Genomic DNA, 72,089 nt, shown 5'->3' on the forward strand with positions numbered 1-72,089 from the left:
TATGAAACTTCGTTTGCAGTTATAATACTTATAGAGACACTTGCTTGCAAAATTTCATCAACTTTGGTCAATTGGTTTGAAAGCTACTGGTGTTGATAGGGGTGAATGTTAGTGAAAATTTTTCGTGTTTTTCATGTGCGATGTTTGCCTTTTCATAACTTTTGAATTTCTTTGCCAATTTTCATGAAATTTTCACAAAAGGTAGTTGATTATGTGTATATTATGCCTGGAAAATTTGATGTACTTTCAATAGTACAACCGAAACACATAAGGGTGCTGACTAATTGCTGTCTGAGGGGCTAAAATCACGTTCAGTCCCAATATATGTTTTGTTTATAAAATTGTTGATAGTGCATTGATTTTTATGAAAGTTTGCCTATACAACAAATGTAGATTGAGAGGTTTGTGTTCAAAATTTCAGTCATTTCCTTTGCCAAATTCAAAAGTTACAGCGCTGACAAGCAAAACTAGGGGCTGTACAAAATTCAATAGCGCACATTCTACTCTTTCAATGATACAATAAAAAGTACTTCACCGATTCACTTGAAATTTTGTAGGTGAAGTGAACACATCTTAAGATGTTATTAGGCAAAATTTGAGTAATTTTAATGCATCTATTGCAGAGTTACAGCTGTATTTCTGTGTCCCGATTATTGCGGATACAGGCTTTAGGTCAAAACAAAAAAAATAGTTTATTATTGGCATCAGTAATTTCTTCAGAAATAGGTCAAAACAAAATCCAGGAATTCCACAGCATATTGACCCAGGATTTCTCTCTCTATGCGTTTTCCTTAAATGAATTATTCTGTGGATATTCTGAGGGTTTCTCTTGGGATTCTTTCAGCATTCTCTTGTGATATCCCCACAGAATATCTCTTTGTATTGCTTGAGGAATTTCGCATGTAATTTCTTCCAAAATTCGTATAGAGAACTTTTTTTCAACGATTTAAAACTCAATCAACCAAAAGTTCGGATAAAAATGTTTGGGCTTAATTGGCTATTCGAAGGAAGATGATTAGCATTCTATACAGCTCACTTTTTAAGTAATTAACCGAACTTGAGTTCATAAAAAGAACCCTTGTTCTGCTGAAACGAACGCTATTCAGCTTAAACAAGCTTCGAAAAAATGAGCAAAACTGCACTTAGTCCTCAAAAATAATTTATTATTAAGAGACATTAGTACATGTGAAATCCAAAATAATTTGTTTTTGTCTGTATTAACGAGATTTTGAACCCTAGGCTAGTTCATCTCGGGACCCACGTTTTACTTCCCTTCCGAAGGAAGAACCCTCATTTTGTGAGTATGTCGGGAGTGGGACTCGATCCCAGGTCCTCGGCGTCATAGTCAAGTGTTGTAACCACCACACCAGGTCCGCTCCGAATCCAAAATGACTTATACCTTGAAATATATTTTTGCCTTTCTCGTACACTAAGTGTACTGGAAAGGCTATATGTTCACTCCAAAAATGACTTTTTGATAGAAGGCCCGGAGGGTCAAATCACATATACCAATCAACTCAGCTCGACGAATTGAGGTGATGTCTGTGTGTGTGTATGTGTGTGTGTATGTGTGTGCGTATGTGTGTGTGTCTGTATGTGTGTGTACAAAAAAACTCACATCACTTTTTGGCAGTAAACCTCATCCGATTTCAATGACCGATGATTCATTCGACGCGGAATCTGGTCCCATTGTTTCCTATTGAAAATGGTTCGGATCGGTTCAGCCGTTCCGGAGATATGGCCATTTAGGTGTTCCGGAACGGTACCCCAGGAAGGGACCAGATATGAAAATGCATCAAACCTATGCATGCGACACATCAAATCACGGCATTTTCGATAACCTGATGAGCGGTAAGCAGGAAAATAGTCTCAGACCATATCTGAACCGATAGTGCTCCCGAACCGGTTCTGGGCGTCCCGCTGGAAGTGACCAAATATACAATTGTACCAAACCCATGCAAGCGACACATCAAACCACGGCATTTAAGATGACCTGATGGACAATGAGCAGGAAAATCATCTCAGACCATATCTGAACCGGTAGTGTTCCGGAACCGGTTCTAGACGTTCCACTGGAAGAGGTCAAAAATACAATTGAACCAAACTCATGCATGCGGCACATCAAACCACGGCATTTTCGATGACCTGATGGATAATGAGCAGGAAAATCATCTCAGACCATATCTGAACCGGTAGTGTTCCGGAACCGGTTCTAGTCATCCCGCTGGAAGTGGTCAAATACACAAGTGAACTAAACCCATGCATGCGACACATCAAACCACGGCATTTTCGATAACCTGATGAGCGGTAAGCAGGAAAATAGTGTCAGATCATATCTGAACCGGTAGTGTTCCGAAACCGGTTCTAGGCGTCCCGCTGGAAGTGGCCAAATATACAATTGAACCAAACCCATACATGCGACACATCAAACCACGGCATTTTCGCTGACCTGATGGACAATGAGCAGGACAACCACCTCAGACCATATCTGAACCAGTAGTGTTCCGGAACTCGTTCCGGGGTTCCCGCCGAAGTGGTTAAATCTGAAAGAGAAACAAACCCGTACATGCGTCACATCAAATAGCGGCTTCTTAGATTACCTAATGATCGGCCAGCAAGTGTTTCGGAATCGGTTTTGAGTGGCCGGAAGAGACCAAATGTAAAAGTAAACCAAATCCAGGCATGTGACACATCAAATCGTGGCTTTTGCGATAACATGATGAACAGTTTGCTAGAAAATAGCCTTACGTCACACTAAAGACAACTGGTAGTGTTCCGGAATTGGTTCCGAGAGTCCCGTCGAAATTGTCAAACCCTGCATGTGACACCTCCAATTTGCAGCGTTTTTGGTTAACCGATGAGCAGTTAACAAGACAATAATGTTAGACCATATTTGGTTCAGCCGGTAGTTACCCGGAATCAGGTCCGGGTAGTAAAATGTAAAATTTAACCAAACCCATGGATGCGGTACATCAAATCACGACCAGTCTTGTAAACATTCGATACTTTTTACTACCTTCATTTCGTTGCCGCAGTCGGGTGTCAGTCGGATTTGTTACATTCGTGCGCTATTGTTACCTCTTACCTACATACAACACGAGCAGTAGAACGAAGATCAATAAACATAAGAAAGGGTCAAATCAATGTCATCTGATAAGATGACATGTGTCTAATTCTAGCTTTACGCATAGATTTTCAGACAATTCCGATTATGAATGTTAATATTAGTTTATTATTGCATGTTGCATGAAATACGACACACAGATGGGCAACATAGCTCTTATTATGGAAGAAGACAGGAATAACAAAAGCCGAACCGTCTCCCGAAGCCGCTATCGTGGTGAAGTGCATTCGTTATACATTTTTATTTCGAACAGTAGTTTGATTGCTTGTGTTGCGAATGTCGGAGACAAAGGAGGCCGAATATCGACGAAAAGGTTCAAATGACTGTGATCTCTAACAAGACTGATCACGACTTATCGACAACCTGATGGATAAATAGGGTCAGACCACATTAGATTTCCGGTAGTGTTGCGGGTTCAGCTGTGGCTTCGAAAGTGGTTAGAAGTAAAAGTTAAGCAAACCCATTCATGCGATATATCAAATCGCGGTGATTAGGTAAAGGTGAATAAATAGCAATAAAATATTCTCAGACCATAATTGGGACAACCGGTAGTGTCATGGTCCATGACTCATGGAATCAGATCCGGCTATCCCACCGGAAATTACCAAATATAAAAATGAACCAAACCCATACATGCGACACATCAGATCGCAAATTTTTTGATAATCTATTGAACGGTTAGCAAGAAAATAGCCTTAGATCACATTAGAGACTAGCTGTTGTGTAGCAGAACCAACGTTCATGGGAAAAATTAAATCGTGGCTTTGTTTAATGGCCTGATAAACATTAGGTATGAACAACAGTGACGAAAAGGTCTAAGTTCTCATATATGAGAACAAAATATAGACAAAACTAAAGCGATCTCATCACATCGTACCATTTCAGATTCCTAAGGTGTAAATTTATAGCAGGATGGGTCAACGTTGAATGGAAAAATAAGAATTTGATCGCGTCAACAGAAGTTGGTGGCTGTTTTAGGGAATTTTGAGCTGTAAAACTATGTAAAATAAGTGTATTTGGTATGGGAAATACATATGTTCGGAGTCCACCAGAGTATCCAAGATAGCGGTCCAAAGTCCAAGGGGCGATTCAAATATGACGTCCATCATTTTTCGGGAATTTTAGACCCCCCCTCCCCCCTTTGTCACGCTTTTTCGTATACCTTATACATGGAGTGTCACACTTTCTCAGACCCCCCCTCCCCCTAAACTATGGACGTCATTTTTGAATGACCCCCAAGGTAATGGCCCAGTACTCAAGTTAGTGCCTATTTTATAGGATTTTTAATTCTTGCATTATGGGCATATTTTGTATGAAAATATGTCCAGAATTCAAAATTTGTAATCAGAAAACCCAAGCTGTGCGCTGTTTCACAAGGTCTGCAATATGACTATAGTTTGAATGGGGAAGAATGCCGGTCTTCGTCCAAAACTGGTAACCAGAAAATCATAAACGACATGCCAAAATTCCATACGGTGACTATTTTATGTAATTTTAGGTGCAGAGTCCAAAAATGAATACCAGAACATCCAAGATGGTCTTCGAATGAGTGTAATCAGTTTCGTACCTTTTAATTCCGCCCTATGTTGCTTATCCTTTGATAGATACACTCATTTGAAGAGGATATTCTGCTTAGAGGGTTCGAAAAGTCGGTACAAGATCCAAGATGGTGTCTCAATGTTCAAGATGGCGATTAGTTTAGTTGGGGTAGATATCCGGAGTCATAAAATGATGACCGGAAAATCTAAAATGACGTTTCAAAATTTTGCGGCTTCATGACACTTGTTTGGTTTGAGTTTTGGATCGCTGTCTTATATTTTCTGAATATTGGATGTTATGCTAATATAAAATGTATCCATATTGAGTAGATTTAGCAAGCAGTTTTCATGTTGTATTTATGTCAATGTCATCAACATGTCGCTCGAGTTTTGTTGAAAGGATATTTTAAAGCACGAGAAAGGCACCATCACCGCTAGGTGGATAAATTAGGGTTTTTTTACTTACTGAGACTTGAATTCGGGTTCTCCTCGTTAAAAGCCGGTGCCTAATCACTACTCCATGTATGTGTTGTTAAGCACTGTGGGATTTTACTCAATGTGCTGATATCATTTATTAGAGCTCAATCAGGTTCGCTTGTGAACTTTCTCTGAACTTAAATTACTCTGTGAGACAGAGTAAGCCGAAGGTTCGAAAGAAGTTTACGTGGAACTTCTCGTAAACTTACGCAATTTGTCATTTTCTGTTTGTATAGGTTCGTAATTTGAGCAAGTGCAAAGCAACAAATTAGTGCCAGTGCCAATCATTCACAAAAGTTCATAAGTTTTCCGTGACTATGATTGCGTCAATTACCGGTGCGCTGGTACGACAAATGAGACGGGGTTAAAAACAGCAAAGGTGGATGACTTTTATCCGCATGAAATCTACTGATTATGGGAAGCATGTAAAAAGGAATCGATAATAAGCAAACACGATGTGTTTTTTGAACGTAGATTTTGATTAACCTTTTAATTTGGGGGTTCTTAAATCATGTATTGGTATTAACATTAACTATATTTGTGTATTTCTTGCCGTTAGGGTCCAAAACCTTTAAAACTACATAAATCATTAGAAAAATTCGATTATCAACGTTTTATTTCAACGGATAAATTCAGATACACACCAATGTTGGCTGACAAGTCGCGGTCTATTCTCAGGGACCGTTCATAGACCACGTGACGTTTAACGGTGGGTACACGAAGGTGAATCAACGATTTAAAATGGGGTCAGATAGTCACATATAGTGATCTGCGTAAAATTTGAACTGCTTTTTATCAATCTCGTTTCAACGCTTTCATATATGCGCGGGTTGAAATGCACATTGATTTCTGTTATCACTTGTAAAAGCAACCAAAACAATCCCATCTATAAAGAATTGGCAAAAGAGTTGTTGATAAACGATCATCAAAGATCGGTAATTATAATGATGAACAGTAGAGCTCCAGCAAATATTTTCAAAATCTTCAATGTCGTTCAGTTGAAAGGTGTTCTACGAAAAAGCATGAATAACATACAATAAAACTTAAAGTTTTTGAAAAAATATATAAGGGTTTTCACTAAAAAGCGTTTTCTAAGGTTGTTTTGCCTTCATTTTATTTTTAAGGTTATAAGAGTTAGTGGTCTTTAACATTGCGAGATGTAGGTAGCGTCTCAGTAAATAAAAGATTAATCATTCTTAGTCATGACTCCCCTCCTCTCCAGCTGGCTGTTTTTAACTGGAGCACCCACCTTCTTGTGTTTTTTTATGTCAAAAAATAAGCCACATTTAAAAAATAATAATAAAAAAAATTGAAAAATGTTAAAGCTGTGGCCATCACATTATTACCCCCACCCCCTCATTACGCTACCCTCCCCCAATCATCACGTGACTTAGTGAAGGTCTCTTACAAGAATGAGGATTACACTAAATTATTGGTATTCTGAAGTCAATTTGAATTATGTTAAGAAAAAAAATATAAACTTCAAACAATAGGCCATATGAATAAAGTTGAGTAAATACTCTTTACTAAATCTATGTGAAGCTGTGGAGCAAATCTCTGTGAATCTTCACAGAAATCTGAGTAAAGAGTATTTACTCAGCTTTATTCATATGACCTAATATCACTTCTTCCACAACCATGCCGCTCCATTGTAACCTGATAGAAAAAATAATAATTTCGCTCTTAGCGCAAAAATGCGCAAACAGTGACCTATATAGCCAAAAACTAGATAAAATTTCACGTCAGATTCGGGATATGGCGTCGTTTTCTGACGTTTCCTAAACAAGTACTGGATCTATTTAATGCGAAGTTTTTCTCCAAAATTTCATAAAAGTCCATGCATGCCTTAAAAACATAATAGATTTATGATTGGATTCCAAACGCACTCTGAAATATAAAGGTTATTTATACCCAAAATCATCGATAATATTGTCACATTATCCAATTCTTCCTAAGTTTTACAACGAGCTCATGAAGAAAGCTCATAAAATTAAAAAAAAAATAACACTAGTACAATACCACACAAAACCTCAACTTTGAAAAAATCTACAAGACTCAATTTTTGACCAAATGACTTGAAAATTTGGGGTTTTCTTAGTTGAAGTATCTATAATGAAAGAAAAATATTTGAAAAATAAAAAATTGAAGTCAATTTTTGAGGTTTTGTCCGGCTTCCGGCCATTGTGCAATGATACAAATCAACAAGAAAAAAATCGTGAACAACAGATCCCGTTCACAATGGATGGTTGCAATCATTCAAACTTTAAAATTTGCTCAAATTATGATAAGAATAAATCATTTTCCTTAACATTTTCGCTTCCTTGCATCCTATTTCGCCATAGTGTACCACCAGTTATGGCTAATCCCATAAGGAATGCATGTAAATAGTGTGAAGTGGAACCCAAATTAACAAATGTGTCCATAATTGGTACATGGTTCCTCTCATTGGCACACGCCGTAATAAATACTAAAAGTAGTTTTGGAAAACTAGTTTTGGTTCCGTTTCTATATTTTTCCTGTGAAGTACGACAACTAATCAATCATTTGACATGTCGATGACATTCGTCGGTCTTGTTCTTATTTTTGTAGAAACAGTTTCCCTTAGGTAGTGCGATAACTGGTACAGGCACCCTATGTACGTTGAAATATTATAGTGAAACAAAGTGTACTTGTGAAATTAACACAAGCTGTGGCTGCCGAGCTCGATTTTCGAGTGATTAAATTAAATGAGAACTTCTCCCGAGCTCCACTGTCGCCGAAGTTCAAGTGAAGTTCACTTTTGATAAGGTTAAAATTTCAAGTTCGAAACAAGCGGAACATATCAAATTGTTGGAATATGTCCAATTGAACTATATTTGAGCTTAGAGGCACGCACAAATTTAACATGAGTTCGGTTAAAATTTGATTGATCTCTGCTCTGAAGTTCAACATAAGTTCTTTCTGACCCTCTTTCCGATTTTAATGTCGTTTTGAAGAGAAGTCAAAAGCTTGCACATGAACTTTCAAGTTCATAAACAATACATGAGAATACAAAGATTCCATAGGAGAGTGCAGGAATTCTTTCGGTTATTACTCAAGGGGCTAATCCGGAATCTGCTCCACACAAATGACTCACGGGTTTCCTTCAGAAAATCTTGTGGCGTCTTATTTTTAGAAGTTTCTCTAGTGATATTTCCGTTGAAATACCTCCAAACAAATTTCTCCAAAATTTCCTTTTGGTGTTGTGTGTACTTTTGTTTGAAACTAGCTTTCCCGTTAACTGGCGTTATCGCTCCCAGTATTAACCCTTTAGGACGCGCGCTGTTGAGAAAAGTATAACACTACCAAAAAACCTCGCTTGCCCAAGTAACAATTCCATGCTTGGTTTTGTTTGATTTTTATTAAGGTTTTATTACAGCAATAATTAAAACTCACAGTTTTACGACTGCTTTTATGAAAACCATTGATAAAATGTTTTATAGTATACTTGAAGATATTCATAATGACAGATTTATAGAGTAAACAAAACTTTCCGATATGTAAACCTTCTGGCAATCATTATTACCACAATAAAACTGTTAAAACTCTCAACAGATGGCGATCCGTTCTATTAGTAACGACATCTGTTGGTGGAAAAGCAGAAACTACGACGCTGCTAGGTTTATTGCGGTCATCATAAAAGTAAACTTGCTTTCGTTTTATTTTCGCTGATTATGGTCGTCGCCATATTGAATAATTAGCTTACGTGAATGGAAAATAGTTGATTTTGCCTAAATACGCAATGAATTGATAGTTTGCCACCATTTTCATAACATGCTCACATAAATAAACTCTCTCTGCTGAGTTTTCTTGTGATTCGAGATAGTTTTACTAAATTCACAAATTGATTTATTTCATTCCAAGATGATAATATTGACTATTTTCGAAGCGCATTAATTTTATGATTCTGCAACCCCAATATTCACGGTAAATTCGAACGCGCATAAGCCTACCAGCATAATAACTACTGAAATATTACTTTGAAATGATCGCTTTCTACTTACGAATGATGTATCATCCTGAACTTTACGTGCCATCGCAGAAGTTTCTCTGCATCTTGAGCTGTCATAGTTTTTGTTAAAAAAAAAACAACAAACGAGAATGGAACATTGTTCAACTAGGTTTTAAAACGGTTTTATTGCAACTCTTAATGCGGTTTGCACAACCTCTCCGAGAGTGGTCCACTTAGCCGGAAGATGCTGTAAAAGAGGTTATCAAGAGGTTTTGATGTATGATTCAGTTTTATTACAAGTTTTATAAAATTGGTCATGAAGATCTCTTGTAGAGCCGAACAAAACTTAAAATGTTACTTGGGTGTCGTATACAGAGCGAGCGCGGTGCAGTTTCGGTTGCTTGATGGCGCGCGTCCTGAAAGGTTAAGGGTGTGTCATGGGCACGCGACGGCGGATGTTTTGCGCTTAACATTTCAGGACGCGCGCCATCAAGCAACCGAAACTGCACCGCACTCGCTCTGTATACGACGAGCGAGGTTTTTTGGTAGTGTTGTACTTTTCACAACAGCGCGTCCTCAAGGGTTAAAATATGTACTTTGAAAGTTTAAGCGGAATGACAGCGCCTACTTCGTTGACGGTAGAACAGGAACACGTGATGTTGTTACTAGTTTGTTGTAGTTTTTGCACTATTTTGGTTTGGACTGCAATAACCAACCAATATAAAAAGTGCTAAAAAATACCGAATTTTACCGAAAAAACATAGCAATAAGTACGCATATACAACTACCAAAAACCCCATAGACAAATGCTCAGCAAAGCCTCCAAACAAAGAACGATTCCACTAATTTTCCCCTGGGGATGGTAACAACCGTTACCGAAACGTAGGGACGAATCGAAAACCGTTATCGTTCTAGAGAAAAAGGACTGATAAGCCGAATACCCTAACCTAAAACATAGATCCAACAGTCGAACTCTCGCACATCCATGTATAAATTTAGATAAAGCCTGTATCCGCAATAAACGGAACACAGAAATACAGCTGTAACTCTGCAATAGATACATTGAAAATGCTCAAACTTGGCCTAATAACATCTTAAGTTGTGTACATTTCACGTACAAAACTTCATGTGAATCGGTGCAGTACTTTATGTTGTAGCAATGAAAGAGTAGAATGTGCGCCAAAGAAATTTTGTACAGTCCCTAGTTTTGCTTGTCAGCGCAGTAACTTTTGAATTTGGCAAAGGAAATGGCTGAAATTCTGAACACAAACCTCTCAATCTACATCTGTTGCATAGGCAAAATTTCAAAAAATCGATGCACTATCAACAATTTTATAGTCGAAACATGTATTGGGACTGAACGTGATTTTAGCCTCCCAGACAGCAATTAGCCAGCACCCTTTATTGTTTCGATTGTACTATTGAAAGTACTATATCAATAATCATCAAATTTTGCAGGCATAATATTCACATAATCCACTACCTTCTGTGAAAATTTCATGAAAATTGGCAGGGAAATTCAAAAGTTATGAATAGGCAAACATTGCACATGAAAAACACGAAAAATTTTCACTAACACTCACCTCTTTCCACACCAGAAGCTTTCAAACCAATTGATAAAAGTTGATGAAATTTTGCAAGAAAGTGTCCCAATAAGTATCATAACTTCTAACGAAATTTCATATTTATTATCACAAAACTTTGAACTGTAGCGTAAAAGAACCATCTATTATGCGAATGTAAATTGGTCATGATTGTACAAAATTCTTAAAACCACGTCGATTTGTTTTTTATCCACAGTTAAAAGTAATGCATCGATTTTTATGAAATTTGCCACAAATAATAAACATACACCAAAGAGTTCTCAAGGAAATCACTCAAAGGGGCTTTTCCCTCTTTCAAAGTTATAAGTTAAATAAACAGCAACAACAATCAAAGAGTTCTCAGTGAATTATTTGGCCAATTTTACCGATTCATTACAGAGCTAAAGCCGTACTTCTGTGTCCCGATTATTGCGGGTACAGGCTTTATTAGTGCAATTTGTACCAGTAAGTATTAATCACGGAGAAGCATGGAATACACGTACAATCGCCCAAGCTAAGCAAAATGCTTTCTTTCTCAGTCAAATTGATAGAATCTGAGAATAACTGCATAGCCCATAGGTCCACAAGGTGCGCGATTCCCTTTTGCCAACAGACGTACTTTTCACGACCCACCATAGAAATTCCCTCATTTGTTGTCTGTTCCAGTAAAATATTGGGCTGTCCCTCGAGACCCCCTGGATGAAGACCAGCGACGCCCCTGGGGGTCGCGACCCACAGTTTGGGAAACCATGGCATAATTGATTTGGAGAAAATAGGAAGAAAATAGTGTGGCATCCTAGCACAGAGCAGAAAATTATAAATCAATGAATCGAGGTTAACTTCGGGAAAATATTATTGTTGCCTAAAGACCTGCTTTAAAGTCACCAGTATGAGTATCACAGTTTTGACTATTCTATCAAAACACTGGCTCATAAGTTGTCCAAAACCAAACGCCATTCAAACTGGTTTCAAAATCGTCTGCAACGTGCAAGAAAATGTCCCCTTTCGCAACACCCATCTCTCTAAAATAAAAGCTCTCATTTTTGAGTAGCGCCCATGCCGCACAGGGACTGTGTTGGAAACACACATTTTTTTAAATTGCTCGCACGCTCACATTTTTGCAAAATATCAATATTTTTCGGTATTTGAAGGTGGTTTATAAACCCAGTGAGATTGCCATGTCGAAATTATTGCAAAATACATGCTCATATGAGCGTACGAGCAATTTTAAAAAAATGTGTGTTTCGAACACAGTCATGTGCGGCATGGATGTTTACTAAAAATGTGCAGGCCGAACACATTTTTGAGCGAGGCCGTTTTTGCGTGATTACGCACAAGGGTCCATTACCGACCCCGCCGATACCGCACAACCATCCCATAAAAGACTAAAAAAATCTATTTTTATTTCCTTCCAGAGCCAGCATTAGCAGTTGGGCCGATATAGTGTGGAAGAACAGGAAAAATCATCCACCACGGCAAAGAACCACAAAGACTGTGTATAGATAGGTATACGCGCAAAACGACCAAAGTGCTTTGCTTCTGTTGCTTGCACACTCCACCGCGTTCGAACGGGGAGTCTTCTTCCTTTCTATCCCCCATACGGATACGACATGATCCGCTCCGCACAGAGTGAAGTGGAGCCGCTGACTTTGCTGTTCCTGGAGGTGGAGGCGGCCAGCGCGGTAGCAGCGCGCGGTGACGGCAAGTGTGTTCTATAATAATGTATGTTGTATATACATAATAATAGCACACCATCCGGCTGCTGTACAGCAAGAGCCTAAGCTATAAGCGAGTAGTATAGACGGAGGAAACGTCTCGCTGGAGAGCGAGATATCACTTGCTTGGAGCGAATGAGCCCCCCTCGCATCGGGTTCCTGGACGCCGCACGGCACCGGTCGGTCAGCCAGCCGGACCAAGAACACGGACAAGAAAGAGACGGAGAACGGTGACCGCACGGTCAAACGGCGACAACGACAACTACCAACAACCCCTTCAACTGAGGGGGATCCATAGGGCAGTTGAAGGGGGGTGGGTGGTACTGCCTTATGTGCTCGAACAGTGTCGCACAATGTCCCCAAACACTCTGGACCGATGGGGACAGTTTGCGTGCGGGCGGTTGTGTGCGTGACTTTCCGGTATATAGCAGGACAAGTGACAAATTTACACGCGCGCAGTCCCTCCTTCTCGGATAGGTTGGTAGCGTGACAGAGAGAGAGAAGGCCTGGTTCTGTGTGTCACTTCGTGCGGAATTATATGTCTCTTCCGAAGAATTTTATGTGTGATAAATAAACATTGTAGGGTGTGTAGAAGCATAGCTGGTTATAGAATGTTGTACATAAGGGGGAAAGAGGCGAGAGATTGCGTGGTTGTGTGAGTGTGTCACATAAAAGCTAACGACAGCCCACAAAATTGTCACTCGAATGTGTCCTTTCGATTGCCGCAGCGCTGTTGTAGTGGTGGTGTCAACCGAGTTGTCGCAAGGGAAAATGTCACCGCAGTGTGACGCCACCCCACCCTAAACCCACCGCCTTACGCGACGTGACAGTGTGTGTGAATGTGTCGCTTAGTCCAATGCGGGTACGGGATTGCATCAATAGCTAAGCTTCCCCCACTCCCGATTTTCTGGATTCTCTTTGTCGTCTCGCTTCGCACTCGATTCCAACAGTTTGTTGTGTGTCTGTCAACGTTATTATGTTGTTTTTTATGCTTTACCTCTGTGCACACGCTATTTACGTGCACCGCGCTCTCTGCTTTGTGCTCGCGCTCGCTCTGTGCTCGGGTGGTGTTGGTGGTGCTCGGTCAATGTATGGTGTGTAGGAGAATCGAACAAAATCGTCCCTCACCGCCTTCACTGTCTTCGACGGCGGTGGGTTCTCTCTCGCTCGCAACGTGCGGGCGACGCGACGACTTCGCGGATTGCTCTTCTCCGTTGCGGCGCGCGTGCATGTGTCTCTTTGTGGAATCTTTTCTTCCCTCTGCTGAGCTTATCGCACCGCACTTGCTGTGTTCTCTCTCCGAGCCAGTCGCTGGACAACATTTTCCGTATTCCACCTTCGTTCGGTTGTATGGGTAGGACGGTTTTGGTAGCGCGACCGCAGCGCACATACGACACCTGACTTGGCTCTCTTCGTCACATCCGAGGGTTCAACCAGTATTATTGAACCCGTCTAACGAGTGAGACATACACACCGAGTCCTCCGCTCTCAATCGGTTTCTTGTGTGCTTTGTGGTGTGCAGCAGCTGAGGCACGGCTGCAAACCTGATTCCTAATCTTGGAACAAACCGCGGGGACGTCTGCCGTTGAGGTGCAGACCCCTAAATCGAACCAAATAATATCATCTTCAGTTCGTCGGATCTCGCCACCAGAACCTCTCCCTCTCGCTCTGTGTCGCGTCACGGTTCTCGCGTGTCGTATCGGCGGTGATCATCATCCCGCTTCTTCGGTAGCAGCAGCGCAAGATCGTTGAGGATCCTCACCTCCTCAGCAGTCAGTAGTCAGCGACAAGTCGCGAGCGAGCAAACGAGTAGTGCGCGCGGGGTGTTAGCCAAGTTAGTAGTGCTCCGGGCCATCAAGCAATAGTTCTTTCGGATTGCGCGGTGGGCATACACACATTGTGCTACGAATACACGCGCGGCGCGACGCTACCGCTGCGATCCAACCAAAGGTGCGGGCCTACCCCCGAAAAGTGGCCTTAGCTCCTCTCCAGTGTACACACGGAGAGCGCCGCGGACGGAGTTTTTTCCTGGACACTGTGCGGTGCGCGACACAAAATCCATACGGGACGACGGGAACTAACAGCAAGTGACAAACGCGCAATAATTTGCGATCGATCGTTTAGTTACGCAAAAGTGTCGCACTCGCGGGTACTCTTCAGTGATCGTGTGGTTACGCACAATAGAATGCGAGTGAAAAATTCTTGGAAAAAAGGGAAGAACCGATCAACAAAAACAAAATTCTAGTGAACCCATAAAAGTGATTCTTGAGAAGCAATCTGAAGTGATCTGATGTGAAATCTGAAATGAAAAATCAAAGGAAGATCTGATTCCAGGCAGATCTTGTGGATACAACAACAGCAACAACAACAACAAAACCAACAACGATAACAACACACACCTGTGGTGCCAAACCAAAATTTTAGTTAAAGTGTCCCCTCTCTCGAAATAGCGAGAGGAAAAAGCAAAACCGAAACCAAATTCGGAAGTGTGAAAAAAGCGGGCGGAAAAATTGACGCCCAGTTGGTTGTTGAAAAGTTCAAAAAAAAAGAAGCGAAATATAAAATTTCGTGAGTGAATGGTGCAGGACTACGAACAACAATTTCGACAGCATCATCTACGACAACAGAAACAGCAACAACAACAACAACGTTTAGAAGGCAGACGACAACTGATTTTGTGATTGTTTGCGAAGTGAGGTGCACATCGAATTGTGTGTTTCTTTTGCCAGCACAACAGTATCCAAGTGTGCGGTGACAAACTGATTGCTGCGATCGTCGATAATCTGAACAAGGTAAGTTAGGATTTTTATGTAAGAACTGTTTATGTAAGACTGTTGTTGACAGTTAAGTAGAGAAGCAAAAAGTCGCTGATTGTCAGATTCCTTTCATAGCGTGCTCCTACTGAATTACCCCCATATCAGAACAGAATCGATTCTGACTTCTCGGAATGGACAAACTATTTAGGAGGCATCAGCTAGAAAGAGAATTGTTTGTGCAAAAAGTTCTTGTCAGTACTAAATATAGATGCGCCTAGTGTTCCTTCCCAGATCAATATTAGTGTAACACCTCGTAGCTTAAGATACTCTAATTTTATTGTCGGGCCGCCACCAAACCGGACTTCGCACAATCAAGTCGCGACGCGACCCAACTCGCGACGTTTTTTTAATTATGTCAAAAGTAGTGCGCATCCTTCCCGTTGTTGTCAGCAACACAGCGCACTAGATGCGAAACAGTTGCAACACTTGTGGATCAAGAAAATGGCAATTTTTGATTGAATGTCGGTCTTGATTCCAACCGGATAGACAATATTAGACTGCAGTTTAGACAGTTGGAGAATCAAACAAATATAATCTGTTTTGACATTTCTGTTAGTTTGAGGCAACATTTTTGTTGGTTTTAAGCAACGGCTGTTGATATCAAATGTTAACCCTTGAGTGATCGCGCTGTTGTATTTTGTTCAACACGTCTCGTATTTTGAGCTCAGCTCAGTGTGGTGTTGAAGGAGGTGGTTATTCATGTAGACATTGTCGTTCAATGTTTAAATGTATGCAAATTAATGTAAATGATAAACAGTCAATTGGAAATTGAGTCTAAAGTCAAAGATATGATCATCATTGACTAAAATTGATACAGTAGACATTCGCTCGGTGCAAATGCTTCAACTGCAATGCTTTTCAACTCCGTCAAAGTTAAATTTAAACAGCGATGCGATGTTTTTTCATGTACTTTTGTTACAGTGTGATGTTTTCCGAATTGCATTCGTTAAGCGAAACGTAAATATGTTGCAGTTATTGAGCATCTACTGTACAAATAATGTAACTTTCCTAACGCTTCAATATGATGGGCATGAAGAATCTTTTTTTCGTCTAATAGCTGAAAGCTGACGAAATTCTTGGTCCAATCGGTCCAAAGAAGATTAAAGTTAGGGAACTTTTTTTTATCTAGTTCATTTATTTGAGGCTCAATCGCTTATAACGCTTTACGGAGCCGAAGATTTTTTTGTACTTAATAGTATGCATTATACAGAGTAATAACTTTTTAATGATATCTGTTAGTAATGGGTGGAAGCCAGAGTACGCGTGGCAGCTCGAGCTTAGAAGGTCACATTTTGAGAGATAGACAGGGTAAGGATTGAATCAAAGGTTTCACTGCAGCTCATCCGGGGGTGAATCGCATCTTGTTAGCGTATTCGGTGCCTTGTGGTGTTGGTACCAACTTGTTGTGAGATTTGGTCTTCCGGATGGCCAGGAGCAGCTTGGAACACAAAGAGGACAAAACAGAGAAAAAAACTGAAGAAAACACAAGACGAATACCAAATTATCAAAACACAAAAAAAAAGAAAATAAATATGAAAAACTATAATTACGAATGAAAAAATACAAACAATTCATTTCAACGCATGTGATTCAACTATTTTCAAAACTTTTCCAGTTTTTCACTTCCTTATTTTTCTCCAAATTTTTAAGATGAAGCATTAGAAAAATCTTATATCTGCATTAGGCAAAGTAGAGGATAAAAGAATATGTTTGCAATCGGAAGCAGCATCAGGGAAGCCTCGAGGGAAACATTGTTCGCCCCCGCATAATGTTATCTAAACTTGTCTCGTAAAACATTTGTGAGTGATGGTTTTCTTCGATGAATAAGGAGAATTTCGTTCCTATCATTCTACTTTTTGACTTCAAATCTTGTAAACCATTTTTATTCGACAGTAACATGGTTGAAATGATTAACAAAGTTACTCACATAACCGTTACTAGTTCATAAGTCTAGGGAGCATGGTCATGTCGATATAGATTATACTCCAGAACTGCTTCAAAGATACTTATCGCCTGAATCTCGTGATTCTGAAGGGGGCCAGGCCTCCCTGGCCACCCCCTATTTACGCCAATGGTAACTCAACTGCTACATTCGATAAACAACGTTTGTTAATCTTTGCATTTTAAAATATTCACTTGTATTGCAAACAATTCATCTGCTTTTGGATCCACCCACCAATTCATTCAAAGTTACAAGGCAGCCGGGTGCACATTTGCATTCCTTCAATATGCAAGGTGCATGGCGATTTCGACCCGTTAAGGGATTAAAATCAATTAAATTCAAATATATTAAAAAAAAATAAAAAAAGTCAATAAAATATTTAAAAAAAAAACACTCACAAAAACGACTAAGAGTTAAGTGAGGAATAAGTGGAAGTATGTATACGGAGACAAATTTCGTTCGTTTGAAACAAAAATATTCCTGTTTATTCGGTAAGCTGATAAAATATTTAAAACTAAAAAATTAATTTTTAAAACTAACTCAATTACCTATTGATTTCTGAAATACCCATTAAAGAGCCCCCCCTTTCCGCCGTCGAGAACATAAACAAAACTCTCAAGTTCTAGCTGCAGCACCAAACAAGATTTCCTCCTGCATAAAAGTCAAGTTTCACCAAAAGTCTCCACGAAATCCCATTGATTTGAGGAGCGTATGTTATCTACATGATGTTGGCATTGAAAGTGCCAAGCGGCTGGTGGGTTTTCCTAGAGAAGGAAATGACTTTGTAAATTTAATTGGAAAACAAATATTTCCGTAGGGCCGACCTGCCACAAAAAACAAATAATTTTACATTTGTTTCTAACATAACCTGTCAGAAGATGCATTTTTGTTTCAAAAATGGATTGAATTTGCTTCAAATGTGACGTTCGATTTGCTTCAAACAGTTTGATTTTTGTTGCCAGAACAAATTGACAATTTATTTGAGTTTACCTGAAATATTTTTGATTTCATCATGCTTTTTTCTGCGTGTAGATGTTCAACAATAGGGATAGCCCACGTGGAGTCTGTTTAAACAGAAAATGCGACCAAAGTAGTTGTATTAATAAAAAAGTTAATCTGTAGGATTTTGATTTTCAAGAAACTTTTCGGATGTTCCAAAATTTTTAAATAATTTATGTCAAACCCGTTAATCTGGGGATTGAAAATATCTTAAAATTCCGCAAAAAGAGTCATCCATATAGTACGTCACGCTTAGACAGGGAGGGACGTCTGATCAAATGTGATAATCAAAGTTTGTAATGTGTTTTTTCGTACAAAGGAGAGAGGGGATCGAAAATTCCCAATCTTATGCCGTTTTTCTTTTTGATCCAGTTCCAACCTGGGTTGGAACTGGATGAGATCACAGTTTCAACCCCAACCCGACTTCGGTTTCGCTTGTACTAAAGTTTGTTTGAGTTTGTTTACACATTGTCCGCCAATCCAGTTCCAACCCAGGTTCAAAAAGAAAAACGGCATTAGCGTGATGTACTAAATGAATGCTCCCAGAAACATAAATTCAATTTTTGTGCAAGTAAAAACAAACCGCAAAAAGCAAATCATATCAATCGTTTACAATTTGGGGCAGCTCACGTTACATCTGGTTTTAATGCGACCAAAGTAGTTGGATCAATTCAAAGTATTTGTGGGGTTTTGATTTAAAATTAAAAAAAAAAAAACAGAAAAATCGGGGGATGTACAATGTTGTTCAATAATGAATGACATTTTTTTCATAAAATGACGACAAAAATTAGAAAACCCATGCTGAATAAGCCGAATACAAGTGAACTCAAGTAATCTACTTTCAGAAACATGAACTTATACATGCAATACTTTCGAGAGATCTTTTTCAGCTCCCCCTGCTGAGAAATTTTTGAAATTTAATTCATTATCCTTCCAACTACACCACCAACGATTCCGAAAGTAACTTTTTTCGAAATTCTATTTGAAATTCTGTCAAAAGTTTCCCCTTCAATGAGTTTTGAGCTACATTCGATTTAGTTTTTAAGGGATAAGATATGAAACACTTTTAGAACTACACTATGAGAGCCGAATATGGCATACTGTCTATCAGGTTTGCCAGCAAAATATCCGATAAAAACTTATGTTTTTCTCAAAAAGATATATTTGTTTAAAGTTTTGATTCAGCTTTTTGGCTTTTTCATAGAATGTCTTTAAAAACTGCTTCATAAAATCCACTAGAAACTCATTCGGAAAATCCCTCAAGAAACTACCAAAAATTATTTTAGGATGTCTTTAAGGAATTATTTACAAATCCTTAGTTATTACGCTACTGGGAATTTCCTGAAAACCTAAGAAAAGAACTTTCTAATAAATTCTTAAATATGTTTTTAACAAGTTTATGGAAATATGGAACTCTTGTTTTGTTGTTTCAAGTGAATATTTTAATAGATACAAAAGCCCATCATGTACAATTTCTGGCTTCATTTCAATTCAAACTACTTCTATGAATTTCTAGGAAACTAATGACGGAAATCCCGGACGATTTTTCGTTCAATATCAACACGATCTTGTTTTGCAAAATTCTTCAAATTCAAGATCTCTTGTCATTTCTCTATCAATTTGAAGTGCAATATACTAAACAAGTCCATGTATTTCGCCAATTAAAAATATTAAAAAAAGAAAAAAAATAATTTCTCACCCAATTTTTTTTGCAAAAGTTCCACAATAAAATGTTTCAACAATAGCAGGGTTCAGCTTGAATAGATTATACGTATGCGGACCCAAATTGAAGCCCAGAATTCTAAATAATATTCTACATTCTGCTAGAAATTCTTCGACATTTAAGAAGTTTTTCAAAATATTTTGACAAATACTCGGGAGAAATAAACAAGACTATTCAGCAGGCACTTTCAGACTTTTCATTCTACAGTATTTAGCATTTTTTGTAGAATTCAAAAGATTCTCTAGAATACAGGTGAAAATTATCTCCTAGAATCTCGAAGGATATATTGAACAATTACACAAAACATACACGTTAAGTTGGAAAGATGGTGAAAAGTTTAGGAAGATATTAAAAAACTTAAGAAACTTTATTTCTTGTTTCACGCTTTTCTTCGTAAAGTGAAATTTTGTGGGGGCTCCAGAAATGTGGAAACCCAGGGCCATGCCCCCTGGCCCGTCCCTAAATACGGCCCTGAGCTTCAATATAATTCGGACTACTAATCACAATTCAGAAGTTTTTTTTAAGGATTTAGAATTAAGGACAGTGTGTTTATTACCTGGAAAAACGTGGACAACCGTTACTCTTCAGGGAAGTTTGGAAAAACCTGGAACACGCAGGAAATTTCTTGAAAACTCAGGGAAATTTAGATCGTTGAAAATTCGTTGCATATTCTACTTGGACCAGTAAAACGTTGGGACACATTGCAGCAATAAACGCTGGGACCCATTGGGTTATTGAGAATGTTGGAAACTCATTTGAGAAAGCCATTTCTGAAGGTGCAAACATAGAGAATAATTCTGGTAAAATTTCTGATTAAAATCAGAAGCAGAAATCCTGGAAAAACTTCCGAAAATGATTCCTGGAGGCTTTTCAGAGATTATCGAAATAGAATCATCACATGGCATTTATCTTTAACGACAATACTTCCAATATTTTCAACGTCATTTTCTGGCGCTTAAAAACAAACAAAAAAAAAGTGGACCCTAAAATGTGGGCCTGACAGGATTCTGTTAAGCAACTTGCAGAAATTTCTAATGTAATTTGAGAATGTTTTGTAAAAAAAAGTCTGGTACTTATCTAGAAAAAAAAAAATCTGCCTTATTTAGTTTAAGAATTTTAATACAATTCTTGAAACTATTCCTCATACAGTTTATGATGGGTTTGCTGGCTTCTGTATTATTGAAGCCTTGTGTTTTATCTTTTTTTGAGAATCACTTCGGTAAATGATGACAGCATCAAAAAGGGCTAACAACATCGAAGGCTTTGGCGCATTATTTCTTGTGAAACTCCTTCAGGATGTTTGTAAAGTTTTCGAAGGAATTTCGGTCAAAAGACTTGAGATTTTTACAAAATTTGGCTGCAATTTTGATTGAAGCAATACCAGTCAAAGTTTCTAGATTTTTAACGAAATTTCTTGACTTGGTTTCTGTGAAGAATCCTTAAAATTATTTTGATGAAGTCTGAGAAAGACTTTTTAAGGAACATGCTAAAAATGTTTTGCTAGAATTTTTATAGCAACTTGAAGTAATTATAGTTTTGAATATTTTTTATTATTCTTTTTTTTGATTTGAAATTTTTGGATTTTTCCTGAAAGGATATCGAAGCAGTTTACAGCTATTTGCTTTACAAAATCCAATGATACTTCTCTTGCAATTTTGGTTTGAACTTTCGGGATCTGTGGAATTTTGTGCAACAAAGGACAAAAATCAAAGGGCAATAGACGCTACTACCCTTGGTGCAGGCCTAAACCTATCGGCCGAAACGTCGGGGGAGTACAAAACATTCGTTCTTGGCTCCCTGCAACAAAGTAGAAGTCTTCCAAAGATATTCCAAAATTAAAAAAAAAAATATTCAACTTAACAGACAGTACGTAAAGTTCGTTAATTAAGAACTCCAGTAGAGTAATAAAATGTCGGCTAAAATATCGAAAAATCTACTGAAATTTTTCAGTGTTATATCTATCTATGCATATCACCGTTGATGCCGTGGCGATTTTACTCACATTCTTAAATGTATTTGTTTTTGATGATTCTAAAAGTCTCCAATACAGTGACTGCATCAGCCTAACTGTATTTGCGGTCCAAAATTGAATTTTAAAAAAAGTCTGCCGACCGTAAATCATTCAAGAAATTAGTTTTATAAATTTGCAGAGTGTACCTTAAAATCCATGTTTGATTTATTTAGAGTATTGATCAAACAGCTAAACAGAGTGTCTACTACATAAAGAAATATAAGAAATCTGGAGTTATTGGAACAGTTTAATCACCTGGAAAAATCTTGAAAATTTCAAGAAATTCCGGAGTTGATCAAAGAGTTCAAAAAATCTTGCTATTTCATGTTTATTTAATTAAGGTTTTTAAACGTCTAAAATTTACAAGTTGAATTTTAAAAACCATAAACACTATGTAAAAGTAAAGCTTGAACAATATAGATCGCCTTAGGAATATTGAGGAGATAGTTATTGACATTTCTTGCCATTCTTGGTGAAATTACGTGGAAATCTCCACCGATAATTTTGGTTTGGTTGAGTTTCCGAAAAAGTTCCTCTTTTTAGACCTTCCAGCGGCATTGATACGCATTTTGTCGAACTCTCACTGAAATTTTTCCATTTAGAACGGTGGCTTGAATTGACCCAAATTAAAATGTGATTTTCTTTCAGTGTACCCACGGTCCGCCAGTGCTAGTAGCCGTCATAACATGACTAGACTTCTAAGCCGTCAATTGAACTCTTTTTTCAGTGCCGTTCGACAGTTTATCGATGAGAGTACAGAAATTAATCATATAATCCACTTTTCGTCAAACTAGGGGCAAGACAGATCTAACGAGAGCAAATCTGTGTTCGAGGTGTTGTTCAGAATTTCTCCCATTTATACCAAAGTGTGATCTGGCACCAATGTCAAACTGCACAGTGTTGCGTGTGCTAAATGAAAATTGCTGTTTTAGGGATGTCTTTTAACCATTTTCGTCGATCATCGGTAAAAAGGGTAGCTCAGAATCTCTCAGAATTGCTCTCGTTTGTACAGTGTCTCGCCCCTAGTCGTCAAACGATACAAGCTTTTGAATATGTCAAACATCATATCGTTTGTTCCCTTCGAGAAACCAAACATTTGGTTGTGGTCGCCATTGGCTGGCTATATTCAATTGAAGAAAACGTCTCAAAAAAGCATTTAATGTCCAATTCGGGGCTCTTTCGCATCACGCATCGACCCCAGTCGAGAAACCGAGAAAAAGTGTCAGACAGTAGGGCACCAACTGGGTCGCCGCCCGGCCCAGCACACTTTTTGTCGATGAAAAATTTTTCCGCTGCCCAAAACCAGGTACCCGCTGGCCGCCCTAAATTGGAACATCCGTCCGACCCGTCTGACCGTCCGCGGGTCCCGTTGTTGCTGCTCCGCGCTCATCGATCATCGAAACAAGATGATGATGGGTCGCTCGCTTCAACCGAGAAGCGATCACGAATGTGAGCCGTGCAGCTCACCGCGTGTCATTCCCTCTGGCTGGAGATGCACCAGAAGCAGAAAAGAGGTCATCCTCTTGGCAGAAGGGCGCGGGGACGGCGGCGTATGTTGCGAAAAGTGTCAATTCACATGATTGACATATCAAGTTCGCCGCGCGCGCGAACTTGCCGGCGAGCCAAATAAATAACGCGCTTGACACCGAGGGCTCACACGGGGTATGTGTGCATCATCCACGAGCGACGTGTACGAAAATCAAGAATCGGAAACTCACCCGAATCGAAGCAGGCGGTGGCGGCGGCGGCAGCAGCGTTGCTGCAGCATACAGCGGGCGGCGGCTTATAGGTTAATCTAATGTCAAAGCTTATAAAATGTGAGTTTTTACAACAAATCGACCCGTGGTCGATTGACGACGGCTGTGTCGCGCTATAAACTGCCTTTTTAATTGCACAAACAAACGATCGACTATTATGGCAACAACAGCCTGGTCGCGGTACCGAATGCAATTCGATGTCAAGTACCAGGCTAGAGGAGAGAGCCGGCGGCTAATCTTCGCCTCTGTGTCTCTCTCTCGCTGTTCCTCTGTTCCGATGCGCGCGGCTTGGTGTCTCTGTGATGTGCCCCGTTCCTCGCCCCGCGGAAAGCAGACAACCGCCACCGCACCGATGAATGATGATGTTGATGTTTTGTGTTGTGTATACATTTTGCACAAATAGACGAGCTGTCAAATTGAAAGTTTATCAGCGGTTCGATGTGTTACTGCTGTCCGCAGCACAAAATAAAGCACTTCACGACGCGATGTTGTACACTTGGGTTGTCAATCGAGCACGGTCCCCGGATCTTGTTACAGTCGCCTCGCATGGTTGCCCTGCGGCGATCAAGTCTCGTCGAGGAGAGAGTGACATATTTGTTTCAGCGAGATATTGATAAGGCGAGCTGACGCCTCTTTTAGCGCACTCTGCTGCCTGCGGAGCCCAGCAGAGGGCATCAACAACGAAGCGAAAAGAAACCTTTCCACAGAAGCGGCTTATCTCTCCCTCGTCCGCTGGACAGAATAAAAATTAAATTAGGAACACGATTATCAAGTGTCCGACCGAACGCTGGTGACAGTTCGATTAACGCGAACACATGTATCACCATGGCGCGGCGGGGTTATCTCCGCGAGTCGCCCCGAACGCCGCTGACGACATCAGATCAGCGCGCTTGCGAGCGCGGAGACAAAGTGCTCGATTGTATCGCTCGCCGCCGCGCAGATCTAGATCACCGCAAAGTGCCGGAAATCAATCAAAGCAACCAGCGGCCAGCGCCCAGATTCGCCGCTCAATGACACTTGAGCGCGGCATTCTGCGGTATGTCACGCCGCGTCGCCGCCTCCGATCAATATTGTCATTGTCCGCCGCAATTCTGCGCGCGAGTGGACCGTAATTACACGCGCGCGGTGTCGCGGCGATCACACCTCTTCGCCGCGCGGCGACCTTGCATTGTCGTCAATTACCGCCGCTCGCTGGGCAGCGGCGGCATTCCCATACACAGTTAGAAAGGGTGTGACACCCGAAATTAAATTATAATCCAACGCATTTTTCGCGCGCGCATGAGTCACACACTTCCCGCGGGTGACAGTTGACGTTTGATAGTCCACTTGAACCGCGCACGGTCCCGGTCCCGGTCGCGGTCGCGGCAATTTGATGAAGGAGTTCAACGCCGCATTTGGCAGTGCGTCACGATCCGTGCGGGCGGGGGTCTCACCTTTTTACGGGGGGTGTCACACATTTCGGTGTTGGTGACCCACGCCGTCACCATAAACAATAACAAATGCCTGTCACCCAAAAATGAACACTGACAGAAATATCCTCGACAGTCGACAGTCACAGTGTTGCTGTTTGGTGTTGTTGTTGTTGTTGTTGGCGGTTGCTCTCGTCACTGCAGGGCAGTCTTGTCGTCGTTATGTGATGTAATGTTTTGATTTGTCACCAAATGTGTACGTCTCATTGTGTTTATTTATGCCCCGGGGCTCGGTTTTGTCCCGTGCGTCTCTTCCCTGTTTGAATGGATGGTTCTTTTCTGGTCTGTCCGTTTTGGGGCGATGATTCGTCGCCGTCGTTCGATGAGGCGACGATTACGACTGATTTGTTATTGTTATTACTGCTGATTTGTTATTGTTGGGGTCGTTTTTTTCTTGGTTTGTTGTTCTCTTCCAGAGTCGTTCTGTCACGCGGATGATGACGGACGACGGTGCGAAGGAGGACAACAAAAAATGTGTAATGTCATTTTAAGCGTCTTTTGCTTACGTTCGAAGAAAACAGTCGTCGTAAGTCGTGTCGCCGGCTTCGATTCGATGAGGTGTATTTGGTAGGGTTAGGTGACGATCAACGGCCGGGGCCCGGTCGTTTCTACTGTGTCATCCAGCTTCCATCTATTTCTGGGAATCGATCTCGTTCACGGCGGCGACAACGACGACGACGCGCCTGCTTGGGTCGGGTCGATACATGAGGCGAAAATATGACTTGTCATCGCACGATGACATTTAATGGAAAAATATCAACCATCATTAGAAACGTGTTCAAGTGTGCTCCCACGATCGACCGATCAGGGGACCTCCGCGGAAGTTTTACGACAGAAATCTGTCGCTTGAATACCTGCTCTTTTTTATAGGTGCCCGGCTATCCCGCCGTCGCGCCATCGTCTGTTTTGGACGACAAACTGTGAAATAAAATTAAACGAAACTACCGTGTTGTTCGTGTTTTTCCTCTGGTCCCCTCCAGCAGGGAGTGTCAAATGACAGTCGCAGTAAGCCTCCGCGAGACGACCTTGAGCCAAGCGTCGTCAACATTGTCAGCCTACTGTGAGATGGATGGACGGGAACGAGGGGCGTGCGTAATTAAGACGGCTTGGGTCCCACATTAAATCGACATTAAATTTGGAGGAACAATTTGCTGATCGCGTTGTTTTTGCGCTTGCAGATCGCGCGATCGCGATAGAGAGTGCTCGCTCACGACAAAGAAGCGACGAGGTGTCGTCGTGATCGAACTGCTCGTCATTGTCCCCGGAAGAGCTCAGACGACGAAGCCGAGGGGTTATTAATATTTTATTGAACAGTCCTAACGGCCTGATTGATCGTCGTCATCGTCGCCATCCGAAAGCTCATCTCATCATCTTTATTAGGCACCTTCCAGTCGCCGAATTTTTCGTCCACAGCCAGAGGACAAAGACAGAGACCGATGACCGACGACAACAACGGAAAGCCGCGAGAATGTCGTTTCAATTTTAAGCCTTTTATGACAGTTCGTTCTGAAACAGACGATTCATCACGACGGCGCGGCTCCCGGTTCCCAAAGATTCGCGCACTGTCCCCTTACGCGACCAATCATAAAACCGAACGAGCACGGCGGCGATGGAACGAAAATAAATGATTATAACAAAACGTCGGAATTTTCTTAATTTATAACACTCACACACACTCACATCGCCGTTCGTAGACCCCTCGGTTCCCATCCGCAGCTCCCGGGCTAAGAACAATTCTCAGAGTTCCTGTGCTGCTGCAGGCCGTCGTAAAAAGCGATTTTTATTCCTTTATGGTTGCGGTCTCTTTCGCCGGACGTTGGGCGACAAAAGTTCACGGCGACACGGACAAAGTTGCGCGACAAAGCCCACCGAAAAACATGAGACAACCGAACCCCAAGCCGAGAAAAATGAGAAATAATCTAAATTGTTACAACAATATAATTTCGGGTCCGTCTTCTTGAGTGAGAATCCGGTCCGGTTCCGAAAAGACACGCAGTCATCATCAATTTACTGCTGCACCGTAATAACCCATCTTTTATTTCATTAATTTTCGCTGCCATACCCCTCGTTGTCACCACCTGTCAAATCCTTCCCGCGGACGCGCCATTTTTTTTGACCAGCAACGCCATCTTGGATGGAGCTCGATTTGTCATTCCCTGGGTGCCACCCGGAGACAAAATTCGTAATCCCGCTCGTTCTCGACCTGCCGAGCCGCGCGTTCGCGCAGCTTATCGCTGGGATTTGATCTCGATGAACCGCATGTTGCCGCTGTTGCCCGTGACAACAACAATTAATCTTTTTCGCTGTTCTGTCCACCAGCAGCACCACCACTCAGACTTGTGATGGTTGATGTGCGAGAAAACAAAACGAGTTCTGCGCGACCCCATCGAAAAGGTGGAGATTGTCACGACAAAGTCTCGTCACCGGTCGCTGTGGCGACGATCGTTCTCAGCTTGACGACCGGCCATGCTAAGAATCTCTGGATTCTTGATTAGTCCGGCTGTCCGGTTACGGCGATTAGATGATTTATCAAAAAATTAGGTGCGAGCCATCTTGCTTTCCGCGCGTTTCGAAAAACCATTTTGGATATTTTGACAGCGCCAAGGTTGAACGAGGGGTCTTCCGCATCTGTCAATGTCATCACGGTGGTGCGTTGACCGGCCGGTGGCTCGTCACGGTGCGATCAATGTCGACTGCAGGGGCGACACGATCTTCTCGGGGCCGCAAAACTGCGCGGTTTATTAAATTAAGCCCATTGGGCCACGCTTCATTAATCTCGTATTAATCAACAGTCAACACACCGTAGACCGATCGACCGATCGCGCCAAGAGAAAATGACGCAAAGAAAGCAAAACAACTGTAACGCAACAATGGGGACCAAGCGACATGGAGACTTGTTGGTTGGAGTCACCTAGACGACGAGCAGGCAAGGCCTGCTACAGAAATTGAATTTCCTTCATTGATTTTAATAGCGCCAACAAAGGCGGCGGTGGCGCTGGCGATGACGCTGTGGTCACATTTCAATCATTACATGACTCAATCGACCCGAACGAATGGGAAAACGACGCTGTCAAAGTGACAGTTACCAGACGCGCAGCGGCGCGGCCTGCTCTTCTAATGCGGCGATGCCGGGCAATTTATTGTCGCTGCTTGGTTTTTGCGGACTCCGTCAATTCTTAGGACGCTCGCATAAATATCCTATTAATTATTTTTTTCTTCTCCGTCTCCCGAGTACCGGTGGACTCTCGGACATTGTTTGATTACACCTCTGAAAGCGGCTCATTTGTCATAAAACAGAACCGGCTCGTAATTCATTTTTTCCCGTTCGTCTTCTGTCTTCCTCTGTGATCGCGACGTCCGGACTTGGACAGAGAGGGAATATAGGATTAAGTCAACACTGATTGCGATCGTTTAGTCCAGTTTCAGACCGGGACCGCGCGGACCAAGAAGAGGGACAGTTTTTTTTAGTCGTCTGTTGTGATTTATTCCCGGCGGTTGGGTCGTTCTTCCGAGAACTCGTAAAAATCGGATGGCCTCGGCTGGGCGAAATCGAAAGCCGCGGTGTCGTCGGACATCCGATTGCAACACCGATAGCGCGCTCCCGAAGCTGTCAGAGTCCAGAGTCGTTAAAACGATCCAAATCGATCGAGTTTTTAACTGCACTTTTTTAATTACACATTTTTTGTTTTGCTGAATTCCAAAGAAGGCTCGTAAACCCCGACGACATGTTCGATCTTGTCCGTCAAAATGTGGCTTTGTTTCAAAACTTTGTCAAGTGCGCGCAGTCAGTCAGTCACTTACCCAAGCAGTCCTTGACCTGGACGGTTGTCCAGGTGCTGATGTTTTGCCTACTTCGATCTCAAGAAGCGTCGCCGCCGCCATGACGCCACACAAGCATTTTTCACCAGCTCATCTCTCAAAACTGCTGAGACGATTAGTGCGCTGAGCGCGGTCCGCAGTAGAAGAAAAAAAAACGACAGATGTTTCAATCGCCAAGATGATGTTGCCGATGATGCGATGACGCCGCCATGATGGAGCGGGTTGACGATCTGCAAAAATAGACGAAAAAACGACGCGATGAGAAACGGTAAAAAATCAACGCCGTTCATCGGTACAACACAAATTGATCGCCAAACAGTCAAACGCTAATGACAAATGATTGATTTGTCCCTCAACTGACTTCGGCGGCCTCCTCACAGACACACACACGCAACGCCGAACCGGCAGCGGCAAACGCGACGATCATCAGATCGACAATTCGTCGGCAGCCCCCGCATTGCGGCGTTGTTCTGTTGCAATGACTATTTAAATTAATTAGGCCCAAAATTTGCGCTCAGCTAATGTCACGTTCGGGTCGAAAATTGCCGACCATCAACGACCGAACCGGTACAGTTCTCGATCCCGATTCGACGGCCTGTCGTCAAATGTCACTGCCATCGCGAAGGGCCGCGGTAATCGAAGTTCTACGCCGACATTTGCGCGACCGCACGCTTCGTAGTCATAGCAAGCGGCGCATCTTTCACGGTACCTGTCATTACGCCTCCATTTTTTGACACAATCGCATTGTGGTCGCCGCACTTTCAAAATGTCGGTAAATTTGACGAATCGGGGGTCACGGCAATTGAAGAAAAAACAGTTATTGCGGACACACACGCACACAATAGCTCACCGATTCGGCTTCAATTGAGAGACGTGTACTTACCAAACAAAAGAAAGAAAAACATGCCCCGAACGCAACGATGAATGATAGATTTTTATAAATGATCGTAAATTACCGACGCAGCAGCCCGTGCTCTGACACGCAGAGCGCGTCCATCTTTAACGATCACCCGAATCCAATCGATCGATCGAGTGCGCTACACGGAGTCGCGGCGCCAAAAGAAACGCTCGAGGTTTTATCATTTATCTAATATGTGAAATTAGTTTTTCCCTTTTTTCCATGTGGCCCAACCCGACAGAGTTTATCATTTGGCGGCCGAGTGGGCAGTGTTGCCAGGTATTTTCTATATTTATATCTTTTAGCCTTGTTCAATAACTCCAATCCAACCTTATCGAAGCCAAGCGATGCCCAAAAAAGACTTACATCCTTACCACAGACAAACAGACGTAACTCTTGGAGGAAATTTATCAAAAACTTTTGCCCGGTGTTATTTTTATGAGCACACTGCCACCTGTTGGTAGAACCGCGCGCGACACTGTCGGCCATGATGGATTTCGATTTGACGTTTTGCTGACACGCACACTACTACACAAATTGCCTGTAATTTTCGTTTGCATCATTCAGCAACGTGTACACTGGCTAACGTCAAAGCGATCGAACACTAGCGCATCTGGTGGAACAATCGCGCAAATCAAAAGAAATTTAAATTGATCGTTAAATGCTTGAGCCAAGCCCTTTTGAAGAGTGTTACGTCTGTTTGTCTGTGTCCTTACATTCTTCAGATATCCAAATTTAATGATAAAAAAACCTCTCCATCTGGCAACCGTACCGGAGCCAGGGTGTGATCGCGAAAGAAAGCGCGTCCGCAAACGCAAACAGTAATCACGACATCTGTTATTGAAAGTTGCGCTCGTTCGCTTCTATCTCCTCCACCTTCTCCGCCCGCAACACCACCACCAACACTGACTGTGATGCGGGCGCACTTAATTGTTACTCATCATAGGAGGCGCTCGCTGTTGTAATGGAGGCGGCGCTTCGGCCTTCGCAAATCCGCCGCCGCCTTCCTCACCTACGCCGCCACTTTCTTTGCTAATTGTTTAGCGCCCCTCGTGTCGCTCCATTGCACTGTCGCACCCTTCTCCGTCCCCAGTCCAATCTTTGTAAACAAAACAATTTTCGGCATGCCCACGCGCGCTCTCCTCCTGTCATCCAGTGACACACCGAGAGCCAAAAGCGAAAATTAAAAGCCGCATTAAGTTCAAATTGCCCATAATTGGGAATCCTCCAGACGTGGTCCATTCCGTCGTCGTCTTCATCGTCGCGCAACTTCTAGCGTTCGTTTGGGTTCGTGATACGAACGAATTTCTTTCCAACTTTATTAGAAAACTAGTCAAAAACTGCTCAGCGAACACTATTCCATCACAACACACACTCGACTTTGATTTTCCACTCGCTTGCTTCGATCGGCGGTGGTGGGAGAATAAACGCGAAAAAAAAAGAAAACAACTAACAAAACACACGAAATAATACTAATGAAGCGTCGTCGTCGTCGCCTACTGACTGCCGTCGCGCCACCGGGGCCAAACAGCGATGAACTGTCAAACTGACAACTGAATGCGCGGCAGTGGACGAGGGGGCTACCGCGCTGCGAAGAATCGCTTTATAATGAGCCCGTGCGCTTGCATGTGAAGTGCTTTTTAATAAACTTAATACCTGTTTAGATTTTTCGGCCTTTGGGGATTTGTTTTTTTCGTTCGAAGCGACGGGAGACGTAAACAGAAATTTCCTGATGGGCTCGGAGCGATTTCTTTTTTCATCGAGTGTTTTCGCACGCAAGTCGTCGCCAATTGAAAGCGAAAACGAAGGGCCAAAAAGTCCAAGGGCGAATCGGCCGAATTTGCATACGCTTCGAACGCACCATCATCGATCGCCGTGTTGTTTTGGGGGATAAATCATGCTCGTAAATTGACGACAATTGACGGAGACGAATCGTGTTTGTCATCGATTCTAATGGTGGCGATGAGCGGCCAGAAGACTCGAGTTGAGGGACAAAAAACGAATGTACAACCGGAAATGAGTAAGATATAAGTCCCCTTCGCTACCTTTACGTTTCGGTGGTAGAGCTAGTTCTCGTCTCGGATTTTAAGTACATCACATTAGGGCAATTATCCGGCTGTTGTCTTAGCGCGACCAGAGCAGGAGAACCTGCTACGCTGCTGCTGCTAGAACAATCACGTCTCGGTAATTGTCGAAACGACGAGGGGCACATCTGCTTTTCGTTTCCCATCAGCGACCAAGACGACGAAGAGGAGGACAATTTTTTGGAGATCTCTGCTGGTGCCTTCGTTCTTGTCGCCGTCGCTAATCGCCTGGGAAGAGGGGCAATCAAATTATACGTAATTTTCCCTTGTTTTAGGCCCATAACCTTGAGCAGGCCGTTCTCGGAGTCTGGATTTTGTTCTTTCGATGGCGATAAAACGCATAACCTTTCAGAAAAAGCATTTTTCTCGAAGCAGATTATCGCTGATCTGATTTATGGGAGAAGATGACACTTAATTAGAGGTTAGTTTCGGATGCGTCGTCTCCAAGGCAACCGACGCCGACGAGGGGTACAACAGCTGTCAACTGTCATCGCGCGCAGCGCACAGTCGAAGAAAACAGTCAGTATCGCGAAACCCAATCCCACCCGATAGATGTCAATGTTTGATTTATGACAGGTTTTGAGTGCGCTAAACAAAGCCAAAACTGTCGCGGCGGCCGAAAAAGGTTCTCGACCCACAAAAATCTAATCTAAATTTATAGCAATTCGAGGAAAACTTGGCGCGACTCCTTCGATGGCGGCGCCGAAGTTGCGGGGTGTCATCGACAGCGAGCTGTCACCCGAATTGGCACAAGAAGGAGAGGAGAAAATGTGTCGAAAATTAATAAATTAGAAAATTATATTTTTAGTGCTGCCTTCCGTCGCGTCCCGCGACCCGACCGGCTCCGATTGTTGTATTGTTATTTGTCATAAAAAGTTTGTCGGCATAAGAATCGCGCTCTTCTACAAAGTGTCAAATTTGTTCAGACAGTATCCTATCCCCCACCGCCGTGAAGCGCTTGGCGACCTCAACGAAGCAGACACAATTGCTGAAGACGAACCAACTGGGGCTGCCCTGCTTAATTGTGATGTAAATTGTTTACCCCGCCGTCACCTGCTTTTCCGAAAAGGATGTCAATTCCATGATTTACGATCGATTTCCGAAAAGAAAGCAGAAAAAGAGTGCTCACTTAAGAACTGTCAAAGCCGAGGGGTTGCCCACTAGTCCAATTCTACTTATTCCCCATCGTCGCAGGTTGCTAGATCGTCGTCCGCAAGACAGAAGCACTCTTCCCGTCACCTACTTGGACCAGAGGAATACATTAAAAATTAATTTAAAAGCTATTGATATGTTGATTAAACATGATTAGGCTAGAGTTTATGGTGCGGCTGCAAGGGGTATTTCCGTCTCAGCGCGGCGTTTGACACTTTTAAACTGCTGGTCTCGGGTCCGATTTTATTGATTCCTTTCCACTCCAATCGTTTCAGCTCATCGGCCGTAGTTTTCGCTTCGACAGCAGCTAGACATGGACGATGGACAGACAGCAGCGCCGCGATCCAGCCTACCTAGAGGGTAAGCTCGCGAAGAGCACTCGTAAAGGCCATAAAACGGTTTTCAACCGAGGCAACGGCAGCAGCGAAACAAAAAACGGCTGTGATTGATACTTTTTACTGCTTCTTTTCCTGGTCCGAAGCTTAAGCCGTTCAACGGCAGCAGTAGTCTATCGATGGTAATCGAAGATCGTCACTCGCGGTGGCTTCTGGGCGACTTTCGGGTGGCAGCGCACAATAGCTGTCAAAATAGATCCAATTACAATAAATGTCAACTCGCGGAAGATTTCGTCTTCTAGCCTTTTTTGTGGGTCGTACCACTCCCGCTGGCTTGTCCTGTGACGAGTGGATTCGTGATCTGTCTGTCAATCGAAGAGGAAGGAAAAGGAGTTGAAAATCATTAGCAAAGTCTTCGCTTTTATTGCTTTATGGCGATGAATTTTGAACTGTCCATCAAAGCGCGTCACGCGTGACCATGACCGTCTCGATCGAAGCCCTCTCGCACTCTCCAATCGATCGAAGCACACATACAGTCGCATGTACACATACACGCCATCGGCTTCAGTTCGGATAATGAGCGAGCATGAAGTAATGATCCTACTAAGAGCAAAGAAAAACGGTGATCGCACAACCAGAAACAGGTTCCACGCTGCCAATGTCTTACCCCCCGAAGCCTGATTTTTACGAGCTCCGAGAAGCTTATGCTTCGAGGCTCCCTCGCCGGCCAGAGTGAGCAATAACAAATAATAATCATCATTCGGAATCTGATGCTACGGCGAATGAAAAAAAGTTGCAACTGCCTCCTGTTGTTGCGGTTGTTGCACTGTCTTGCCCCTCGTCGAACTCGATGACAGCAGCCAGCATCTCGCACAGCACAGCGACATCTTTCGGGCGGTCATTCGCACGTGTCACGCACCAGAGCAACTGTCATTATACAGCACAGCATCGCCTCGGAACTGGTTCCACGGTAATTACAGGCTAACACACTCACTCAATATCGATGATGACATGCGACACATTGGCAGAAGAGAGGACTTGTCAACCTCGCCGATGGATGCCCGGCGCGGCGGAAAAGCAGTCACATCATTTTTATTAATAGCCACTCAATCAGCGGTGCCATTTCTTGCGCGCACGATCCATTTGCGGACACACGGAACGGGTTCGTGTTCTAGAGTCATATTCCCTGGTCCAGTGTCCCACCCCTCCCGACCGAACCAACCAGCAACGTCTCGGTTCTTTATGATTATGATTGCTGCCAGCCGAGGACCCGTTTGTCGATATGAAGAAAAATGATTTACTTTTAAATGTCATTGCACACATCATCGCAGGCAAGGTTTCGTTTTCCTCTTGCACCTCTTTGTTTACTTCTCTCTCGCTGTCCAGTGTCCTACCCCTCACGGCGCGACTGAAGCGAAGGTTAATCTCGAAATAATTGAACGACCCTTTTCCGCGGCGATCGTCACAGCAGGCGGGAGTGGAACTGTCGCGCACCGGTCTCCGGTCTCAAATGTCAGATTGCTCCACGCTAATGACAACCACCAAATTGACAGATCGACAAGCTAAACCCAAATGCCGCCGCCTCGATGGCTGCCACTTACCATGTGAAATTATCATTATCATTATTATCATTATTGTCGTACAATGTTTCCACCGTATGCAAATTATCACTTCGGCTGCAGCGGCACAGTTCAATTATCTATTTGTCATATCAATTATTTCCACTTTGCACGCTTCCCTCTTCCGTCCTACTGGAAAAAGTGCCGCTGCACTGCAGTTGACGGCGGGCGACGAAGAATGTGTGACAAATTCGATTTCAACATCAGCGGCGGCACTTCACTTTCAATCTGGCGGCAACCTGCGCGAGAATCAATGAACCGCGGCAAATTCCCGCCAATGGAAAGTGAAGAAACAAGTGCAGTCATGCAACCGCTGTCACACTAATTTGACAGCGCGCGCGCTGCACTCACCTCCAACCGGTGTCATTGGACGGGCCTTAACCTCTCTGAACCGCGCGCTTGGCACCCATGATGGCGCTGGTGATGCTCCAAAGAATTCACGTTCTTTCGCACCCATCTCGCGGCTATGATTTATTTGTGAGAATCAACGCGAGATGCTAATTAGCCATAAATACGTGTGAACTGCGCCATTGTGTCGCACCCCTCGCCTGCCCCGCCCCGCAGCTGGAACAATAAAAAGCGTTCTCTCATCGTGCATCAGTGCGATCACTGACGTGGCGACACGAGATGATGATGATGATGATCATATCGATGCTTAAACAATTACCTGTGCACACACAAACGAACGTGGAGGTAAGCAGGTGCTAATCACCCCTGCTCTCCTCCAAGATGGCGTCACATGACAAGTCACCGTACTTTGACAGCTCCACCTAATCAGCTTTCTCCGGCGAAAATCAGTGAAACAAAGCCTGCCATGACGATGTTTACTCAATCGCCGCCTGCTCCGTTTAAACGGGTTAGAGCGCGCCGCCGTATCCTTGCCGACGGGCGAATGCAATTATTTCTCATTACTTATTCGCCTTCTCCAAACATCACGCTCATGTTGCTGCCACCAGGCTGCCGCCGTGCTTGTTGAGCTGAGTGCCAGCCGCCGAAGGGGCAGAAAAAGGCCGATTCCGTGTGCAGCCACCACCTCGCCTCCTCTGATCGATTACACTCATTTTCGTTTTAATTTAGCTACTCGGCCCTACTACTACTTCAGAAACAACGACCGGGGCCCAACTCGACAGGCAAAAATCGAATAAATATTTAATTTAATCTCATTTCTCTTCATTTACCTTTGCACGGGCCAAACGGCTTGCGAACTCCAGCCGAAACCTTAATAGTTTCATTCAATTAGATTCCTCTATATATTTCCTGGCAGCAAAACAGAAGTCCCGGGAGACATAACCCTTTGCTTGCCTACCGTTTCCTTAATTTACGACGTTCCTCAACGAGGAGCGGCTAAATCAATAGCCCCTAGGAATGCAGCCGATTACTGGATTATACCTGAAGAAAAGACAAACGTCATCTATTATTTACAACGGCACCGAAACGCCATCTACGGCACAGCAGCCGTACTAGTTGGCAGCAGTTTGCTTTGTTTATTCAAACTGCCGACGGAAGCGCGTCATAAACATAACCTCATTCTGTCGGCGTCCCTTTCGCCCGATTGCAGCAGCCGTCACCGTGTCGTTAAGTCATCGTCATCGGTTGATCAGTTTAAAACAAACAGCCCTAGTCGCTCTGCAAGAATGACATTCCATTTACGCCCCGGTTTGCGACGGCGACGGACATCTAAATCACATTAACGCTTCAATCAATCAAATTTCCTGCTATTCGCCCACGGGGGTGATCACTGTAATAATATTAATAAATTTTAAATATTTTTATTTATATTCCATAAATATGAATGCTATAAAATGTTCGACACTGAACTAAAATATAATTCAGTAATCACAGCAATCACTGAAATCCCACATTTTTTCAATTGTTTGTGTCTGTCAATCGAAATCGAAAGTTCTTATAATTATTATTCATATCCATAATTTGATTTTATTCCAATTTTTTTTTTATTCTAGGGTAAAGATATTGATAATCTTGAGGTTGGAATCTCCATAAGTGCTGCTTGTAATCTCCCGAAATTGTACCTTAGACCCTCTCTCGGATTCTATAAAGGTTCCACCGAGTTGAACAATGGACGTAGAATCTCAAGGAATGTTACCTTATGGGGCAAGATTAATGCATAAAATAATAAAGCTAATGTTAGTAAGGGATACAAAAAAGTATTTAATTCTTTTCGGATTATGCTACGAGAAAAGCGATGTGTGAATCAACGTTATTTATGCGATTGGTTTTGGTCGATTTTTCTGTTCAGTTATACGGTTATACCCTTCAACTAGGTAGATTGATTGACGTAATTGCTCTTTCAGCATTGTAAAGCGAAATTGCACGGATACTTCAGGGAGCCTGCCTAGAGCCTACATCAGTGGGGGGAGTTCTATGTCCGACAACTGGTCTTAAGGTTTGAACAGCCCAACAAACAGCCTCTATCGGTTACAGCATACTGTACGTTCATAATTGCTAGACCGCTGCAAAGACGCGGTACTAAAAAGTCCTTGATAAATTGGCCTGAGAAGCAATCACATTGCTTGTCCGTCCTTCAATTTTTACATAGAGATGATCTTATGGCTTGAATTCAATAGATTAGCAGCCCTTCTGCCGAATTCAAACCTGCGAGAGAAATAGCATGGTTTCTAACTGACACTTTTCAATTTCAGGATTCAAGGAGGCAATTTATGCGCTATTTTATTCATATCCTGAGGCTCTGTTATGTTTGATGCGCTTGCTGGAAAAAAGAAAGATAATGAAAACTTAGGTGAAAACTTTAAATTTCTGGCTATAGGGCACTGCACTGTTTTGATTTTGTATGGGATTTTGACGTTTCTTGGCCTTGTTGTTTACAAAATTTCTGTAAGAGTGAAAGAGAAGGGGAGAATTTCATGCAGTTCCCTATTGAAATTATATTTTTTTGTTGACAGCCAAATAAACAAATTGGGATTAGACATTGTCAAAGATTGCTAAGACCAAAATTTCAGTTCAAGTACAATTTTATAGCATTAGAACGGAGCTATAAATATTAAATATATTTAATCGTATGCATACCCATATTAAATAATATTTTTGAAGTGATCACCCCCGTGTATTCGCCGGTCGTCACTGCCGAGGAAAGCGCTGTTTATTTTCATTCTATTGAAAATATCAATTTAATTTGTCTTATCTTTATGGAACCTGGTCGCACTATGGTGGCCACACGCTCCCAAAAGTCACCATCATAAACCCAGAAATCCATTTCCGTCTTTCCGCGCCACGCCGGATTGTATACAAATAAAACTGACAGGAAAACCAGCGGAGATGACATTCTGAAATGTTTACCTTTTCTTTTTTCCCATGAAATTTGTCGTTTTCGAACGAATGACGAAAAAGTCAAACACTGACTGGATCGAAGCCAAACAATTAATCGAAAAAATAGATTGAATCACGAAACGAAAACATGTGTTTGATCCGGAGGAAAATTTCTCTGCCCAAAAATAATCCACGTCAGAAACTGCAACTCATCCCTTATGGCACTCACTCAGCACGATCGGCGGCTAATGCTCTCTGCTTCATTACACACCCTTGCGTGAACAAAAAATGATACTCGTACTTCAGAAAATCTAACGAAGCTTCTTTCTCCGTCCCTCCTTCTCTTCCACAGAGCGATTACAGTCCGCCACATATTAGAAAATACACAAAATCAACACAACATGACACCCATCATCAGTCAGCTGTTGCGCGGCTAGACCGCTAGCCCTTCAAATCCATCGGAACACCCCTCGACCATCGCAGTGGAAAAACACCTCAATCGTCCCGTGAACCGAGAACCCTCGAACAAAACAAGCGCGCCCAAATGGTTATGTCGCCAAGTAGACGACTATCATCGCCAGGAATCGCCACGCATCCGATGAATATGCATTTGAGCTCGCTGCAACACTCCCAGCTGCAATTGCCCTCTCAAATGCATCAAAAGTTGGCCGCCGGACTGACGCCGAATCATATGAGTGGATTCTTCAAAAGCCCGTCCACTTCACCCAGCAGCGCCAATGCTAATATGAGCAACACCAGCTCCAGCAACAACAATAACAACAACAATCACCACAGCAGTAGCAAATCGCAAAGCAACGGTAGCAACAGCACACCCACCAATATGCCGTCGGCAACCGAACTTTCGTCGCACCCGTTGAACCGCCTGCAGTCGATGCAGCCGTTCGACTTTCGCAAACTGAGCGCAGCAGCCGCTGGTTTGAGCGCCTTCACAGCAGGCCTACCACCGCCAAGGCTCAGCCCCGAAGCAGCCGCCGCTCAGCACCACTTCAACCAACAGCAGGCGGCTGCTGCAGCTGCGTACTCTCAGGCAACCGCCAAGCGTCGTGATTCCCAAGCTTCCGACTCGTCGCCAAGCTCACGCGAACACGCCGCCGCCGCTGCCAACTTCATGAATCTCACCATGGGCGGACATGGCCTACCGTTCCCCATCCCTCCACCACCGCCCCCAACCTCGGTCGCCATGTCACTTGCCAACTCACTGAACCACTCGGCAGCTGCCATGGCAGCAGCTGTTTCCGGCAACCCGTTGGCCGCCAGCTTCGTTGCTCAGTCCTTCCCCAATCTGCTGGCCGCATCGGCTGCCCGAGAACAAGCTCGCAGCAAGTCGCCCCACAAAATCCAGCTCAAGTCGGATAAACCCTCCGACAAACCAGACAACGAAAAGAACCATCACCACGGCAGCGGCGAGAACGTTCTAAACCTCAGCCGAGACCTTGCAGCACAACATCTTGCTCGACAAGGTCTACCCGGTCATGTCAGCCGGCTAGCCGCAGGACTTCCTCCAGGTGCTCACCTGAAGAAGCCCCAATCCCCAAGCAAGCGCCAATGGGGAGCCCTCCCACCCAACCTGGGAACGCAATTCGTTAACCCAGCCACCGGCAAGAAACGAGTCCAGTGCAATGTCTGCTTCAAGACCTTTTGTGATAAGGGCGCCCTGAAGATCCACTTCTCGGCTGTTCACCTACGCGAGATGCACAAGTGCACCGTCGAAGGCTGCAGCATGATGTTCAGCTCTCGGCGATCTCGCAACCGTCATAGCGCTAACCCAAACCCAAAACTGCACTCGCCTCATCTCCGGCGAAAGATCTCCCCTCATGACGGGCGCAGTGCTCAGCCCCACCCAATTCTACTTCCCTCAGCAGGAATGCCTCTGCCCAACGGTCTGAACCATCTCCACCCCTTCGCGCCGTTCCCTCTGATGCCACCGGGTGACATGCGCCACCCGTCGCTCTCGGCCCTGGAGTTCAAAGCCAACATGGAAGCTAGCATGCACCGTCGCCTGCAGGAGCAAGAGAAACATCGCGAAAGCCAGCGGCAATCGCTCAGCCCGGAGAACTACCGCTACCGCAGCCCTCTGGGAGGTGACTCCGACAAATATTTATCGCCTGGTGGTCACCATCTCAGCGTCGGCGGTGGCAGCTCGATCGGAAGCCACCTGGATGATGATGACGATGACGACGATGATGATCCTAACGGAATCGTCATCGATGGAAACGACGATGACGATGATATGGAACATGGCTTTGACATGTCCCTCAGCTCCGAATCGGAAGATCTGAAGTCGTACCGTCACTCGCGAACTCCCGATGCAGACTACGACAATGAACGACTAAGTCACCACACCGAACGCGAGGAGGAGCGACGGCAATCGATGGAAGGAGCCGAGGAAAATGAACCACAGGACTTCAGCCTGACCAAGCTGAAGTCGGAAAAGCTGTCGGTCTCGAGCGATGGAGACGACGTAGCTAGCAATGTGGACAGCAATGAAGACTCATCGGTGAACGACTCGCAAGTGGCGCTCATGTCGATCAACAAGCGCAAGCGAAAGAGCATGAATCCTACCAAGTGTGCAATTCCTCCGGAACGCATGACTGCCGAATCCGGTAACATGTCGGATGAGAACGAGGACAAGGAGGGCGAGCGGGAAGATGAAGCCGAGCCCTTGATCAAGAAGATCAAAGTGGAGCAAGAGCAACAGGAGGAGGCAATGTCTTTGGTGAATGATAAACGAGAGAGTTCGGTATCGCCAAAGCCCAACGGAGAGAGCAACCATGTGGAAGATCACGCTGAAAGTGATCGCGAAGAAGAAACACCGGTGAATATCAAGTCAGAGCCAAGTGAGCACCAAGATGAAGCGGAGAATCTGTCGCTGGATCTGTCGAAGAAGCGTTCGACGCCGGACGTCAACGCCAACGAAAAGTTTACCAAATACTCGATAGATGTGAAGCCGGCTTCCGAGCTGATGGAGAATCCCATGTCGCTGGTACGGGCAAAGAAAGAAAGTGAAGCTGATCATGAAGCGGAAGATCTGCGCCGACCAGGATCGGCCGACAGCAAAAAGAGCGGCGAAAGTCTCGATTCCGCCAACACGCTGAGACGGTTGGAGAATTTATCGCACGGTCCGCTGAATGAGATGATGCAGCGCGGTGGATTGCCTCAATTTCCACCACTAAGCTATCTCATGAACGCGGCACCACCGAGTCCTGCACGATCGCGAAGTTCTTCGCCAAACCCTGCCGGAAGTCCACAGCATCAGCAAGACTTGGATTCCGATGACAACGTAGACTACTGTGAAGAGGGTAACTGCTTCAACGATCCCAACGTACCTCTCGACAAAGACCCAAAGAAGTGTTCCGCCTGTGGCCGAATGTTCCAGAACCATTTCGCCGTGAAAGCTCACTATCAGAGCGTGCACCTGAAACTGCTGCACAAGTGCAATATCGATGGCTGTAATGCGGCATTCCCATCCAAGCGAAGCCGCGATCGTCATGCTTCGAACCTGAACCTCCACCGGAAACTGTTGTCCACTAGCTCCGATAGCAGCGAGACTGTTCTTCCGATGGAGAAACAATTCCCCTCATTCCCTGGCCCGCTGCCGACGGAATTCCTAGCTAGACTGTACGCCGACTCGCAGAAGTTCCCCATGAACTTGGAAGCCTTCAAGAACCACCTTCCCAATGCTGGAGCGTACGCCGAACACTTCCTGAACGGAGCGGGCCAACGGTTCCCTCCAGCCGCCGCCAACCCGTTTCTGTTTCCGCCTCTCGGAGGCCTTGGCGGCTTCCCCGGCTTGTCCCAGTTCTCCCACCTTCTGCCGCATCCGTTGAACGGAATCTCATCGCAACTGGCCGGCGGCCGGATGTCCCGCTCGGATTCTCCCATCTCGGCGTGTTCCCCACCAACCTCCAGTAGCAACATTCCATCGCCTCGGTCGCACCATCCGGATCAGCAGGACGATCGACACTCGGCGGCTGCAGCAGCGGCGGCAGCTCTTCTGCACCGAAACCGATCGCCGGCGGCTACTCCTGTCGAAGAAGCCCGCAAGAGTCAGCAGACGCCGGACTCCTTGTCGTGACCGCCAACGCCTACTACTTCGGTCGAATCCACCGGGAACTGGTGAACTCGACTCGGTAATCTAAACTAGGCTTAATTGAGTGCGCAAAGCAATGTTATCTCTTGACGGCTCTTCGCGAGCCATGAAGCAATTTGAGAATAAAAAAATAAAGAAAAACCCATCCGGACGATAGAAATTAATTCAATTTAAAGAAGCGATTGATGGGCCACACCCACACCCTTCTCTCCCCTTCTTCTTGAAAAAAGAAACGTGATCTCGTTTGACTCTCTTTTTTTATTATTTTGTAATTAAACTTATCGCTTAAATTAGGTTTTGTTTATCTGGACTAACTTCAGGAGCGGGCGGCTGAAGGTGACCCATCAAAATAAATCAGCAATCGTCGCCTACTGCTGCTGTTGGGTGAATTGAGGTTAGAGACATAAATCACACTTTACTAAAGTGCCCAGTGATATGTAACTTTAATTAATTACTTTCGACGCTAAACTGAACTTTTGATGAACAACCCATCGGAATTGTCCGCTGTTTCGGTGTTTTAAAGGGAGAAGCGGGACAAAATCTGATTTCGAATTTACTTTTTTACGGTTAAGAATTATAAAGTAGAAGTTTTAGTGAAAAAAAGAAAAACAGAGAGCAAAATCAAGCATTGAATCGCAAAAAGTAGCTTTTGTAAGGCCGTAAGTGTAAGCTTCTCCAGTTCCTAAACAAGAAAAATCTCTGCTATCCTAATTGTGTAATTTATTCCCAAAAAAACCAAGCAACAAACTGATCAACGAAAAATGATATTCATTTTATATGTTTCACAAATAAGTACCTATTTTTTAACGCAAAGTTTATTTCATCAAAACTGTCACCAACACCAAATTCTTCCACGAACTAAATCTAGTATTTAAGTGTGCAAGAGGTCAAACAAATCCTAGCGAGCAAAGAAAACAAAGAAACCTATCGAAGTAGAAAGAAAAATACGGAGAAACTCTCTAGATTAAGCATTCAGTAGAAGCGTAAGTGGAGCAAATCTTTTCATTTTTGTACCTTAACGATTTTTTGAAGGATCGTTGTTCTCCCGCAGAAGGCGAATCACTTGAAAGATAATGCAAGAAAAAGAAATCAATAATAAAATGTGCAATATTTTCGTCCTCTTTTGTGCTCTAGATAAATGATAGTCTGTTAGGGTAATTGTAATAATACGCATAGATACAATACTTTCACAATTTTAGTGGTTAAGACAGCAAGAATACAAAACAATGGTAGAGTTAATCAGTCTAAAACAATGAAAAAAAAACATAAAAATATGATAAACAAGATTTTACTCTCTAGGAAAAACAATGCGATCAAAACAAAACACGAAGCCCCCAAACAATGTACATAGTCTATAAATATTGAACCATTATGGCGTAGATAATTACAACAATTGATATTAAAGGCTAAGAAAACAGCTTCATTCTAAATGAAGCCTCACATCACAAAAACACTCAACTCAAAAACATGTTACACAGTAATGTAAAAAAATAGACAAAACTTATCCATACAAGAAAAAAACTGCAAGTTAAAATATCAAAAATATCAATAATATACGACAAACAACCATTTATCAAAATAAGGTAACCAACGCTGAATTTTCTCCGAGAATAACGCAAACACTCCGGAACGAACTTGTTTACTACTTTGTATCCGTTTTGAAACAACTTGTTGATCGAAAAGCTGTCAAAATTCGCGACATATTTCTATCAGTTTTTATGATAAAAATCCAATTTATATTTATTTTTAATGTGTCACCCCCTCTTAAAACGCTCGCTTGCGAGCGTCAAAAAACCCTCCCGAAAAATGTGAAAATAAATTATTTTTATTATTACAAAAAAAATCAATAAAACCCCACTGTTTTCTTTAAACTCACCCTTTTGTCCGCGCACGACAAACACGATGACAAATGTCCCTTTCGGTGGTTCGTTTTCTCACGCGCAGCAACAGCAGCAGCCCATGCTGCTGCATGGTTTTGCCATGACGACGCGATGGCAGCTAGCGACGATGGTGATTGTTCCGCTTCGCACCTTTCCACCTTGCAACTCCGCCACCACGCGTCTCTCGCGGAAACCTCACACAACTTCATTTTGTCACGCTTGCTTCGTTAGTCGTCTGTCTCGCCCGCCCGTACCCCCTCCTGAATGGTTTGCCCGTTTGCTCTGCTCTGCTTCCGCGTGTGCGATTTTCTTCGAAGCTGCCAACCCCGTCAAGGCCACCTGCTGGCTGGTCTGCGCGCGATCGCGTATGGGTGAGTGAGTGAGTGAGTTTTGTCAGGCGCAGCACCGACAGTAAATACAGTAAGGACACAGAAATGATCGGGACGGTCACTACAGTACCGCACTAGACCGCTATTATTTAAATGTGAGGGTTGCCATCTTCCCAGTCTGTTACCAAAGCACATAGATTTGGGGTTAAGACAAGATTGGCACAATCCTCCAACCAAACCGTTCTCCAACGGTAGAGAGCTATCCTGGCAACGTCCTTGCGACTGCTGAGGATGAGAATGAGAGATGATTGGTTGGATGCATACTGCAGAGAGTATCAAGGGATAGGGCAAAGTTAGTGCGCGCTGCACTGGTATCAAGCAGGATTCCACAGGATATTTAGGGATGTTAAGGACGGTTTAGACGAAAGAAGCCAAGGATCAAGGAGACTGTCACGAAGTGTTCAAGTAGATATAAGGCATTGTCTGGATGGGGCATATGGCTCAGAGGTGATTCAGGAAAGCTTCAGCAGATATATAGGTCGATGAAAAAAGGTTCAGTACAGCCCAGTATGTTCAAAATAAATTAAGGTCCTTTATGAACTCTCGTGAATATAGGCCTCAAGATCTACACGCGTACTTCATCAATAGGTTGTTACATTAATGATGCGGTGCAACATCCTGCAGATCCATGAAGCATTGTTTTATAAAGAACTTATTTCCAAACATGTTCTAGGTCATCCAAAAACTTCCGTGAGTAAAGGCCTTAAGATCTACATGCGTTATTAATTGATTATTGTTACACTACTGATACGGTGCAACATCCTTGTAGGCCATGGAGCGTTATTTTTTAAAGAACCGATTTCCAAGGTGTTGTTGGTTCTACAAGATCTTCCGCTAGTGAAGGCCTTAAGATCTACAAGCGTAACCAATGGATTATTGTTACATTACTGATGCGGTGTAACATCCTACAGATCAATGAAGCATTGTTCTGTAAGAAACTAACTTCCGAAGATGTTCTAGGTAATCCAAGAACTTCCGCGAGTTAAGATCTAATGATCTAAAAGAGAAACCAATGCTTTTTCCTTATTTTGCTGAGTCGGTGTAAGAAACTTTTGGATGTTAATGCCTATAACTCAAAGGGTTTAAAAATAAGACCTAACATCTTTAGATTTGCAAGGAAGTTTATAAGGTGTAAATTTGTTTATTAAATGTGTTGGCCAAAAAGTCAACATGGACCTGTGGGATGTTGCATCACATCAATGACGTAATAACAAACCATTAATCACGCTTGTAGATCTTAAGGTCTATATTCGCGAAATTATTTGGGAGACCTTAAACATCTTTGAAACTCAATTCTAAAAAACTATCTTCCATGGGCATGTGGGATGTTGCATCGCATCAGTAACGTAATAAGAACCCATTGAATACCCTTGTAGATCTCAAGGCCTCTATTTGCGAGAGTACTTGGATGGCCTACAGTCGACTCTCCACAACTCGATACCCAAGGGGCCATCGAGTTATAGAATTATCTGGGAAACGTGATATTCTTGGCCTTTGCAGTCTAATAGAGCTGCGAGAACGATATTGTCTCTACATCCGACGGTTTCGGTAATTTATTTTACCTTTTTCAAGGATTCTAAAATTTTGAAAATTAATTTACAGTTTATGATTTCTGACTCACCCTATTACTTACAGAGGTAATGTTCTCTTGTACGTGTATAGTAATGCTCTACATCGGATAGTCTAGGTGTATGGTTTTCGAGATGGCGCACGTTTCGGCTGTGGACATTATGACATCTTAGATATATTTTTGTCTGTTTTAGCTATTTCCTACTTACTGCATGTGTCGTGAAATTTTTGCGAGCTACTGTATCGTGGGAGGCTTTTTGCTATAAAAATCTAGCTTTTTGACTCGCGTTTTTTGCTATAACCGCACTGTTTTATCGCCTACGCTTTTGACCTACACAGTTTGTGACAGTTTTCGCTAACTTTTGCTTGAGTATGTGTTAGTGGTGAACCATCTGGAATTACGTGTTGTTGTGTGAGTGTGTTAATGTGTATCATGCCTATTTCGTGTTCTGTTTATATTACCTATTTCGTGAATTATTCCTGCGTAGATTGCATGTAGGCCGTCAGTGTCTGTTCTTTTGTTTACACAATTTTTGTTACTTGCTATATGGCCCATCTCGAGAAACTGTAGCACAGACAAACAGACATACTACTTAGAAGAAAATTGCTTCAAAAACATCGTTTGGCATCTCACTAGCACCCTCTATAATGCTCAATCCGAAACATTAATTTGCAGGTGTTGTTTCCCTCGGCTCGATGTAACAATTTTGCAGGTGACGACACCCCCGAGGCGTCATCCATTCATAAAACATGAATGAAGGTTCATGATTGAGTCATTTTATGTAAACATTGATCGGCGTCGCGTTCATTTCTCTGCAAAATTGAGGCACAGCAGCGCCACCATGACACATGCGAGCACAGTCCGAACCACACTATATTTTCAAAATGACCGTTAAATCGTGCGATGATTTAGATTTGAGTAGTATGTCTGTTTGTCTGTGACTGTAGTGTGTGTGTGTGTGTTTACATTTTTGTCTAATATTTTCACTTTTTTTAGATCAAATCGATGTTGTTTGTTGATGCTGTGGTTCATCAGTGCAGTTTTCTCGCCTAGAGCAACAATTTGTGGGTCGTTTGCATCGCAGTTCCAGCAGTTTTTCCAGAGTGTTATAATGTGGTTGGTGTCCATATATTCTTGTTTTTAGGCGGTTGGTTGTCATTCCAACGTACATAGCTTCACAGTTGCTGCATGGGATGATGTAGACGACATTACTCTGTTGCTCTGGTGGGACTGGATCTTTCACCATGGTGAAGAGCTCCCTGGTTGATCGAATGTTGTATTTTGCAAGTCGTATGCTGCCGTAATCTCGCTGTAGAACCCTGTCGATTCTGCTCGACAAGTGTGTTATGTATGGAATGCGACGGTACAGACTTATCTGTCTGCTGGACACCGCCGGAAAACTGTTGGAACCAATCATTCTGTCGAGGCTGATGATTTATACCGATGACTCTGGTCTCTCGGATAACCAGTTCGGCTTCCGGAAGGGTCGATCGACGGTGGACGCTATTAGGGCTGTAACCAAAACGGCCGAGATAGCGCTCCAAAAGAAGCGAACAGGAATCCGCTATTGCGCGGTCGTCACACTGGACGTTAAGAATGCGTTCAACAGCGTCAGGTGGACCGCCATTGAATGCGAAATACACCACCTAGGAGTCCCGGTTAGCCTATGCCGGATATTGGAGAGCTACTTCCAGAATAGGGTGCTAATCTATGACACCGAGGAAGGCGAGAGGAGCTACAACATCACCGCGGGGGTACCGCAGGGGTCCATCTTGGGCCCGGTACTATGGAACGCGGCGTATGATGGCGTATTGAGGCTCAAACTTCCACCGGGCGTAAAGCTGGTCGGCTTCGCCGATGATATTACCCTCGTGGTATACGGCGAGTCGATAGAGGAAGTGGAACTGACAGCAACTCACGCAATTGGCATAGTGGAGGACTGGATGAGGTCGAGACATTTCAGGCCAAACATGTCTAAAGGTTCCATCTGCAGAAGAGAGGCTCTCTTTGGTTTCGCTCTCTTTCGTTAATATCTCAGCTGTTTATTTGTATTATGATTGTCTCCTTGCATTGAACGATGATCAAAACAATCGTCTTTTGATTTGCACTGCAAAAATAATTGAAAAGTGTACCATTACATTGCAATAATTGAAAGAGAAAGTGAACAAAGAGATCCTCTCAAATGCAGATAGGACCTATTGAAATGTTTGGCTTGATTTGGCACTCGCGCACCACAAAACGGTGGTGGTGGTGGTAAACAACCGCAAGTCTGAACAGCAGGCAGTGGTCACCACAGGTGGATGCACGATCAACTCTAAGCGCTCACTGAAGCAATTGGGGGTCATGATCGACGATAAGCTGAAATTCGGAAGCCACGTAGAATATGCCTGCAAAAGGGCAAGCATGGCGATAATGGCATTGTCAAAGATAATGTCAAACAGCTCGGCAATAGTCTCGAGTAAGCGTAAGCTGCTCGCGGCAGTAGCGGTCTCCATACTACGGTATGGCGCCGCTGCATGGTCGAAGGCGCTAGTGGTTAACCGAAACGTGAAACGACTTGAGAGTACCCACAGGCTGATGTGCCTTAGGGTGGTGAGCGCATACCGCACGGTCTCAAAGGACGCGGTATGTGTGCTAGCGGGCATGATGCCCATAGCTTTAGTGGTGGCAGAGGATGAAGAATGTTTCGAGCGACGCGGCGTAAGAGGCGCGAGGCGTATCGCCAGAACCTCGTCTATGCTGAAGTGGCAGAGGGAATGGGATTCCTCCAGCAAGGGTAGATGGACACATAGGCTCATACCGAGCGTGTCCAAGTCGACGAGCAGGCCCCATGGCGAGGTGAATTTCCACTTGACTCAATTTCTGTCAGGCCATGGGTGCTTTAGGTGGTATCTGCACAGATTCGGACACGCAGGCTCCCCCGCATGTCCGGAGTGTGCAGACTGCGACGAGACCGCGGAGCATGTGCGCTTCGAATGTCCACGTTTCGTGGAGCAAAGGTCGAGTATGCAGGAGGTATGCGGTAGAGATATTACGCCTGACAACATTGTTGAAAGGATGTGTATGGGGGCGGACAAGTAGGACTCCGTTACTTCCACGGTTTCTCGAATCGTACTTGAACTACAGAGTAAATGGCGAGCCGAACAACAGCTTGTTGAGTTGGCCCCCCTTCCCCATCCAGAAGCTTGAGTTCAATGGGTAGCAGTGAATCAAAATTCAACCATCGCGCAACAATAACGACAATGTCGCAACTTGAATTTGTTGCGACATTCTTCCCAATGCGACATAGGTTTGTCCCAACTTGAACAAAATAGGACAAAGATCGTGCACCACGAGTTTAGAGATTTTTAAGACTTGCATTGTGATTTTCGAGCGGTAACTTCGAGTCGGTAAACACTGCAATGATGCTGAAGATGTATCATCAAAAAGTTTCGATTTTAGATTGGTAATAATTGATTATTCACGAGTTGAAAAGTACGCAACAAATTCAAGTTCCGTTTTGTCTGCAACAAAATTTTTCGAGATCATGTCATTATCTAGAAAAAAGAGTAATCGCCGGGCCTTCTTTGTTGCTTGTTTTGTGCCTCTTTTGTCTGACAATTCTCTTCACTGATGGGTAGTCTAAGTACTAGCCAGGACCCGAGCCTCCAGGGGAGAGTGAACAACTTAAGGCGGTAACTGGTGGAACGCTTACTATTAGAGTGTACTCATGTACGGTCCCCCCCTTCTCGAAGTCATCCCTAACGGGCGTACCGCGAAGGTAAGGAAGAGAGAGAATGAGTTTTTAGTGGGTCGATCCCCACATCACCTCTTGGGTATCTGTTGCAGATTTTCTCATTCTATAAAAAAAAATGTACTCACTGAAATAAGCACCTATCCATAAACTTTGACCAGACTTTAGCGAAAATTTTGTAGGAGGGTGTGGGGTGGCCGAAAATGAGAACGTTAAACAATATGTGCAAATTCATGATTTCGCCTTCCTATGTATCTTCCCAAATTTAGGTATGTCCCCCGTTGAAGCTCTGATCATCACTTTATGTCACTTTATGCTTCTGTGAAATTCCTTAGGAGATTTCCTTAGAGGTTCAGGGCAACGACAGTCTTAACAAAAGTTGAAATGTTCTTCGTCTTTTACATAGGTTCATAAAACATGTCCTTTTCAGTCGTTTCTATCCGTAACAAGACGGCACTCTGTCGCTGTCAGTTCTGTAAACTCAGCAAGTCCTTCCAAAGTCCTTCTGCACGCCGTTACTTGTAAGCTATCAACTGGCACGCCATATTGACGCTACTTCCTCCTTGAAGAATGACACGCTCAAGCCCAATCCTACAAACTGTCACTCGTACCCATTCGGTTCAAAAGACGTCCGATTTGTTCTTCATTAAAAACGACGACGGACGACGGGCCGAAGAAACGGAATCACAGAACGAATCAAACAGCGGCGCCGCTTTTGTGTGACAGCCTCAAGACTTCCAATCAATCCCTCGGAGAAACGGCATTTTTTCCTCGTTTCATATTTTTATTTCTTTGTTATAATCGAATGTCTTCCTTTTCTTAGAGGGACGCAACCCTTCCTCGCCGGTGTTTTTTTTTCGCGCTTTTTCTTTATTACCGAGGAAGCATCCTCGAAGGAACGGCAAATCCATCAACTGGCACGAAATCCGAGCGACAACACGGAGCGCAATAAAAGACTGTCGTCCTCGGCTCTCAGTCAACATCAGCAGCAGCGTGATCGTCATCATTTTATGTAGCATAGGTATTGGCCGGGCCGAACAACCAAGCTGAAAGCTGTCAAGTGTCATGTCCCGCCGCTTCGCCATGCCTTCCATCGTCACAAATGGAGGCATGTTTCGGGGGGAAATTATTTGTGTAAATACCTTACATAGTTGAACAGATGACGTTTCAGGAATTTGTACGCAGCGTGAAGGTGACACTTATTCTCAATGATCGATGAATCGATATGGACCAGTAGGTCTGTGCCAAAAAGGGAGAGAAAAAAAAAATGATCGATGAAACAACATTGGGTTATTTGAATGCCGCTGCTTTCGGGCTAGGCTAGAGCACGGTGTACAACATTTAGAAGGTGATACCTTCCGGAAATCTGACAGTTTTTTGATAACGTAATTCAAATCGTTCAGAGGCAATCTAGTACTCCCCATCAATTTGATCATGTGAAGAACGATTAGAATAACGTCACATGTTTACATCCAAAATCTATTTTTACTTAGGTTACTAGCCTGCCTTGTGATATTTATGCCGTGGGCTAGAGTATTGTCAGTATTTTTCATCTTATTTTTTTTAACTTTAGAGTAAAGTGGGGTAAAAGTTCGTGTATGGCAAAAGTTTCTTTTGAAGTTTTTGAGCTCAATTCAAATTATTTCTTTCGGGTGTCAAGGTTGTTCGAACCCGTTTTGAAAAAGAGTCTTTCAATCCAAAAATTATGAAAATTGATCAATATTTCGAAAAGTTATGACAAAATGCTGGTTTTTGATCAAAAAATTGTATCATGCGATTATCCTTCCAACGCATGGAATGGAATTGTAATGAAATCGAATTCAATATTTTATTTCGGGGCGTAACTAGGTATATTTTAAAGATGCTTTAGCATGTACAACTTTTTGCAAAAAAGATTTGGAAATCATATTTTACACATAGTGGGGCAAAAGTTTGAGTCATGTGGCAACTTTATGTATAAACCTAAAATTCTGCAAAATGTACATTTTATCTCTAAGAGTGATGGAATTAGTGAGAAAATTCGATTAAAGTTGAAAAAAAATGTGGTTTCATCTGAATTTGGCGGAAAACTACTAATTTTTGGTGTAGTAAATTTAACCCTGATTTGGGTAAAATCCAGATCGGATTTTAAAGTGTATTCCAGTTCTAACATTAAATATTAAGTGGTTTCAGGTATTCCTATTACCAAAGTGTTAAAATAGTGTGCTACGGTTAGCGAAATTCCACAAACACTAGATTCGAACTTTTGCCCCAGTAGTGGGGCAAGAGTTCGAATAAAACACACACATACAAAAAGTGTTGTAACTCAAAATTGAAAAGACGTTTGGCGTAACTTTGTTCAGCAAAATTTTAGCTAATGGATGGTAGAATCACGCCACGGTATTTATTTATTTTTATCTGCTGCGATTTTTTGAAATAGTTTGATTTTTCAACTAGGGTCGAACTTTTGCCCCACCTTACTCTAACTAGAGCAGAGCTTGCTTCACAGCTTGTTCCATGAGCTTAAACAAGCTGTACCCGGCAAACTTTGTATTGCCTACTGCGTTTTTTGACGTTTCGAGTTTCTAGCTAAGACCAAGTCCTGGGTTAAAATGTATGGAAGATCGATTTTCAAAAAGTCTCATTTTTTTCATGTTTTTTGCCTCATAAACCTTCCTTAGGCGAAAACTAACAGAACAAAACTAAGATGACGAAAATCGGACCTTCCGTTCACAAGTTATGCGCGGTCCCACGTATGCCACTGCATTTTTATAGATATAGAAGATAGATCCAAAATTGGACAATATTCAACTTTTTTCAGCTCAATGTTCTAGTTTTCACGTGAAAATGATATAATCCGGGTTAATATTTTTCGAACTTCATTAATTTTGAGAGGCCTTTCCCTCCCAACTACGTCACTCTTCTTTTTTGCTGGACTTTATAGATTTTTTTTTTCGAAAAATCCGTTAAGCATTCTCTCAAACGATTTTCCAAATATTCATTCCAAAACTTTCTCCGGGATTTGATTAGAAACTGCTCCAGGGATTTTTTTTTGAAAATCTGATTTTTTTTTTGTCAGAAAATCTTCCTGGACTTTCTTTAGAAATTTCACCAGGCACTCTTCAAATTTAAAATAATGTTAGATCCATTCGAAAACATTCTAAGAGGCTTTTTTTTTCTTAAATCACATAACCGATTATCTCAAACAAGAGCCTTATATGTACCGAAAAACTTTGTCGAAGACCACAAAATCATCCAAAGCTTGTGACAAAAGATATTACCTACTGACCATCTGGTGGTTCTTAACATTTAACACGTAAACGAATAACAATTGCAATGTTTGCAATGTTTGGGCATGTATTGTCCAGATTAAAACTTATTTCACAAGTGTCTGATCACGTTGTGGTCTTTGGGAAAAATTTTCGGCGAATTCTAGGCTATATATTAGGATGGCCCACACTTATATGAAAAACAAAACTTTTGAAAAATGCCAAGTCTTACCTTCTTATTCAGTTGTTTTGGACTCCCAGAAGCTGCGTTCAAAATTTGACCAAAATCGAAAAAGCCTAAGGGGGCGCTCAACAAGCTTGGAGTTTGTATGGGAAATCGTATGTACAAATGTATGCACAAATCTCAAGTTTTCGCATTTTACAGATAGGTGGCGCTATAAGCGTTCAATATTCAAACCCTTTGGTATTTTTGTAGGTGACTATATACCAAACAACTTTGTCGAAGACCGCAAAGTGATCCAACGTCTGTGTAAAAAGTTATATCCTAGGCAAAGTGAGGCAAAGTATTGAGATTTCATTATTGATATTATTCCTTTACTTGTACCGGAAAAATATCAATAATGTTTCACTTCACTTTACCCAGGGTATAACTTTTTTCACAGACGTTGGATGACTTTACGGTCTTCGACAAAGTTATTTGGCATAGAATCATCTACAGAAATACCAAAGATTTGAATACTTAACGCTTACAGCGCCACCTAGCGGCAAAATTCGAAAACTTGAGATTTGTGCATACATTTGGCCAAGATTTCCCATACAAACTTCAAGCTTGTTGAGCGCCCCCTTAGGCTTTATCGATTTTGCTCAAATTTTGAACGTAGCTTCTGGGAGTTCAAAACAACTGATTCAGGAGGTAGGACTTGGCATTTTTCAAAATTTTTGTTTTTCATATCAGTGTGGGCCACCTTACTATATATCTATATAATCGATTTCGTGGTTTATGCAAAGTTAGAGCTTCTCAAGAGGAAAATTTAAAAAAAACGATGTTTTCCCATATAAACTGACATACAAACTTTAATCGAGTTTAGTACCACCTAAATGTAAACGGATTGGGCTGAAAATTTGATCAGAGCATCGTGGCGTCATAAAGAATCAAATCAGAAGGGTGCCAATCGAACTTTTTGAGATGAGGTTTATTTTCCAGCATGAGCCACTCTAACGGATAGCTTCCAAAAATGTTGCATGGATTCCTTGAGAAAATACTTCAAGAATTACTTCTAAACATCTTGCATAGATTGTTCCAGAAACTTTCTCAAAATACTCAAAGGATTTTTTTAGAAAATGATTCACGCTTACATTAAGGACAAGGTACTTGGAGTACATAACTCAAAATTTCTAGAGCACCCTATTTTAGAACCGTTGAACGGATTTGGATGAAAATGCATCACGCTATCAGTGGGTGTCAACAGCGTGATGCATTTTAATCCAAATCCGTTCAACGGTTCTAAAAAAACGGTGCTCTAGAAATTTTGAGCAATGTACTCCAAATATCTTGTCCTTAAGAATCAAAAATTCAGAACTTTTTGGGGATTTTCTCAGAATCTTTCTAAAGAATTATCTTCAACGATTGCTTTAGAAATTCTATATGAGATTATTAAGAAAATTCTCAACATTTCTTCACAATCCTTTAGATATTTCTTGAAGACTTTTCTTTTCCAGAAATTACCCCAAGAGATTCTTGAGAATGTCTTAGAAAATCCTCCAAGGATTAGTTCAGATTTTTTTTTCTACAGATTCTTTCAGGGATTATTATAAGGATTCTAACGAAAAGTCTGAAAGACATTCTTGCAGAGATTTCTGTAGAAATTCGCACAGAGATTTAATTTGAAATTCGGGTATTCCTCTCAGAAATTTTTTCAGGATTTTCTTTAAGCATACCTCTAGGAATTTCTCTACGGATTCCTCAAGGAGTTCATTGAAAAACTAGTTTCGGCTTTTGATACGGGATTTCTCCATAATTTTTTTTTCAAAAATATCTCAAGAGGTTTTGCTAGTATTCCACCAGGGGTTTTCTAAGTGTTTTTTTTTCAGGTATTCCTCCTGAAATTTTTTCAGAAAATTCATCTATGGATTCTTAAAATCTACCTGTTTTTTTTTTTCAGAAGTTCTTTCTATAACTGGTTTAGAATTTTCCTAAAATTGTGTTTCAAATTCCGTCTGCAATTTCTTCAGCACTACTATCGGAAATATCTCAAAAGACTTCTGCAGCATTCCTAGAATTACTTCAGAAATTTCAGCAGGGATTTCTTCAATATGTGTCCCATGGATTCTTTCAGAAGTTGTTCCAGCAGTTCCTCAAGGAATTGCTCAAGTGGTTATTTCAGAAATTCTTCCAGGAATTCATACATGGGAATGTACCAGTGTAGGAGCGCGAAAATCGGGGAACCTTGATTACCTAGCTCTGAGTTTAACACTGGAAATAATTGGCCTTTTTATGAAATTTGCTATCAATTTTGGAATTCAATCAGCTGAGCACACGCCTAGATAGTATAAGGCATCTACCAAAATATTAGGAATATCATACAATTATCGGTAAGAAAGCCATTAAAAATTAATTATAGTAAAAATTGTAAAAATTGTAAAAAAAATCACCAGAGATTCACCCCATATACTCCGCTCATCGTGATCATCGACTAAGAAATATTTATAAAAATAAGTCGGATGATGAAGTCAGAAAGGGAAGTATGAGATTAAGGTAAATATGTGACACTGAGTATGTCATGAGGTATGTATGTTTTGGCGCTATGATTAGTGCCCCACTTAATTTATTGATATAAAGTATTCCGCGTATCAAACGGCAGAAAACCCCTGCAATCTAAGTCATCATAATACAAACTCCCAGCTTTAAGCAGATTAGATGTTAAAAAAATAACATTTAAAAAATCTACACGAATTCGAAGTAGAGTCACAAATATTATCAGCAGGTTTGTTCTCTTCGTCAAACCGCGTTATTTAAAGAAAAAACCCTAATTAATCCACCTAGCGGTGATGGCGCCTTTCTCGTGCCTTCGAAACCCCATTTCAATAAAACTCAAACGAAATGTTTATGTATATCGCACATCCATACAATTAACAGAAATCCATTTCATGATACCAGAAATCATATCGTTTATCTGGCTTTCAATGTTTGAGCCTCAAACTCTTAGGAAAAAGACGCTATCTTGAATTTGAAGCCACCATTTAGGATTAAATATTGCCATCTTGTATGTTCTGGTCGCTATTTTTGGAATCCAGACATCATTCCCATACCAAATATACCAATAATGCATTGTTTCAGGCCCTAAAACTCCATTAAACAGCCGCGATATTGAATTCGGAGCCGCCATCTTAATTTTTAGAACGCCATTTTGGATATCCTGATCGCCATTTTGGACTCTGGAAGTCTTCCCCATACCAAATATACGAATATTGCATGGTTTTAGAGCCGAAAACTTCGTTAAACAGCCGTTAGTGCTTAAATCTTCATCAAACAGCCGCCATCTTGAAACTGAAGCCGCCATCCTGGATTTTAGATATTGTACATTCTGGTCGACATTTTTTGACTCCGGACATCTTCCATGGTTTTAGAACCTTAAATTTGTTTAAACAGAAGCCATCTTGAATTTGAAGCCACCATCTTGGATTTCAGACCGCCATCTTTGATATTCTAGTTACCATTTTAGGAGTCCAGACATCTTCCCCATATTCAATATTCCCATATAGCATGCTTTAAGAGCTTAAATCTCTAGTAAACAGTCGCGATCTTGAATTCTGAGCCGCCACCTTGAACATTTGGCTGCCATCTTGAATTTTGGGCCGATATCGTGGAGCTTCTGGTCTCCAGTGTTGATTTCCGCACAATACTCGTCAACCATGCTAAGGGTTACACACATTGCCGCAGTTTGATTTATCGCATGATGGGCTAGTTCAGTTTTATATACGGCCAGTTCTACCGGTGCTGGTCCGGATCACTGGAATGGCCATAACTTCGGAACGCCTTGGCTGATCTGGACCATTTAGGATAGCAAACAATTCCGGTTCGATTCAAGCTATAATCCAAAAACTCGGCCAATGAGAAGTGCCTTAAAAGCGAGTGAACTTATTTTGCGCACATTCATACACACATACAGACATAATCTCAATTTGTTGAACTGAGTTGATTGGTGTATGCGACTTGATCCACCGAGCCTTTTTTCGAAAAATCGTTTTTTTGAGTAAACATATAGTTTTATAGTACATTAAGTGTGCGAGAAAGGCAAAACACTACTTTCGAGCTTTTTTGCTTTAGTTATCTAATCAAACCAATAGATTCCAAAATCTTTTTGGTAGCAAATTTGATAATCTTTCAAATGCGATAAGTTTGACGATTTTCAAGTTATGGCTAGTTTGAGACAAGCAAAGTCAAAAACATGTAATGTTCAATTACTACGTAACGGTTGAGATTTGACCATATGCGTAAAACATTTTTTTCACCGGTCTGAGCCTGTTTACTTGCTATCGTTTATAAGGTTATCAAAAAATCCTAGCCTTGCTGTGTAGAAAAAAAAACATAGGTTCAGTTCAGTTTTATATTTAGCCGCTTTCGGAGGGACATCCAGAACTGCTTACGGCACTACCGGCTGTCCCTAATGTGGTCCTAACCTATTTCTTTGATAACCAGGCATCAGGTTATCAGAAAAGCTGTTATTTGTTGTATCGCATGCCTGGGTTTGGTACTCTTTTATATTTGGCCACATCCTTCGGGACCCCCGGAACCGGTCCCGGACAACTACCGGTTCACATATGGCCTGATACGGTTTTCCTGCTAACCGTTCATCAGGTTATCCAAAATGCCGCTGTTTGATGTGTTACATGCGTGGGTTTGGTTCACTTTTATATTTGGCCACTTCCGGTGGGACATCCGGAACAATACCGGTTCAGATATGGTCTGATACTGTTTTCCTGCTTACCGTTCATCAGGTTATCGGAAATGCTGCTGTTTGATGTGTCGCATGCATGGGTTTGGTTTACTTTTAAATTTGGCCATTTCCGGTGAGACACCCGGAACTGGTTCCGGAATTCAACCGGCTGTCTCTAATGTGGTCCTAACCTATTTATTTGATAACCAGTCATCAGGTTATCAGAAAAGCCGTTATTTGTTGTATCGCATGCATGGGTTGGGTACTCTTTTATATTTGGCCACATCCGTCGGGACCCCCAGAACCGGTTCCGGAACACTACTGGTTCAGATATGGTCTGATATTGTTTTCCTGCTAATCGATCATCAGGTTATCGAAAATGTCACTGTTTGATGTGTCGCATGCATATGTTTGGTACTCTTCTATATTTGGCCACTTCCGATGGGACATCGGGAACCGCTTCCGGAACACTACCGGTTCAGATGTGGTCTGATACTGTTTTTCTGCTAATCGTTCATCGGAGTATCGAAAAAGCCGCTGTTTGATGTGTCGCATGCATGAGTTATGTTCAATTTGATATTTGGCCACTTCCGGCGGGACACCCAGAACCGGTTCCGGAACACTACCGGTTCAGATGTGGTCTGAGACTATTTTCCTGCTTACCGTTCAACAGATAATCGTAAATGCCCTGGTTTGATGGGTCGCATGCATGGGTTTGGTGCATTTTCATGTCTGGCCCCTTACAGGGGTACCGGTTCCGGAACACCTAAATGGCCATATCTCCGGAACGGCTGGACCGATCCGAACCATTTTCAATAGGAAACAATGGGACCAGATTCCGCGTCGAATGAGCCGTCGATCGTTAAAATCGGTTGATGTTTACTATCTAAAAGTGAGGTGACCTTTTTTTGTACATATACACACACACATACATACACACACACACATACACACACACAGACATCATCTCAACTCGTCGAGCTGAGTCGATTGGTATATGAAATTTGCCCCTCCGGGAGCTCTATCAAAATTTCATTTTTGGAGTGAACATATAGCCTTTAGGTGAGTGAACATATAGCCTTGGTGTAAGAGAAAGGCAAAACGTCGTAAAAAAGGTCAAGTCACGGTAGAATGTGGACCTGACTATTTTACGCGCGTTTCTGAAAAAAAAAGCTGTTTTTTTACGACGGTTTTTGAAATAACGCGGTTTTTTACAACGGACCGCGTAAAAAACTTCAGTGCATATGAATGAAATAGATAAGGGTGTGACTCAAAACTTTTGATCGAGAGTGTATATGTTTACCATAAAACAAGACAAATTTCGTCACTGCATGAGTTCTCATTGTGAACGTCACTAATTGGAGTCCTCTTTCTCTCATCCAATCGATTTGAACCTTATTCCATGTCCTCAATATACACTGCTTTATTTTCCAAGAATTACTTTCTGTTCATCGATGCTGCACATTCACGTATTGATATTCTCCTCCATTCCTCCTAGAATAGCAATTTCGCTTCCCATACCTTACCTTTGTGGCTCCGGCGGTGAGTAAGATCGGTATCCGTCGTTGGAATGCGAGTGCGCGCAATATTTGTCGTGACAGTGTCATTAATCCCTCTTCTCGCTTCCAGTTTATTATAAACACCACCTCTCGGTCGTTCACGGCATGGTATATCGCTGCGGTGCGGTGGTGTTCAGCTCGCAGAGTATGGTCGTACGACTACTACAGCCTTTCTCCGTACACCTCCCGTCGCCGTTCTTTGTGTCGCCTGGTAAAGCGACCTTCTCTTCACGAACTGACCAGCGGCCATACTGAAATCAGGTCATGGAAATGGCCATGTAGCGTAATTCTTAGGTGAGTGATTGGTACGCATGCATGCAATTGGGGGTGACAATTTTCCACCCTTACAGCTCAACCGAGCGTATGTCGCCAGTTGTGTACTACAACGACACAGAACGAAAACTGTCACATGCTCTCCGCCGGCGAACTCTCGCTCGCTCGTTCACATTGTGAAAAATGTCACACACATCAGAACTAAATAGCCAGCCAAGTGCCAGTCAGGCAGTGTGTGGTGGGGTGAAGAAATGCGGATAAAATAAAGCAAAGAAATTTAAATGAGAATATGTGTATATTGGTTCCAAGAAAGACCAAGTGTGACAGACAACAGTGAACCAGTCAGTGGTGGTTGGACACCGCGAAACCCGTCTCGTGCGTCGCGGTCGATGGTGTGCTCTTTTTTTCTGAGGCGGGGCAAAATTAATATACTAGCGACAATATTTTACGCTGGAATTATGTGCACCATACACCGACATCGAACCGAACGAATGGAATGGAGTGGTTCTGTTGCCTGCTGCTGGCATTTACTTTCCTATGGTAGTCTGGTCTGGTAGTCAAAGGCGTCGTCGTCGTTGTCGGCGACATGTGGTTTTGTGGTGAATGAGAAGGTGAGTCCGGTTACCTCCGGTGGATATTTATCATACTTAGAAGAGAGTGTTATACTATATCTATCTATCGAACAGCAAGCGCACACATGAGACAGCGAGGTGTCGGTGACGGTGCCCGGTTTGCCAGATATATTCATAGCCAGCCGCTGCTGTACGGTGCAACCGCATTGATGAATAGGTTTTCAATGGAAAATAAGAGTAATTTGCTAATTGCTGCGCACTGTGTTATTGTTGAGCAATGCTATTGATCACCCATAAGGATGGTGATAGTAATTTGTACTTTGACAGAGCAAAGTTGAATAATTTTCCTATTGATAATGTGTTGTAATTTCAAGGAACAGCTACAAAGACAGACAGACAGACAGACAGACAGACAGACAGACAGACAGACAGACAGACAGACAGACAGACAGACAGACAGACAGACAGACAGACAGACAGACAGACAGACAGACAGACAGACAGACAGACAGACAGACAGACAGACAGACAGACAGACAGACAGACAGACAGACAGACAGACAGACAGACAGACAGACAGACAGACAGACAGACAGACAGACAGACAGACAGACAGACAGACAGACAGACAGACAGACAGACAGACAGACAGACAGACAGACAGACAGACAGACAGACAGACAGACAGACAGACAGACAGACAGACAGACAGACAGACAGACAGACAGACAGACAGACAGACAGACAGACAGACAGACAGACAGACAGACAGACAGACAGACAGACAGACAGACAGACAGACAGACAGACAGACAGACAGACAGACAGACAGACAGACAGACAGACAGACAGACAGACAGACAGACAGACAGACAGACAGACAGACAGACAGACAGACAGACAGACAGACAGACAGACAGACAGACAGACAGACAGACAGACAGACAGACAGACAGACAGACAGACAGACAGACAGACAGACAGACAGACAGACAGACAGACAGACAGACAGACAGACAGACAGACAGACAGACAGACAGACAGACAGACAGACAGACAGACAGACAGACAGACAGACAGACAGACAGACAGACAGACAGACAGACAGACAGACAGACAGACAGACAGACAGACAGACAGACAGACAGACAGACAGACAGACAGACAGACAGACAGACAGACAGACAGACAGACAGACAGACAGACAGACAGACAGACAGACAGACAGACAGACAGACAGACAGACAGACAGACAGACAGACAGACAGACAGACAGACAGACAGACAGACAGACAGACAGACAGACAGACAGACAGACAGACAGACAGACAGACAGACAGACAGACAGACAGACAGACAGACAGACAGACAGACAGACAGACAGACAGACAGACAGACAGACAGACAGACAGACAGACAGACAGACAGACAGACAGACAGACAGACAGACAGACAGACAGACAGACAGACAGACAGACAGACAGACAGACAGACAGACAGACAGACAGACAGACAGACAGACAGACAGACAGACAGACAGACAGACAGACAGACAGACAGACAGACAGACAGACAGACAGACAGACAGACAGACAGACAGACAGACAGACAGACAGACAGACAGACAGACAGACAGACAGACAGACAGACAGACAGACAGACAGACAGACAGACAGACAGACAGACAGACAGACAGACAGACAGACAGACAGACAGACAGACAGACAGACAGACAGACAGACAGACAGACAGACAGACAGACAGACAGACAGACAGACAGACAGACAGACAGACAGACAGACAGACAGACAGACAGACAGACAGACAGACAGACAGACAGACAGACAGACAGACAGACAGACAGACAGACAGACAGACAGACAGACAGACAGACAGACAGACAGACAGACAGACAGACAGACAGACAGACAGACAGACAGACAGACAGACAGACAGACAGACAGACAGACAGACAGACAGACAGACAGACAGACAGACAGACAGACAGACAGACAGACAGACAGACAGACAGACAGACAGACAGACAGACAGACAGACAGACAGACAGACAGACAGACAGACAGACAGACAGACAGACAGACAGACAGACAGACAGACAGACAGACAGACAGACAGACAGACAGACAGACAGACAGACAGACAGACAGACAGACAGACAGACAGACAGACAGACAGACAGACAGACAGACAGACAGACAGACAGACAGACAGACAGACAGACAGACAGACAGACAGACAGACAGACAGACAGACAGACAGACAGACAGACAGACAGACAGACAGACAGACAGACAGACAGACAGACAGACAGACAGACAGACAGACAGACAGACAGACAGACAGACAGACAGACAGACAGACAGACAGACAGACAGACAGACAGACAGACAGACAGACAGACAGACAGACAGACAGACAGACAGACAGACAGACAGACAGACAGACAGACAGACAGACAGACAGACAGACAGACAGACAGACAGACAGACAGACAGACAGACAGACAGACAGACAGACAGACAGACAGACAGACAGACAGACAGACAGACAGACAGACAGACAGACAGACAGACAGACAGACAGACAGACAGACAGACAGACAGACAGACAGACAGACAGACAGACAGACAGACAGACAGACAGACAGACAGACAGACAGACAGACAGACAGACAGACAGACAGACAGACAGACAGACAGACAGACAGACAGACAGACAGACAGACAGACAGACAGACAGACAGACAGACAGACAGACAGACAGACAGACAGACAGACAGACAGACAGACAGACAGACAGACAGACAGACAGACAGACAGACAGACAGACAGACAGACAGACAGACAGACAGACAGACAGACAGACAGACAGACAGACAGACAGACAGACAGACAGACAGACAGACAGACAGACAGACAGACAGACAGACAGACAGACAGACAGACAGACAGACAGACAGACAGACAGACAGACAGACAGACAGACAGACAGACAGACAGACAGACAGACAGACAGACAGACAGACAGACAGACAGACAGACAGACAGACAGACAGACAGACAGACAGACAGACAGACAGACAGACAGACAGACAGACAGACAGACAGACAGACAGACAGACAGACAGACAGACAGACAGACAGACAGACAGACAGACAGACAGACAGACAGACAGACAGACAGACAGACAGACAGACAGACAGACAGACAGACAGACAGACAGACAGACAGACAGACAGACAGGTAGGTAGCATTTTCTAATAGTTACTCTCCTAAATGTATTTATCGTCGAAATTCGACGGTTTCATAAGTTATAACCCAAATGAATAAAAATAAAATAAAGCGAAATGTAAATTATAATCAAATTAACAAGGATATTCATATTTTTTACTCTTCGAGGCATCCAGGCAATCACATTTGCAGCTTCACTTCGTCCGATTACGCGTCCATTATCAAAACTCACCAAATTTACGACCACAAATTGTGTCGAGCATAAATCACAGCAACCTAGCAATCTGTGAAAACCGAATAAAAAATGTTTGTCTCGTGCTCTACTGCAGACTGCAGTGCCAATGCCACAGCCTACTCATCATCAGACGCTGCGGTTTCGCTGATAATGGAGATACTGAGTGGACCATTCAGCTGTTGCACCAAAATAGTCTTCGGCTAAGCAACCTGCACAGCAGTAGCAACGCGGCGGCGCTTCATCACGAGGTGTTGATAAGTGCGCCCGCGTATCGCGCGTGCCTCTTTTCCGCTCATCGGCGACGCGCCACACCGGATGGGGCAATTTTCTCCTCTTGCGCGGTTCGACCCGGGCTCCCAAACCCGATCGACGGACGACGGCAACTAAGCTAGGTTAGCCAGTTCGCTCTGATGTGCTCCGTTGTTGGACTTCGTCGTAAAAGGTGACGACGGCGACGACGACGACGGTTTGGCACAAAAAATCAACGACGGATGCATCTTTTAAGTAACCTTGCGTAACGATCAATTTCGATGACGATGGTGACGGCGATGATGTGCGGGGTGTCAATACTATTTGCTGGCCGCCATCGATGACGGACAGTTTCGATTCGAGTGGACGTAATTATCTTGCAAAACTAGTGGATACAACGCGCTACACTGCTGGGTGATATACTGGGGCCATACGCGCCAACTTGTGACGTAGTTGGGGGGGCAAGGCCTCCCAAAAACAATGAAATCCGGCAAATATCGACGCAGTTCATCTTATTCAGGCATATTCACGTGAAAACTAGTACATTGAGGTGAAAAAAGTTCTGCATTGTCCAATTTTGGAGAGCTTCGCCCCCCCAACTACGTCACAAGTTGGCGCCTATGACTGGGGCTGCTGTGCTGTTTTTTGTTTCTATTTTATTGATGGAACACTACAATTGCAGCTTTCCAAGTTATGACCGATGTAATCAATATTGGCGTAGCGTAGCGAAAGGGCAGGTCATGATGATCTGAGGTGTAGAGACGACGCTTAGTCTTTTTTTTTCTGTTCGCAGTTAATCGGCAATATTTCGCTTTGTGGACATCAGTGCCCACATACGAGGGCCATGTCGTCGTTTTCGACTTCCTTCTTGTGCCTGGGCCTGTCATACTACATACATAATCATTGGCGTAGCTAGCTTTTTCTTTTTTCTCACTCACTCTCCTAAACAAACACGAGAAAGAGCGGGATACATGAGGGGGACTGTGCCCCCTCTTTCATCCTGCTCTATCTTGTGTTTGTTTAGGAGAGTGAGTGAGAAAAAAGAAAAAGTTAGCTACGCCAATGTACATAATGTATGTATTACACATGCAAAACAGTCATTTGTAGAGGAAGCTCTCTGTTAATAACTGTGGGAGTTCTCGTAGAGCACTAAGCAGTGAAATAGGCTTTATCTCAGTTGGGACGTTACGCCAAGAAGAGTACTTCCTTCAAATGAAATCCTAACAATTTTGTTTATCGGAACGATCGTCTAAGTCTAAATGGTATCAGGTATCAGTAAGTCGGCTCCAGAGGTACAGGGGATGGCCAAAATGTTTGGGATAGGCAACTTTTTTTTCTCTCACAAAAAAGTTCAACATGCTATAACTTTTCATAGAGCGCATCAAAAAATCTCAAATTTTGACTATTTGTCAACCTATTATATGTGCATCATTGGTACAAATTTGGGCTCGATTGATTAATATTTCGCAAAGTTAGAACCGTTCGGGTAAAACACCTTTTTTTAGACAACTCATTTTTCCAGTAAACCGAATTTAATGAAATTTTGAACGTACACTAACAATATGTAAATGCATCATAAACTATTAAAACATAGGTACTTTTCAAACGTTGAAAAAAGTTATCATGGATTGACACTTTTTGGACTTTTCTCGAAAAAATGTAAATTTTTCACATCAATGTCAATAAATTTTAGTGTTGATATCCAAAGATTATCCACTTCTGTTCTCAAATTATCTCTAATCAGCTATATTAGAGCCTATTTAGATTGAAGGAAGAACAAATTTAATAATTTTTGTGTGGTATTGTAAATTTTACTTATTTTCCTCTATATGGGTAAAAATTTCAGCCCGTTATAACTTAATTCGCCGTGAGAAAATATTACATTTTATAACGTCGTATTAAGTATCATTATATTGTTGATAAACGTTAAAAAATTCATTCAATTCGGTTCACTGGTTTCCGAGATATGACAGCTCAAAAAATAGTTGTCTAAAAAATAGTGTTTTACGCGAACGGTTCTAACTTCGCGAAAAATAAACCAATCGAGCCCAAATTTGTACCAATGATGCACACATAATAGGCTGACAAACGGTCAAAATTAGAGATTTTTTGATGCACTCTATGAAAAGTTACAGCATATTGAATTTTTTTGTTGGAGAAAAAAAGTTGCCTGTCCCAAACATTTTGGCCTTCCCCAATACGTTCTAACATCATTTAGGAAATGTGTGCCATCGCCATAAACACAAGCCTGCTCATCATCTACTTGAAGAAGAGGAAAAGGAATACACTATTCAAATGTTGAACAGTTTCTGAGAATGTTATTATAATTTCACCTTAAATAATTCTCGATCAATGGCAACGTATGATGTAAATGCGTAAACATGTTTGCCACGATATTGCAGATATAATGTTGGTTCAGGAATTCCAGGGGAATTCCATGGAGTTAAGAGGGTTTCATGGGTTTCTAGGCGGGTTCCAGGGGCTTTCAAAGACGTTCTTTTCTTCAGACATTTTTGCTTCTAGCCAAATATATTCAGTCATTTCCGCTTCTAGTCACGCTTAAAACGATTTGAGTCCACCAAAACTCTCTTCAAATGAAAAGCGATTCTGTTTCATTTGAATGAATTGTTACTCAAACGACTAGCTGGGCACAAAACACAAAAAAAAACTGAAAAAATCCGCCAGAACGATAAATTACCCAAGCAACACACATGTTATAATAGAGTTACGACAGCGCAAGTTTTGGTTGTATTGAAGTTTATTTTACGTAATTCTAACATTGTGTTGAAATAACGTAAAATAAACTTCTATACAACCAAAACTTGCGCTGTCGTAACTTTTATATAACATGTGTGTTACTTGGGTATCGGATGTTGGGTCAAAGCCGGATCAAGTGTTATCGAATGTTAGGGCCGGATCAAGTGTTATCGAATGTTAGGCCACTGTTGGACCTACATCGGATAGCTGTGGGATTTGGTGGCAAAACAGGTCAATGATAGGTTTATGTAACCCGACATACGTCATCAATCACGAACGAAGCGTGAACCGTTCAACAATAAGCGAGAATCGTCCATCATTAGGATGAGCTAACTGAATGAAGCGTTCAACATTTGGGTTACAGACTACCACCCATACAAATGTTCTATTTTATCATGGAAAATACAATTTAAAGGAATTTAAATTCAATGGGTACTATAAGAAATGAGTGGATCTAGACGCTCTCGGGATGGTTTACAACTACAATGGAATTATGCACGGAAAAACAAAGGAAAACAAAAATACCAGTGCTAATCGTTCAACAATTAGCGAATTACCATACTTTGTCAGCCCTGAAGCTGTCCAACCAACACTTTGATACCGGAATAGCTGGAACAATGGCCAGGCCCATACAAAATGAACAGCGTTTGCTGAATTCAAATACTCGAATTAAGATCGACAAGCAATAGGTGACCAACTCCGACCTTGATTTGGACCTAGCAAATGATTCAATAGCTACTTGGCTCTCTCTACAGAAGTATATTACTTTTCCCATTACGTGTTGCCGGAGTGCTGATTGCACTCCGCACATAAAAGCAAAGATGACGGCCTTAAAACGGTGCTGTATACTCAATGAGTGAGACTGATGTAGCCTTATCTCACGAAAGTAGACACCAGCACCCCCACCTTGAGAAGGGAACCATTTATGTTACATACTATGATAATAAGATTTGCATTATATATGTCATTTATATGTCTGGTGTATGTGATTCATTGGTCGTCTATTTGTCTATGGAAATGTCATATTGGAGATGCTCATAATAAACTGTATAGAATGTGTTGCTTTATTTTAGTTATTGAAATACCAGACATACGATGCCCTTTCAAATACTTTTCTCCAGATAATCAGATGCCACACTTTCGGAGAGAGTAATATCGGAGGAAATGCCCTATAAGGGGAATTACAATTATCTGTAAGACCTGGAGCTAGGACAACTTTGATCCAATTCACGAAAAGTGGAAACAATGAGGTGTTCCAAACGATCGAAACCTTTGATAACAGAAAGATGTTCCTTCTTTTTGTCAACTGCCCCAAAAACTTTTAAAAAATATACATAGGTCTTCCAGTAAATCAGCAAAAGTTTGAATTTTTATTGCTTCGCCCATACAAAGTGTTAGGCGATTTTGATCAAGTTTATTGCTAATTTCTATTTTTTTTTTTAAATTGAGCGATAGTATAGCTGCCATTTTCTATAGTAAGCCAAATGTCCATAGATGGTAAGCGCACAAGAAAGTTCTTCTTGTTTTAGATAAATATGTTGTGGAGTAATGCCAAAGAGTACTGCAAGCGCTGCTGTGGGAGTTCAAAATAATACTCCAGACATCGCCATTAAGTACACCTTTCGGAGATGGCCTAAGGTCCTATGGCCTTGCCTAAGCATGGTTGCATCGCACGGACGCGAGAGCACCGCTTTATCCGAGTAGGTTCGCTCACGACAGAGCTCCTCCTTAAATACCTCGTCGTTGAAGTATGACGTCTTCCATTTAAGAGGGCTTGGCCTAGTCACATCTTACTCTACCCACTGCCTGCTGTTGTTGCAGTCGATTTTGTTGTGTCTAGTTTGATCTACCTGTTAGGCCAAGACTACAAAAAGTTACGTCAATAATCGACTCCATTTCGTTCCGACTAAAAGTACTCTTGGTACCGACATTAGCCAGATTGACATCTAGCTCGGCCATTGTCTCTAGCAGGATCTGACTCCGCTGGTCCGTAAACGGCTTCCACGGCATTCCACGGCCCTGGCATTGAAGTTACCTGCTATTACCACTGGCCTTCGCTTTGTCGTCATACAGTCCAGCATCTGCGTAAACTGCTTGGTCGACCACCGCGTTCTCTAGTTTAATGGACTTGTTAGCGCCCACCACAGGTAGTTGTACCATCAATGATCTCGTCTAGGTTCTTCATTTACAGAGCCCTCAATCTGACACCCTCGCCAAACATATTATCACGCTTGAGCTCCATTATCATTTCACCTGTACGAGTACGTCTAATACTGTGCACTCACTTCGCGTCGCATCGGCTTCCAGATCCACGAGCTTGGCGTCGCTCCTCATCGACTTCAAGACTTCCGAGAACTTTGACTCTTCAGTCTTCAGTTTTGATGTCACCCTTGTCGTGCTTGACACCAGGCCCACCATTGCCATCTTTCCGGGACGCCTGGCTAGGGACCGACTTGCCGGCATTACTGGAATTAATAGCCGCCTGGTAGCTGCGGCTGGGTAGACTGGGTAGACTGGGTAGACTTTTGAACATTCGAATTCACGGGTTCTGATACTGCCACAGTATCCATGAGATTCTCATGGTCTTGCTTCGCTGCCGTCATTGACTTCCGAAGTCTCATCAAGGCCCGTGTGAAGGTCTTGCTGATGTTAGGCTTTGAGGACGAAAATTTGTTTTTGTTTGTTTTTGTTGATCACCCGTCAACCACGATCCATCTATTATCTCTCCATACACACTAGCCGGGGATGAAATGAGGTTTCCCACGCTGGCATGCGCAGCATCTTTTTATCCCTCTCGAACACTCATTTCTTGGCAAAGGTCGCTGGACACTCTGAAGTGGGGTTACCTCGTTTGGTGGACTCATACCACCGGAACAAAACATCTGTAAGGCTATTCTAAGCCGGCCACTGCAGCATTTCTTCGACATTGTCGAAGTCAGGACCTATCATGGACCACTACCTTGTGATGACTAAACTGCGCCTAAAACTTCATATCAACAATGTACGGTACCGGCGAGTGCCACGGTACAACCTAAAGTGACTTGTATCCGCATGTCGCCTCAGCAATCGCGCAAAATCTCAAGGCAGCGTTGCTAGGCAAGGGTGAGCTCGATGTGGCTCCTCTAGAGGACTGCTGGAGTACAGTTAAAGAAATGGAATTACCGTGCCGTCCCCATGAAATACAAAAGTTCTACCAGAAGCTCAACGCATCCCGCAACTGCTCCGTGCCACGAGCCGAAATATGCAGTGTTTAGGACGGGGACCTCTTGACGGACGTACGTGGACTGATCGAAAGGTAGACGCAGCACTTCGATGAACACCTAAATGGCGTGGAAATCGTAGGCACAGGAGACCACGACTGCAGAAGGAACGACTACGTCAATGAAAATGAGCAGAGGATGCGAATGAGACTACTCCCACGCTGAGAGAAGTTAAGGATGCCGTTCACCAGCTCCAAAAAAAAACAAAGCAGCTGTAAAGGATGGTATTACAGCTGAACTCATCAAGATGAGCCTAGAAAAGTTGGCCACCTGTCTGCACCGGTTGATAGTCAGGATCTGGGCAACCAAACAGTTACCAGAGGAGTGGAAGGAAGGGGTAATCTGTCCCATTCACAAGAAAGGCGACCATTTGGAACGTCAGAGCGATCACCATTTTGAATACTGCCTACAAAGTGCTATCCCAGATCATCTTCCGTCGAATGTTATCTAAAACGAATAAGTTCGTGCAAAGTTATCAAGCCGGCTTCGTCGGTGGCCGGTCGACAACGGACCAGATCTTCACCGTACGGCAAACCCTCCAAAAGTGTCGTGAACACCAGGTCCCAACGCACGATGGACGGTGTGCAGAACTGCGTAAGGGCTTCGGGTGTATTATATAGTTCATTCGAATCCCACCGGGGACTACGGCAAGGTAATGGACTCTCATGCCTGTTGTTCAATATAACCTTGGAAGGTATTAAGCGATGAACCGGTCTCAACAACCGGAGCACAATTTTTACGAAATCCGGCACATATGTCTGTTTTGCGGATGACATGGACATAATTGCTAGAACAGAACATTTGGAGCCGTAGCAGAACTGTACATCCGGCTGAAACGTGAAGCAACAAAGGTCGAACTGATGATGAACGCTACGAAAACGAAGTACATGCAGGCTGGACGAACTGCGAACGACAAGGCAAACCTGGGAAGCAGTGTTACGAAAGACAGGGACACTTTCGAGATGGTGGAGAACTTCGACTTCCCTAGATTCTTATTAAAGGTAGACAACGACGTCAGCCATGAACCTGCGGTCTAAAAAGTTTCACCCCGCATCATATGAATAGAGAACCACTGGGAAGACTCATGGTTCTCTATGGGTACGAAACCTGAATTATGCTAAAGAAGGACACGCTAGTGACCGAGCCTCGGGTGCTAAGGGCCATCTTTGACGGTGTGCAAAAGAACGGTGTGTGTCGGCGACGGACGAACTACGGGCTCGCAGCACTCTACGGCGAATATAGCATCCGGAAGGTGGCAAAAGCTGGTAAGATACGTTAGGCAAGGCAGGTTGTTAGAATTCCGGACAACAACCCTAAAAACAAGTGTTCGCAAGAGACCTGCAGTGTGGGTGGATCAAGTTGAAAGAGATCTGGCGAGCGTGATCGAGGTTGGACAGCCACGAACAGTGTACTATGGCACTATATTGATGATTCAGTTTTATCTTGAATTTGATGTTATAGGGTTTCGGAAAATTTGGGCAGTGGCTTCTATTTTGGGCACTTTTCCGCTATAACTCAGTAAATTTTGAATGAATGAACGCAGTTAGATGATATAATATCTTACCGCGTTCCAAAAACTGTGTCAATTTGTTCAAAATTTATAGAGGAAAAGTGCCCCAATAGAAGCCACTGTCGAAGTGGCTCAGATCCCTACTAAATGAAAGAAAATGTAATGAGCGGAATGGCCACAAAAGAGCGCACTTTTTACAGGTTGGGCAATCAAAACACATAACTTTTCATGATCGGAATTTCTAGGGCTACCTCAGATACCGTTCCCGGATCCCCGA

General features: G+C 43.0%; 1 protein-coding gene across 1 annotated transcript; it reads left to right on the forward strand.

The window, feature by feature from the left end:
- Positions 1-13,060: 13,060 nt before the first annotated feature.
- Positions 13,061-44,285, forward strand: LOC109400188 (uncharacterized). The gene is made up of 2 exons (XM_019673007.3): positions 13,061-15,199; positions 38,669-44,285. The coding sequence occupies exon 2, from the start codon at positions 38,861-38,863 to the stop codon at positions 42,410-42,412; it is 3,552 nt and encodes a 1,183-aa protein (XP_019528552.3). The 5' UTR covers positions 13,061-15,199; positions 38,669-38,860; the 3' UTR covers positions 42,413-44,285.
- Positions 44,286-72,089: the final 27,804 nt, after the last annotated feature.

Source organism: Aedes albopictus, chromosome 3, assembly GCF_035046485.1.
Source record: "Aedes albopictus strain Foshan chromosome 3, AalbF5, whole genome shotgun sequence".
Lineage (NCBI taxonomy): Eukaryota > Metazoa > Arthropoda > Insecta > Diptera > Culicidae > Aedes > Aedes albopictus.

Excerpts from the sequence above, each read along its gene's own strand:
- LOC109400188 (XM_019673007.3), top strand. The coding sequence starts at position 38,861 with ATGGTTATGTCGCCAAGTAGACGACTATCATCGCCAGGAATCGCCACG.